Source organism: Cupressus sempervirens, chromosome 10 (assembly GCF_028749045.1).
Source record: "Cupressus sempervirens isolate cs-2001-9-10 chromosome 10, ASM2874904v1, whole genome shotgun sequence".
NCBI lineage: Eukaryota > Viridiplantae > Streptophyta > Pinopsida > Cupressales > Cupressaceae > Cupressus > Cupressus sempervirens.
This window is the reverse complement of record NC_143127.1, coordinates 405,904,778-405,976,866: the sequence shown is the minus strand read 5'-3', so window position 1 is coordinate 405,976,866 and position 72,089 is coordinate 405,904,778.

The following is a 72,089-nucleotide window of genomic DNA, read 5'->3' as shown; positions in this document are numbered from 1 at the left end:
TCTTAGTTTTGAATGTCTTAGAGGCTCTTAATGGGCTTGATAGCTTGCCTAGATGGAGCACATGTGAATTAGATATTGTAGACAAAAAGTTTAGAATTCTAGGATGGGGTTATAATAACTAATTGACTTAATGGTTCGCAAGTTATGGCCTTCGAAAGTTGAGATACCTAAAAATCCTAAAATAGCATTTTTAATTGTTTTTCATTGACTATATATGTATTTTTAGGGTTGTTCAGCCATAAGGGTTAGGGTGAAATGCCTAGAACCTTCTTGGATAGTGGAAACTCACCTATCTAAGGAAGACTCATAGGTTCTCTAAGACAATTTTGGGTGATAGTGAATGAATTTTTATTGAAAAACACTATAAATAAATCACTCATGTGGCTTTCCATATTGTATTTCTAAAAATCCATAATTTCACATTTTTAGAGATAATAAGAAGCCTAGTTTTGTTCTTGCAAAAATTCTATTATTTTCTATTTATGTTGTTTATTTGTGGCGTTAAGGGGAGAATCATTTATCAAGTGGTATCATAGGAGTCCCTATGTGTATAGACGACTCACTAATTGTGAGGCATTTTACACCAGAATCATGTTTTAGGTTGAGTGTATAGACTGATCATCGATTGTGAGGCTATTTACACTAAGGTTTTAGTGAAAGCATGTAAATGCCTTCATAAAGGGATTGCACTGGAAGAGATAGAGGTGTTTCAAATAAAGCTTTTAGAGCCCTCTAGAGAAAATTACAAGTATTTGAAGATAAAAAGTGCAAAGGGATGAATTGTGTTGTAAGAGATGAAATTAGGATAAACAATAAGAAGAAAATGTTGAAGAAGAGAATGTTCTGGACCTAGAAGAAGAAAAAAGGCTTTTTAGGATCATCTTCAAGATTGGAGAAAGATCTAAGTTTGAGGTTCCCACATTTTTGTGAAATCATAACATGGAGGAATTGATCAATTAGATCAATCAACTAGAAGAATATTTTTACTATGAAGATATTGAGGATCTTGATAGGCTCAAGTTTGAGAAGGCTAGACTAAAGTGTCATGCAAAGATTTGGTGGCAAGAGATTCAATTAGAGAAAAAGATAAGAGGGATGGAGAAAATCAGTAGATGGGATTGGATGATAGCTAAATTAAAGAGATAATTCATTCTTTTTTATTATGAGCTTCATTTATGGAATATAATATAAGGCATGCAACAAGTAGGAAGAAATGTATAAGATTATATCAAAGGGTTCTATCAATTTCACATTAGAACAGGCCATCTAAAAGATAAAAATTGGAAAGTTTCTCTTACCTTAATGAGTGGAGCCCAAGAATTTGTGAGGAACTGAGTTTATTTCAAATGAATATCATTGAGGAGGCATGGAAATTTTCTCTAAAAGTAGAGGAATATCTGAATAAGAAGTTTGGGGACAAAAAAAACAAAAGGGTCATGGTGGAAGATCTAGTAAATGGTCTTATGAAAGATAAAATGAAGATCAAAAGAAGATGGATGAGGAAGAAAGTAGCACTTGAGGAAAAATTCATTTTAATGATCATAATAATAGAAATCACAGAGAAAAAGGAAGAGGGCAAGGATTTGGAAGAGGATTTTTTCATGGAACATGTGTTCACTGCAAAGAAGAAGAGAATATGGAATTTGAATGTCCCCAACACTATGGAAGGATATATAAGAGACATAAAGGTTAGGACATAGTTGTACATTTGGATAAAAATGCCAAATTATCACATTCTAAAGATTTTGGAAGAGGAGAAGTCATAGTTAGTAGAAGAGTCCTATTGAGTGGTGAGAATAAACCTTATCAAAGGAGGAGCTAGTCTCACACTAGGTGCTACTGTGAAGATAAGTGTTGTGGTGTGATTATTGATGGTGGAAGCACTAATAATTTCATGTCAAAAGAGATGGTCACAAAGTTAAAGATCAAGAGGTAGAGACAACCGCATCTATACCACATTTCTTGGGTGCAGGATGAACATATGGTCATAATTGCTGAATTATGTTGAGTGATGTTCATGTTAGAATATATAGTCCACTAATATAACTAAGAGGGGGGTGAATCAGTTATCCAACTAATATCATAATTATCAACTTTAAACAAACTTAACCATATGAGTAATATAATAAAAATAACAATAATATACACATACATAATAACGCTAGATATGTTAACTAGGGAAACCCTTGATCAAAGGGAAAACCCTAGTGGTGATGGTACCCACAAGATGATGTACTAATATAAATATTCCTTGTTAGAGGATGGACCCTATTAGGATTCTATAACAATATTCAATGCATATCAGTCCTTGTTAGGAGACTTTGAATCCATTTTAGGAGATTCCAACCCTGTTAGGAGTTATGCCAACCCTATTAGGAGTTTTGGAAGATAGTTGGACCCACTACCCAAACAGCTTCAAGATTAAGACCAATGAACCAATTTTCCTAATTATATCTATATTATTCCTTGTAGAATAATAGAAATAAATATTACTTCCTTCCTCTTTTATGTCAACTGGACCTCTACTCCTTTTGATCTTGTAACCAAGTTACAAAACTCGCACCCAATAATCCCTTGGATTAATTACTTGGATTTAGTAAATGCTCTTCTCCTTTTCACACTTTATACTTGATATTATTCTCGATACACTTTTAAAAAAAGGAAAACATCTTTCCTTTATACCATATCTTAAAAATAATTTTTTGAGTCATCTTTGAGGCTTTCCCAATTAGTTATAATAAGATAATTAATTAATTACAATCACAATAGTATTGTTGAATCATAATCTATACAAAACTTCACATGTGCAATACTATGGCTTACAAATCTATTGACATCATCATCGGACTATCCTCTATCACTATCTGACCATGCATCTTCTTATTATAATACAAATATCCAAAACTTCTTTCCAAGTACTCTTTCTCTGAATTGCTTTATGTAAATTAGGCACAACTTCCATATATCTTTGACTTACATGTTGTGCATTAAACCATGTCATCATGATACTATACTAAACATGTCCATGACCACACATCACTGGACAAGAAAAACCTTGTTCGTACAACTATGATCTCTCTTTGTTACTCTTATCACTACGTTGACATCAATGAAAAACATAGTCATGAATGGAACATCTCAGTACTCTCCAATGCTTAGGATACTCCCCCAATGTAGTAACATTTGCATTCATGCTAACAATCTCCCCCTTTGGCATTAATTATAGCATAGACAAAAAAATATAGGCTCCAAGGTTACCATAATAGTACTATGTTTCTTCTATTGTTAATGTTCTTATCTTCTCAAATCCTCTTCAATAATCAAAATTGAAATCCTCATGGAACACTTCATTTTTATTCTTCTTCTTTAGGACAGGCAGTAGTTGTTCATAGTAAACAACTCACAATACACCAAGGTTCTTCATGCTACATATCTCCCCCATAGAGATAATCCTCCTTCTTTACATGAATCTTTCTAAATCTCCCTAACAAAGTAGATATTCCCATGCACTCTCCTCGTCTAATCTTCGTCCTGGAAAAAATGATCCACCACTGATGCTCTTCCTGTCATCCATACTACCTACCCAATCTACATTAGTATATGCACACATAGAAAAATCACTCAATATATCATAGCAAATTCCATAGTCAGATGTTCCTTTCAAATATTTGAATATCCTCTTTACTATTGCATAATGATACTCCTTATATCACTTTGAAATCTAGCTAGGATCCCAACTACATTTTCTATATATGGTCTGGTGTGAGTCAAATGTTGCAAACCTCCAATCATGGATTACACTTCTTTTGCTCAATTGTAGGTGTCTCATATTTGCCTGATAATTTTTTACCAGTTATCATAGGTGTACCAAGAGGGTAACAACTTTCCAATCCAAATATTTCTAACAAGTCTTTCAAGTACTTATCTTGTGAAAAAAATTCCAGCATTATTATGCACAATCTATAATCTTAGGAAAAATTTCATTTCTCCTATCATGCTCATTTCAAACTCATTCTTCATTTCTTTAGCAAATTTATCACTTGCTTCATCATTTCCTCCAAATATGATGTCATCAAAAAATATTACTATTATTAGCAAACCATTCTCAATTTCTTTCAAATACAATTTGCTATCTCTCATACCTTTGGTAAATCCAAGCTTTGTCAAATAGTTGTCCAACCTTGCATACTAGGTTATAGTTGCTTGCTTCAGATCATACAGAGCTTTCCTTAGTCTACATACCATGTCTTTGACTTCTATCAAAAGAAAACCTCTAGGCTACTCATTATATACCTCTTCTTCAAGTTCTCCATTCAGGAAGGTTGATTTAACATCTATCTAATATACCTTGAACTTCTTATTCGATGTATAAGACAAGAACATTCTTACTACTTCCACTATGGCTACAAGTGCATATGTCTCCTCATAGTCTATATCATCTTACTATGAATATCCTTTGCATACAAGTCTAACCTTGTTCCTCACAACTTTGCCTTGCTCATTCATCTTGTTTCTAAATACCCATTTGGTTCCTATCATATTCTTATCTTTAGATCTAGGAACTAATGCCCATGTTTCATTCTTCATAATCTAATCTAATTCTTCCTTCATTGCTTGAATCCAATATTCATATTTACATGCTTCATTTGTACTCTTAGGTTCAACTTGAGAAATAAAACATATCTCTTCATTAACTCTTTTTCTAGTGATCACACCTTTCTCTTGGCTTCCAAATATCTACTTTGGAGGGTGATACTTTGTCATATTCTTATCAGAGGTAGGAGTTCACATCTCAACTCTTATCTCATCTCTAGGTTTAGATCTTTGTTCTCCTCTTTGCTCAATAGTTAACACATCATTTTGTAAATCATTATTAGTCTCAAAGAAAAATTTTACATTTTGTCTAACAATTCTAGAATAATCTTTTTCTTCATCTAAATTGTAATCTAACATATTTTCCTTAGTTCCAAACTTTTCATCAATTTTAACATTTGCATGCTCAACTATTGTCTTATTTCTATGATTAAAACATCTGTATGCCTTTCATTTCAATGAATAACCAAGAAACATACCTTCATTACTTCTTGGATCAAACTTGCCAAAATCATCATCTCTCTTAACATAATGATTTGTACCAAATATTCTAAAATACTTAACTAATGGTGAAAGACCAAACCATAATTCATAAGGTGTCTTTCTCATACCTTTTTTTATATGTACTATGTACATAGTGTACACTATTGTATTGACTTCTTCTCTCCAAAATGTATTGGATACATCATTCTAAAACAACATCACTCTTGTTGCCTCTACTACTAATCTATTTCTTCTTTATGCAATCCCATTCTTGATACAAGTAGGAAGGTGGTAACTATGTACTTTAATTACTAATTCTGATTACTAGGCTTCTTCCAAGCCTACCAAGCATATCATATGCTATCCCTTAGGATTCTCCAAGGTTATAGACTAGATGATTGGTCTATTCCTTATTTGATCTCACCTATTCCAAATGTCCCTACCTAACCCTTCACAAACTCAACCAACTACCTCTCATAATATTTGACACCTCCACCACCTTTCACCTCCAAGATATTTTCAACACCATATCCCTACAAGTTTCCAAAGGACTTAACTCATTTCCAAGTAAGTGGTTCCAAAATATTGATAAGGTTCTATACACCTTGGTGGCCTTGAAAACATCAACTCCTCACTCTCACTATGAGACTCTCCCTTATAGCCTTCCATGGGATGTAGGGTACAAAATCAAATTTTTTAAAATATCTCTCAAGAGTAAAAATAGATTGAGATACCCATTACTAAAATTGACTTAATTCTAAAAATATAGATTACCTACTATTCAATAAGATTTATAATCTATCGGCTCGAGTCTAAAAAAATAGGCCTAAGACACATCTACTCACTCTAAATTCACTTACTCTCCAAAGAAAAATAACAAATAAACTTCCATACAATATTACCTTATCAAAACCCTTCATACTACTATTTTTTGGGTTCCAAGTGAGTGAGTGTATGGCAGATCCACCAAACCCTTTCCATAATGAGGATTTTATTGTTGATTGTAATGGTTGATTCCTAAACTCCATTTTCTCACCTTTTCTTCACCTCCAAAATAGTTCTTTGACCTCCTATGAATGAAAACAACATCCCAAACATGCATACAGATTATATAACAACTTATGCCCCATTTTATTTTGTTGATTCACTGTGCAACAACATGTATTTATTAATTCTTGACTAGCTCTTATGAAGGAGTAATGGTATAGTTTCAATGCCTAAGGTGGTTATCTAAAACAACCAAAGGGGTATTCAAATCACCAAAAACCTTCATACAATGATAATAAGAAAGTAATGTGATTAGTGAACCTAAGAGTGCAAGTATTTTCTATTCTAACTGTGAATATAGAGAATAACCCATACAACTAGTGATGATAGGAATATATGTTAAATTAGTATTGGGTCTAATCTTCCTTTATATATATATATATATATATATATGGAAACTCAAAAGAAAATCACTGCCATGAATCCAAGGAGAAGATAGAAGGACTGTAATGTAAATGCTAGTATAATAGCAATATTACACCAAAATATTGATTTCTATTTCATAGTTATATACAAAACATGTCATTCCTCTTCTCCACACATTCTGCTCTATCTTCTACATGAAGATGTAATTTTTTATAACCCAAAAAATAACCTTTCACCTCCTCTAAGAGGTCATTCAAAGTGGATGACTATTCACCTTCTTCAATTTATCAATTTTGCAAGAAATTGTTGATTGCAACTTTTTGTCAAGTTTACATTTTTTTTTTTTCATATTTTGCATTTTATGCTCTAATAACTTTCCTAGGCACCCTAAATAGTTCCAACATCACAACATGATATCTTAAAACTTGTTGACATATCAGTCAAGTTTTTTATTAGTGACACACACACATTCATATTTTGTATGGCTACCAAGCTCATTGAACAATCTACAGTGTTTCCCATGCAATTTAGTAGCCACCAAGCTCTATAGTTACTACCAAGTTTTCTGGAGTAATTTTAGCAGCTACTGAGAATTTCAATGGTTACCAAGTGTATTTAGTTAGTGTGAAGCACAACAATTCAAACCAAGAAAATTCAATCTAGCAGTTCAACCCAAGTATTTCAGTGGTTACTAGGCATTGTAGTTTCTACCGAGTTTTCCATCCATGTAATGCAAAGCTAGTGTAAACTAAGCTTATGTGAATACTGAGTGATTTAGTTTATGCCAAATTACATAGTATCTATCGAGTCACTAGTGCAAACTAAGTTTAAGACTACTTTGGATTGATTAGTATGGACCAAGCTTCTATGTCTATCGAGTGCATGATGATGTTGAGTAATGACAGTGGGCACAGAGTATCAAAACTTCACCAAGCTAGTCTTCAAAACCTGAGTGTCTTCATTTGGGTTAACTTTGTGATATATGTGTTAACCTATATGATGGATGATTTAGTAACTATGTAATTTGGATTGGTATATATATGTAATGTATTATATCACATCCATACGTAAGACAATGAGCGTGTAAAAATGTGAATGTGAATAGTTGAAGCTAAGCCATAGATAAAGAGTGAATTATGAAGGCCATTTCAAAAGAGGAGTACTAGAGACATATTCATCACAAAAAGGTGACTGGTACAATCAAGGAATCTCTATTAGCAATCTAATTGTAAGTCAGAGATCTATTGTTTCATCCTAACAGGTGAACCTGTCAAAATCCTTTCACAAGGTAGACTTAACAATCTTTCTTAAGTCTCTTAATAGAGTGAATACTTCATTGTGTGTTTGTAAAACCTCTAACAAGGTGAACCTAGTAGTCATAATTTCTCCTAATAGGGAAGATCATCAGAAGTGATCAATGCAAGCCTTAATAGGCCAACTTTATGTTGTAGTTTTGAAGTTTTGTGGGTATCATCCCCACCCCACTTTTACTTTCTATTTGGAAGGTTTCTGGGTCACCAAATCATTGTGTTCAAGTGCTATGAATGTTTTATGTTTCCAGTTTTCCATGCATGCAATTAGATCAGATATGATGAACTAAATGATAATTGGAATACTACAATTAAGATCTATAATTGATAAAGTTTTTTTTGGTTACTGATTCACCCCTCCCCTCCCAGTAACCTAGCATAGTTTTGAATATTTCTAACGATTGGTATTAGAGCATTGTAGTTCTTAGGAAAAATTTTGACAGCTTGAGCAAAGATCAAGGATAATGGAGATATTTAGACTTGACAAAGTCATTAACAATGAAAAGCTAGATCTAGAAATGGCCATTGCACAACTCAAGAAAGAAAAGAAGCATCTTTCCCAATCTCTAAAAAGAAGGAAGGAACTTATAAATTAGATGAATGATCATCAATACATTGAAGAAAGAATTGAAGAGATTTTCCCTTCAAGCAACCTAGATGAAGCAAATGATGCAATCAAAGAACTCATAGAAAATAATGGTTCCTTGCAAGAAGAAGTAAGGAAACTAAAAAGAGAACAAGAAATTAAGTCAATAAGATTATGTGAAGTCTTGGATGGAAGAAACAATGAGATCCAAAACCAATCCCTTTAGCATACAGATCTTATGGATCAAATCTCTAGTGCAAATGAGGAAAAAATGAGCCAAAGACAGATCAATGAAAGATTAAGGAATGATCTAAATTTAGAAGGAAAAATCTATGAAAGAATAAGAAATGAGCTGAGATTTGAAAGGAAAATTAGGGAAAGATTGAAAAATGACCTAAACACTAAAAAGAAAATCAATGAAAGAATGATGAAATCTCAACCAAACATGGCTCAACTAAATGAGCAAAACCTCTATAGGAAAAAAGGAAAAGCATGAATTGGATACAAAGAGGAAGGTGAATCCTCTAAACAAGGTGCTCAAAGGAAACAAAGACCTACTTGCAACCATTGTGGTAAGATAGGTCATACATCTAACAAATGTTGGAGTAATAGAATAGAAAAATTCATTGGAAAATGCTACAACTACAATTAGCATGGTCACAAGGCTAATGAATGCAAAGAGAAACCAAAATTTTAAGGCAATTTTCATAAATGCAAGAAATGTGGACACAAGGCATTAGAATGCAAAACTAAGTCATTCAATCCAATAGAGAAAATTGTGAAAGCAATATTTAGTTGGGACTACAACACTTGGTGTAGATATCATTACTATGGAGAATTTGGACACATTGGCATGAATTGTGTTAAACATCACACAAGGAGAAGAGATACCACCATAAGATGTTTCACTTGTACTAAACTTGGTCATCTAGCCAAAAATTGTATGAATATAGGTAAAATTGAAGATGAAAAGAAGGGAAAAGTAGATAACATTTGAAAATAGATGAGGCAACAATGGATTTTTAAATCTACCGAAGATGCTAGTTCAAGTAATGATGGTCATGTCACTCAAGATGTGGGTGACTCCACCATTTTCAACTAGGTTTCCAAAGGAGAATTGGAACTACATTATCAATATCACATTCAAACAGTTCCAATTGAAAGGTGACAAAGATCAAAATCAGTATTCAAGATATAAAAGGATCACTAAGGAAGATCGGTATTAGTTATCACTGAGTTATCTTCTCTACCTAGTAACATCGGGTCATGGACTCTACCGAGAAAGGTCAAGAGTAACAAGACACACATGCTCATCGAGTCACGAAGCTATCACTGAGTAATCAATAGAATAGTGGATGAAAACCTATCAAGCATGATTTCAACTCAGCTACCTTCGTACAGAGCATTAATGGAAAAGCTTTAACAAAAAGCATGAAATCAAATTCATTTCTCACTTGAAATCTAAGTGCTATTGTGAAGAAGTGATTTAAAGTGTGATCGAGTGACTTTAAGAAAATTTGTAGCAAGTTTTCAAGGTTCTTATAGTTTATCGACTAAAATGGCATCAAGTAGTAGCAAAGTGAAAAGAGGGTCTGAGATATTGGTTTGAGGAGTTGAGTGGAAAGTGTCAAATTTTAAAGTTGTGCCCACGATTGTAGAAACCCTTGACTCAAGAAAAGCTTAATCACAAATCTCTCCCAAGTTACTCCTTATTAATGATATTTGTACTCATTTCAAGTGTTTTATTTAAGAAATTGGTAACCTAGAAATGGATGATGCCCTAGGTGAACTATGTGTTAATAGAATTCTTAAACTTGAGCATAAGAATTTGGAAGATAAAGGTTTAACACATATTCCCCACATGTCCTAAGGTTTTCAAATTAAATGGATTAGATGCATTCTAAGTTAGGTGCATAGTGTTCAACTATGGCTTGAGCAACTAGTTGTGATTACAAAGAAAATGATTCATCGCATCACTAGGCTCCCCATGCTTACCAAAGCCAAAGTGATGAAAACCCTAGGTTGGGCTAAGTTGGAAAAGAAAACCCTAGCAAAGTGGGATGGTAGAGGCATGAAAATTAGTAGTGTGACAGATGCAAAGCTAAGATTTGGGATTCATGTTATAGCACATAAGAAATATAGTTCAAGCCATCTTAATAGTGTATCATGTGAAGCTGTGGACTTAGCTTATAAAGTGGTGAAAAATAATCTATCTTATGACTTGGCAAATCTGATGTTGAAGAAATTCAACAAGAACATGGATAGTATTAGGACATCCAAGAACAACCATTGTGAATTTGGTTCACTTTTGACTTGTTTGTTCTTTTATGTTCAAAAGTTCTTCCCTTCCAAAGGCACGATAGTATGGAGAAAAAGTGTGCCTGTATTATAGTAGATAAATGAATACATTGTAAAAATGGGAGAGAACTATGTTAGCATTAAGGAAAAATAATTCGATGTGTTTAAAGAAGAAATGAATAATAGGTTCATGATACCTAAGAAGTTAGTTGAGAATTACAAAGATGATGTGTGCTTTATGGTAGATAGTGATAGAGTTTACATCCAAGTAGTGAATCCCAGAATTGTGTGGGTAAAACCTCCTCTTCCTTAGTGAATATCGATGAAGAAAAGGATATTATTGAAGCTCTAGTTAATGAACCTATTGATCCAAAGGCACCATACTTTGGAACCTATGATGAAGCCAAGGTAAGGATAGAACTGGAAATAAAGCTCCCTCAGGCAGTTTACAAAGGAAAGAGGAGGATATTTAAACCAAAATCTAGCACACCTCTCAAATTAACTAAAGGAAAAGGAGAAGATGTAGAAGAAGCAAAGGATGAAGAGGAATTTGAAAAGGAAGAAGAACCTATGAAGAAGAAAGGCAAGGAGATCATCACCAAGCTACCTAAGCCATCCAATACAGTTTTCACTAGAAGGAAAAGGAAGAAAGTAGATAAAGAAGGTGGTGATATCATATTTAGCCAACCTCCATCCACATTTGAGGATAGATTGAAAGAATTGAGAGAAGGATCTAGTGTAACCAACTTCAAAGCTCTCTAATATGAGATCAGAATGGAAGCTGAGCAAAAATAGATTGAAGCCCTAGTCATGGTTAAAATAGGCCAATGGAAGTACTCACTTGATCAACTGGCATCAGAGATTCACTATTTCTTACTAGATAAAATCAAGATAAGATGGTAAAATACCAAGAAAACTGTCAAGGATATATATGCAAAAACATTGAGACAGTTGGTACCGAGCATGAAAAATGTGGAGGTAAACAAGTCATTAAAGGATAATGAAAGCATAATAACTCTCAAATTCAATACTTGTTTGGTTTAGATGAAAGACATTGAATATGTTGTGGTAGTCATTGCCTCACTTCCTCACTCTCCAAGCAAACCAGTAGCTATATCAAGCTCAGAGACAGCTTCAACAAGTTTGATTGTGACAACCACAAACACTTCAAATATCTAATCACTCTTTTCCCCCACTTAGCTCAATGTATCATTAATAGAATTGATTTCCACTTCATCTACCAAACTACAACCTCTCTCTTCTTCAACTACCAAGTTGATTTCATTGGTCATGAATATAGTGTCTTCTACAATTTTCAATTCTTCAATAGTAAGTACTTCAAATTTGGATACTACAATTTTGTTTACTTCAATTTTGGATTCAATAAGCATTCTTGTTAGTATTCTATCAGTTAGTACTATATCAATTTTCACTAAAAGTCCTAGTATATGAACTATTGTTTCCATTCCTGACACAAAAGCATTAAGTACAAGGATAGTTGAACCTAAGGCTCAACCGAGTACAAAAATTTTGAGTAAAGGAAAGGACATAGAAGATGACATAGACTTAGATGAGGAAATAGAAATCCCCAAATGGGATATTCATAATCCTTCTGCAGATCAAATGCATGATTTTTGTGAAATTCTTCAGAAAAAGGAAAAGTAGAAAAAATTAAGAGAAGAAAGAGATAAAGAGTATAAGATTATAGATGATGCTAAAAAAAAATTGTCTAAGGCTATAGGAATTGAGGTTGATACTTCTCAACCTATTTTTTTCAATTAGCAGAAGTAGTCCAAAAGTTCAATGAGTACACTAGTAGACAAGACAAGCTAATTGAGAAAGCTAAAAGGAAATTTGATAGTAAAGTGTTGGAGCATATTGCTCAACAAATTTCTATTCATCAAGTTGAGCTTTCATCAATTTTGGACAATCTTGAGACCTCCTACACCAATGTAACATTACTTTTTGGGAAGTTGTGTGATGTTTTTGAGTTCACAAAGGAACTAGAGGGAAAACTATCAAAAATTGATGAGGATCTAAAAGCCCATGCTTAGTAGTTGCAACTTGACCATAGTTCAAGCTCTGCACATCACATGAAGATTAGATTTCTATTAGACATGTAGGTAGAGTTGTTAAGAGAAGAAGCAAGGATCTGGTCAACACTAATTGATATTTAGAATATGATCCTTCCTATCATGGATACAATGTAGAAACATATTGTTTACTCAAAAACCTCAACCCATGACAACAACTTCTCATTTTTAGATCACATAATAGAACTCTTTGCAGAAGTACAAATTGCTCTACATACATGCAAAATTTTGCAAGAAAATTGGGATAAAACCTTGACACTTATTTTTAAGGTACATTCAATTTTTTTATCTCATTTTGGTGTCTCCATGTAGATAAGTTCTAGATAAATCTTTGGCATTATTATAAAAAAGGGGGAGATTATTGTTGAGACACATCATCTACTATATATGGAGAGAAACATAGAATGGGGAGAAACATGCTATGAGGATATTGTATATAATAGATACTATATAGTATACCTTACAAAGATAAATTTTGATGTATCACATGGTGATGTATATAAGATTTTGGCTGATAAGTGTTTTTGTCACTAATGCCAAATGGGGAGATTGTTGACATATCAGTCAAGTTTGTTATTAATGACACACACTTATTTAGATTTTTTATGGCTACTGAGCTCATTGAATAGTCTACAGTGTTTTCCATGTAATTCAATAGCCACCAAGCTCTACAGTTACTACCGAGTTTTTTGGACTGATTCCAATAGGTACCGAGCATTTCAGTGGTTACCAAGTGTATTTAGTTAGTGTGAAGCACAATAGTTCAAATCAAGAAGATTCAGTCTAGCGATTCAACTTGAGCATTTTAGGGGTTACCAAGCATTGCAGTTTCTACTGAGTTCATAGTTCATGTAATGTAAAGTTAGTGTGAACTGAGCTTATGTGTTTACCGAGTGAGTTAGTTTATGCCAATTTACACAGTACCTATTGAGTCACCAACATAGACTAAGTCCAAGACTACTTTGAAGTGATTAGTATGGACTGAGCTTCTATGTCTACTAAGTGCATGATGATGCTGAGTAATGACAATGGGCATCGAATATCAGAACTTCACCAAGTCAGTCTTTAGAACCTATGTGTCTCCATTTGGGCCGATTTTGGGATTTATGTGTTAACTTGTATGATGGCCGACTGTGTAACTATGTAATTTGGATTGGTATATATATGTAATGTATTGTATCACATCCATATGTAAGATAATGAGTGTGTAAAAATGTGAATGTGAATAGTTGAAGCTAAGTAATAGATAAAGAGTGAATTGTGAAGGCCAAATCAAAAGAGGAGTAGTAGAGACATATTCATCATAAAAAGGTGATTAGTACAATCAAAGAATCTCTATCAGAAATCTAGTTGTAAGTCAGAGATTTATTATTTCATCCTAATAGGTGAACTAGTCAAAATCCTTTCACAAAGTAGACTTAACAGTCTTTCCTAGATCTCTTAATAGAGTGCATACTTCATTGTGTGTTTGTAAAACCTCTAAAAAGGTGGATCTAGTAGTCCTAATTGCTCCTAATAGGGTAGATCATTAGAAGTGATCAATGTAAGCATTAACAAGCCAACTTTATGCTGGAGTATTGAAGTTTTGTGGGTATCATGCCCACCTTGCTTTTACTTTTTATTTGGAAGGTTTCTGGATCACCAAATCAGTATGTTCAAGTGTTATGAATGTTTTATGTTTCCAATTTGTCATGCATGCAATTAGATCATATATGATGTGCTAAATGGTAATTGGATTACTAAAATTAAGATCCATTATTGATAAAAAAAGATTGGTTACTAATTCACTCCTCCCCTCTCAGTAACCTAGCATAGTCTTGAATATTTCCAACAAAGACTGCCTTATATTCTATTTATTCCCTTACATGGAATTTTCTTACTTTTGACTCAATTTTACCTATATTACTTAAACAAGAACTTGGTCAATATGACCTTAAACTAAACATTTGATAACATGATTTGGAATTTCTATTACCCTAATCTAACATGACTCACGAATATACTAAATATGACTCAAAATTTCATGAGCTATGGTTAGGGTGCCCTGCACCAATTTTGTTCAGGTGTCTTCGGTGAAGATAATTGCCTTTTGATTCCATTCTCTATTAACCTCATACTATTTTTTGACACTTGAGTGCAAATAAAACTTACCTACTCTATATTGGAGCCAAGTACACCATGCATGCCGAGTGATCTTCCTGTGCCGAGTAGTTTTTAGATGCCAAGTGAAGATCAGATACCAAGTGTTAACAAGTGCCGAGCAACATAAGGTGTTGAGTGTTAACAAGTGTCGAGCAACATAAGGTGCCAAGTGTTAACAAGTGCTAAGTAACATAAGGTGCCGAGTGATATAGTTTTTTTTAGGTGCTGATCTATCTAGGACACAGCATGTGCCGAGTATCAGCAATACTTCAGGAGCCAAGTAACTCAGAATATCAACATAAGAGTTTGTAATTGCACAAACTATCATGAAAACAATTTTTGCAGCCAACATAAGGTAAATCTCGAAGGATTTAATGATGAGATTGAATATTTTATCTTTCCTATGCAATCTACATGCAGCCAATAAGAAAAATGATAAAGGCATGCAACCAATAGAAGAAATGCAAATAATAAGCGGAAAATCAAGATTGAATATGGATCATAGATCTATACCTAACCCTAAATCCTTAAATGTCTTTATAAGGAAGATGAAATTTCATTGTAAAATATATGAGTGGACATACAAGGGTGCACAAGGAAATATATTTTCAAAAGCGAGGGTTATCAGATCACAAAAGCATCAAGATCAAAGAAAGCAGAATAGGTGCTTACATTCAGCAATCAAGGATTGTAATCTATCAGGTTCATTATACCTAATACTTTTTAGCAATTTTATTAGAATGAAAATCCTATGGTGATAGGTTAGCTTAACAGCTATTTTGTAGATCCTTTAATTAGGTGATTAAATCCTTTAACAGGGTGACACTTCATGTAAAGTGTTTGTAAAGCCTCTAACCAGGTCACTATTAATACAGTGTAAAGCCTTTAACAGGGCGGACCATCAAAAGTGGTTGAACAATATTGCTACAGTAATTTTTGTAGGTATCATCCCCACCCCAGTTTTACCTTCTTATTCTTGGAGGGTTTCTGGGTTACCAAATCCCAGTGTTATGAGTTGTTGATGCATGTCTTAGTTTCATGTTTACTAGATGTATTTACATGCATGCAATTTACTTTCACCCAAAAGTTTTATTGGTTAAAGTGGGATACTTCTAATTCACACCCCCCCCCCCCCTCTCATAAGTATTCTTTCCATATTTCAATATTCCAACAATTGGTATCAGAGCATCCAGATTCTAACAAGAAAAAGCCTAACAACTTGGAGGAAAAGATCTAAAGATGGAAGCTTTCAAACTTGGAAAGATCATTGAAAATCAGGTGATAGATGTGTAACTTGTTCTGCATAGCTTGGAGGAATTTAGAAACAAGTTGAGAAACTCATTAAAAAAAAGGAAGGATCTAGCCATAGCTGAAAATGATATACACTACAAGGAGATTGATACCACCAAAATATTTTTCAATGGAGATACTAAAGAGTTTTATGCAGCAATAGTATAACTGATGGAGAAAAATAAAATTTCAAGCAGATGAGATAAGATCTCTCAAGATGGAACATGAGTCACAGGCCATAATGATATGTGAAATCACTGAACACAAGAAAAGAGCAGTTGAAGATAAAGTTATGATGGAAAATGACAAAAGAAATCTTGCAAACAGACTTGAAGAATAATGTACTAAATTGACAAGGATCTCAAACATGCAAATGGATACACTTGCCCAAATGATGAACCTTCATCATGAACTCAATGTGAAAGATATTGAGATCTCTACTTTAAAGATGCAGAATGAACAAATGCAAAAGGAATTGAACAGAGAAAAAGAGGTAGCAGAGAATCTCAACAAGTCAAGTGAAGCCATCAAATATTTTGAATAGTTGCTGAAATCCCCAAAATCTGCCCATGATACATTAGGACTAGGATACAATAGCACTGAAGTTGGGGAATCATCAAAGAGTGCTGAACAAAGAAGTGACAAAGGTAAGAATTCAAAACACACTTGTCATTACTGTAATAAGAAGGGGCATACAGCTAATGTGTGCAGGAATAGAAGATTTAATCAATCAAACACACCCAAAAATAAGAGTTTCTGTCACAAGTGCAACATGCAAGGACATATGACACAAAATTACAGATCCAATGTCACAAGGACTTAGACATTTGATGGACATTGTTATAATTGCAAAAAGTATGGACATAGGGCATTTGAGTGCAGATCAAAACCTATGTGGACATCAAATCAACTAGCAAAAATAGAAGGGAATGAAAGTCATCATCATTGGGATTACAATGCTAGGTATAGTTGTCATTATTGTCAAGAATATGGACATATACCACAGAATTGCATAAAAACACATTTTAGAGGGAACTGCAAAAGATGGTTGAATCAAACTACATGTTTTAGTTGTTTGAAAATTGGTCATATCAGCAGAAACTATCCTACAAGATCAAAGGCACCCAAGACTAAAGAAAGCAAGGGAAAAGAAAATATTGATGTCAAAAAGATAAGGGGGCAAATTGAATAAGACTTGGAAAAAGAAAGATGAGTGCAACACATCAAGTGGAGGGATCATTTCATCCAATGGGTCAAGTGATCACACCTCATCAAACTAAGCATAAGAAGTATACTGGACTGATATACAAAGCTATATCACACATCAGTCCCAAGACAAAGAAGCCATGCTAAGTATAAATTTGCATGAAACAAGATGTCAAGACAAAAACTAAATGTTGTTGCCGAGCTGTCTTTGGATGCCGAGTTAAACTCCAACACATGCCAAGCTCCTAACAGCAACCAAGCTGATAACTGATGCTGAGTTGGTTAACTCAAATGGAAGCTGAGTAAAGTGAAAATATAGTGCAAGCCAAGTTAGGTCAAGATTTCTTCAGAAGCCAAGTTGGCAATTGCTCATTTAATGTGATAGAAATAGGCTATATTATCGTGATTTCAATCAATTTTACTCATCGCGATCAAAGAGCAAAGAAGAAGAAAGAGAGCTGAGCAACTTCATAGCAAGAATCTAGCATTTCAAGTAGATTACAACCTCATTCAAACATTTTTCATTGATCTTAAGGTATTTTCATTTGTGCCGAGCTATGCAATTTTGTATCTTTTTATTGTGAAAACCCTAGTTTGCATAAATGGTGTCAAGTTCGAAGAAAACTAAGGATAAGGAAACATTTGAAGTTCAGTTAGTTTCAAATGAGGTCAAGCAACCTAATTTTTGACCCATTCTCGAAGTTGCCTACAAAAATGACCTAGCCGAAGCTCTCTCCCAAATTCCCCCAAAATTTGTAATGGTCCAAGATGTGAGAAAATGTTACAACTGTAAGATAGGTGCCCTAGGAGACATGGAAATAAGACAAGCTTATGAAAAATTGTGCGTAGATGGAGTCTTGAAAGATGAATTCAAAATCATTGAAAGAAAGGGTTTAACCTGAGTTTTGAGCTTTCCCACCGTATTAAAAACAGAATGGGTTAGACTTGTGCTAAGCAAAATTCATGGTGGAAATTTGTGGTTAGAAGATACTCCCATCAAATTGACAAAAGAAATCATACATAGAGTAATAGGGTACCCAACCCTAGATCAGTTCAAAACTTTGAGAAGTGAATCAAAGGAGGTTATTGAAAAGAAAACTAGTTCCCAGTGGAACAAAAGAGGAATGATAATTCACACCATACATGATCCTCTAGTTGAGTTTGTTGTTAGAGTCATTGCCCATAAATTCTACCAATCTAGTAGACTTAACAGTGTACCATGTATTGCAGTAGATGTAGGCTACAAATTGGTGAAAAAAGATCATACTTATGATCTTGCAGAACTGCAACTACAACAGATCAATGAAAACCTAGCTGCCATAAGAAGAACAAAGGGCACTCAATGCAAATTTGGAGCAATCCTAGTTTGCATATTCTTTTATGTTCAGAATGAGTTTCCTTCTTTTGGCAAATTGGCATGGAGGAATGACAAAACCATCATTGCCCAAATCAATGAATACATAGAACAAATGGGAGAAAATTTTGATACCTTGATGACAAGCTATTTTGAGGATTTCAAGAAATCCATGAAGCAAAGATCAAGGATACTAGTTTCCTTAGTGGAAAAACATACTAATGATATATGTTTCATTAGCATACACACAATTTTTATCTCTTCTAGGTTTAAACTTTCCCTTATACTTTTTCTCTCTTTTAGGACATTTAGATGCATAATGAACAAACTCATTACATATAAAACATTTAAAGATATTCTTACCATGTTTTTCTCTTCTCAAAAGAAATCTTATACCTTCCTCAATCTTCTTGTCTTCACTAGATCTAGTTCTATTGCTACTAGTAAAATCTCCATGTGTGTGTGTGCTTCTAGATAGGCTTGGCCAAACATTCAAGGCACTTAAAGTTGTCTCAACTATTGAAAATTCTCCTAATTGTCTCAGATCTACTTCTATTCCTTCCAATATTCCATGAAAAGTTTCCCTAGTAAAATCCTTAGTGTATGGTTTTAGTAGCTAAATCATTTAAGAAAAATCCTTGAATGGTGATGTCAAAGTTTTCAAGATCTTCCATACAACATCATCTTCTTCCTTGGTTGAACCATGTAACTTGATTCTTGGAACAATGTCTAACACCTACTAATATAGTTTCTTATAGATTCATCTTCCATCATTTTAACATCTTGAAATGCACATATCTAATCTTGCAATCTTACTCTCTTTGTATGTGTATAACCTTTAAAAGTAGATTCTAATGCTTTCCAAATCTCATGAGATGTTTGAAGTGACTTTACCTGACTGTATTCATTCTCTAGAAGGGTTGATAGTAGAGTCTCTCTAGCTCTCATGTTTTGCATGAATAGATCTCTCTCTGCTTCACTATATTCTTCAAGTTTTCCTTCTTTAGCAATTGTCTTTTCACTCTTTGTCAAGATCCAATAACCTAGACCCATGCACAACTAAAGATTTTTCATATTTTCCTTCCAACTATCATAGTTTGCCCCATAAAATATAGGATTCTCAATTCTAAAAAGATTCACCATCGATCTCCCAAAGCTGTTAAGCTTATCCTTCAAGGACCTGATGCTCTGATAACAATTGTTAGAATATATATTCCACCAATATAACTGAGAGGTGGCAAGGTGAATCAGTTAGCCAACTAATATCACAATTATCAATTTTAAAGAAACTTAACCATATGAGTAATATACTCAAAAATCACAACAAGACAATCATACACAATAACACCAGATATGTTAACTAGGAAAAACCTTGATCAGAGAGAAGACCTTAGTGGGTATGGTATCCAAAAGATTATGTACTAATATAAATATTACTTGTTAGAGGATGGACCCTATTAGGAATCTATAATAATATTGAGTACATATCAGTCCCTATTAGGAGACTTTGAATCCATGTTAGAAAATTCTAACTCTATAGGGAGTTATGCCAACCCTGTTAGGAGTTCTACAAGATAGTTGTGTTGGAAAATGAAGATGGTGTAACTGAGAGGGGAGGGGTGAATCAGTTACCACAAAAATATTTTCAAAAGTCCCAAAGATGCCTTAAACTTAGTTGATGCTGCTACAAAAATCACTGCTTAAATCTTGATAGATGTTTAGTTAATTTATGAAGCATTTACTAAAATAAGCGATTATGCAAAAGAAAGTAAACATTAACACAGTAGACACCAAATTTACGTGGAAACCCAATATGGGAAAAACCACCAGCAACTAGTCACCAATTTTCACTCTTCTGAAGTGAGCCCTGTTAGGAGCCAACCCTGTTAAAGGTTACAAAACAACACACTGTTAGGTCTGACCCTGTTAGAGGATTTAATCACCCTGTTAGGAGTGTCCTTGTAAGAGGTCTTTTGAACAATTCAACTGAATTGCCACCCTGTTAAAGGATTTTATGAAATGACTGTCAAACCAACTCTGTTAGGAGATTTTGGAATCACTGTTACAATGGTTAGAAAGCAACAATGAATGATCTGAAAATACATGCAACTTATCTTGCTGAATATAGATCTCAGTTTTGCTCCACAAGATCCTTACTGATCAAATATATCTCTGCAGCTCCAAGATTTCCCTCTGGTCAATTCTACTTAGGCACACGCAAGTCTCTTCCTTGCACTTCCTTGCACTTTTCGTATGTTCATTCTCTCCTCTTCAATTTTTTCATCTTGAGAACCTCTTTATATATTATTCATAATACCAGGTCGGCCCAACCAACTTGTTAATACAATTCCAAAGTCGGCTTGCCCAACCAACTTGACTAAACATATTCTAAAGTCGGCTTGAACTAAAAAAAACTTTCACTGGCCGACGCTGCTCAGTCAATACAGAACAAAAACTTCCTTCCTGTGTTAACCGGCAGAACTCGATAAGAACTACAATTACTGGGGAATTCGGTAAACCTGCCACTTCCTTTGGAAACTGACTGGACTCGATAAAAGCTGTCTTCGACTACTGAGTGAGTTCGGTGAAAACTCGGCTTTCCTTAGCTTACCGTGCGAACTCGGTTAACACTAACCATTCGCTACAAAATCCTTTGATACCCGAGTGATCTCGGTAAGAACTAAACTTTCTTTAGTTTACCGAGTGAACTCGGTTAACACTAACTCACCGTGTGACACATAGGAACGCTCGGTATACACTGCAAAAGGCTTTTACTGACCGAATGAGCTCGGTAGACTCTATAAACTGTTTTCCTGGTTGATAGAACTCGGTAGACTCTGTCTGATAACTGATATGAAATTTGTGTAACATCAAAGACAATACACAATTACTTAATTGTATCCAACAATCTCCCTCTTTGGCATTGATGGCAACACAACATGTCATAGCAGAAATGAAATTTGAAAGCAAGTCTATTGCAACACAACACAATTAACAATTCTCCCTCTAAGATAGAGAACTCTCCCTCTTACAGTAATCTCCCTCTGTGAAGAAATTACTTAATCAAATTTTGGATTTCGAAAAAGATATGACAGTAAAACTCTCCCTCTTTGACAACACATGCCAAAGACCATCTAATTTTAAATGAATTTCATTGTACCTTTAGTACTGATTCATATGCAATATTTCCTTGATTTGTTGCATCAACTGATGATTGTTCAATTTTGTAAGAGTTGATGCATCACTAAAACTTATTTTAGTGAACTTCAGATAGGGGAATAACCCCTAACTTACCTCTGAGATACAAAAATGCATCCTTAGGTAAAGGCTTTGTGAATATGTCAGCAATCTGTTCCTTTGTATGTACATATTCCAGTCTGATTTCTTTGTCCCGCACCAATTCTCTGACAAAGTGATACTTGATTGCAATGTGCTTAGTCTTAGAATGCATTACTGGATTTTTAGATATATTGATTGCACTTGTGTTATCACAAAACATGACGACTGGTTCCTTGATTTCCATCTTCATGCCTTGTAGCAATTGCTTGAACCAAACAATATTAGAACAGTTTACTGCTGCAGCAACATACTCTGCCTCTGTTGTTGATTGAGCTGTACAATTTTGCTTTTTGCTTATCCAAGAAACCAACCTCTTTCCAAGAAAGAATGCACTTCCACTTGTGCTTTTTCTGTCGTCAGGGTTTCCTGCCCAATCAGCATCAGTAAACACTTTTAAGTCTAGGTTTCCTCCAAGTTTATACCATAATCCATAATCTTCAGTTCCTTTCAGATATCTCATTATTCTCTTGATTGCCATCATGTGATTTTCTCTTGGTTTGGCTGAAAATCTTGCCACAATTCCAACTGCAAGAGCAATATCTGGCCTAGTATGAACTACATATTGTAACTTTCCAATTATAGATTTGTACAATGTCTGATCTATTTCCTTTGAATCATCTTCTTTGGTAAGTTTTAGTCCAGTACACATGGGAGTTCCAACTGGTTTACAGTCTTCCATACCAAACTTTTTCAATATCTCTTTGATATATTTTGCTTGAGTGATGTAGATGCCATTCTTGTTCTGCTGAATTTGAAGTCCCACAAAGAATTTGATTTCACTGAACATTGACATTTCAAATTCCTTGCTCATTTGTTCTGAAAATTCTTTGCAAAGATCATCATTCCCTGTAAAAATAGTATCATCTACAAATATTTCTGCCAGGACAATCTTATTTTCTGGTCCTTCCTTGATATACAAACTACTATTATCATTATTTCTTTGAAATCCAATTTGAATAAGATAGCTATGCAATCTTTCATACCATGCTCTATGGGCTTGTTTCAGACCATACAATGCCTTGTGTAATTTGCAAACCATGTTCTTTTTATCTGGATCAATAAAACCTTCAGGTTGTTCAATGTAGACCTCTTCATCCAGTATACCATTTAGAAATGCTGACTTGACATCCATCTAATAAACTTTAAATCCTTTGTAGGTAGCATATGCTAATAAGGTTCTAACACCTTCCAATCTAGCAACAGGAGAAAAAGTTTCTCCATAATCTATGCCTTCTTCTTGAGAATATCCTTTGCACACTAATCTAGCTTTGTTTCTTGATACTTTACCATTTTCATCCAACTTATTTCTGAAAACTCACTTTGTACCGATTACATTTTTGTCTTTAGGCCTGGGTATAAGAGTCCATGTTTTGTTCTTCTCTATCTGCTCTATTTCTTCATTCATTGCTTCAATCCAATTATCATTTTCTAATGCATCTTTGACAGTTTTAGGTTCAAAATGAGCAAGTAAACAAGTACCTTTCAACTTACTTCTTGTGATGGTTCCATCAGATTTATTTCCAATGATCTGATCTGCTGAATGATGTCTCCTGACATATTTGGCTAGAACAGGTTCTTTTTCTTTTGGATGAATTTTGTCGTTATCTTCTTGCATTTCTCCTCCTTGCTCGGTTTGGTCTGGCTCGGTATCAACTGGCACGGTATGTACCTGCTCGGTTACCTCAGGCTCGGTAATCTCTAACTCGGTATTTTCTGATTTGGTAGATGTTGGCTCGGTAGATGTTTCCTGCAACTCGGTTAGTGATGACTCGGTAGAAGAAGATTTCTAATTCTCAGATGCAATTGATATTATATCCGAATCACTGAAGACAAATCTTTTGTAATCTTCTGGTTCTTTTCTGCTTTCTTCTTCAGTCTTTTCTGCAAATTCATCAACTTTCACATGTATACTTTCTATGACTTTGTGAGTAGATAAGTTTAAGCATCTATATGCTTTACTCTTACATGAGTATCCAAGAAATATACCTTCATCACCTTTTACATCAAATTTTCCTTTTCTAGATTCTTTCAAGATATAACATTTGCTTCCAAATACTTTCAGATAACTTACATTGGGTTTATAGCCATACCATATTTCGTAGGGAGTTTTGAATGAGTCCTTTTTTAACTGTACTCGGTTTAAGGTATGAACTGCTGTACTGATAGCCTCCTTCCAGTATTTGATAGCAACATTCTTTTCTATCATCAAGGTTCTTGCACAATCCATGATGGATCTGTTCCTTCTTTCAGCTATGCCATTTTGTTCAGGTGTACCTGGTGCTGAAACCTGTCTTTTGATTCCTCTTTCAATACAAAAGTTATTAAATTCATGTGAAATAAATTCACCATCTCTGTCTGACCTTAGGCATTTCAATCTTTTCCCTGTTTCTTTTTCTACTCTTGCCAAATACCATTTGAACTTTTCAAATGCTTCTGATTTGTTCCTTAGGTACATGATGGTCATCATTCTTGAATAATCATCAACAAAAAGAATGAAATATTTGTCACTAGTATAGCTTTTAGTTTCAATAGGTCCACATAAGTCAGTATGCACAATTTCTAATAAATCTTCAGACTGATAATTTTTTCTTTTGAAACTAGACTTACCCATCTTTCCAATTTGACAATTCTTGCATAAACCGACCTCTGGTTTCTTTAAATCAGGAATGCCTCTCACTTTCTTGAATTTTCTTATCTTTACCAGATTGTCAAAATTCACATGACATAATCTTTTATGCCATAACCAACTCTCTTCTATTTGAACAATAAAACATGGATGTTCATCAAGTTCAAGATAGAACAAGTTACCTTTAGTTTGAATACCAGATCCAATCAGCTTTCCTTTACCGTTCAGCAGTCTTGCTTTGCCTTGGATGAATTCTACTTTGAGTCCATTGTTGAGTAACTGTGCTACACTCAATAAATTGTGCTTTAGTCCTTCTACCCAATAAGCATTATCACATACAAGTTCCTGGGTTAGAGTGATTCTTCCTTTTCCTTTGATGCAACAAGGTTCATTGTTTCCAAGTCTTACACTGCCACCATCATACTCTTCAAATTGATCAAACTTTGTTTTATCTCCAGTCATATGATGTGAGCAGCCACTATCAATGATCCATGTATCATTCTTACTTATGTGAGAGATGAGTGCCATTTCTTCATTGTCAGATTCATCTTTTACAACAATGTAAACAATCTCATCCTCTTCTTCATCATTAGAATCATTAGAATCTTTAGCCATAAAACATGATTTCTTACTTTTATCCTTAAATGATTTGAAATCTTTCTTACTGTTCCATTTATTATCTTTCTTTTCATCTTTATCTTTCTTGTTTGGACACCTTGCAGCAATATGATCGACTTCTTCACATGAAAAGCAGATTAGGGGTACTTTACCTCTGTATTTACCTCTTCCTCTTGAATATTTCTTTGCAAGTAGGGCTTCAATTACTTCAAGGTCGCTGTCCGAGCTCTGATCTGATTGATCTTCACTTTCTGACTGAGATTCCTTCTTCTTTTTGCCTTTGTCCTTGAGTGAAAGCTTGGCTTCAAATGCAGACTCAATGTTCTTTGCAGCTGGAACATAATTATCAAAATTATCTAATTCAAATGCTGTCAATCTTCCAACTATGGCCTCTAGGTTTATCTTGTGATTGGCCTCACACCTTCTTTCTTGAATGGCTAATACCCTGATGGCATAAACTGGAAGTAGAGTTCTAAGAACTTTACTTATGACTATCTCTTCACTGATACTTCCTCCAGAAGCTTTGATAGCACTGACACATGCTTTAATTCTTTCAACATATTTGGCAATATTTTCATCTTCTTTCATTTTCATCTGATCGAACTGTCCTCTTAGACTTTCAGCTTTGGCTCTTCTGACATTGTCATCTCCACCATAAATCTCTTTCAGTCTTTCCCACATTTCATAGGCAGTAGTGTAGTCCTTGACATCATAAAACTCTTCATAACTCAAGGCAGATGCAATATCAATCATCATAATGTTATGAGTCTTCTTTATAGCAATGTCATTGACTGATAATGTACCTGATGGTTCTACATATTTTTCATCAAGATATTTCAGACCAGTGTCACCAATGGAAGCTAGATGAAGTCTCATTAATCCCTGCCATGCTGAGAAGTTGTTTTGGTTAAGCCTTGGGATTTCCCTCTTATAAGACATCTTGATCTTTGGCTTAGATCTTTGAAATCTTCTCCTGCAAGCACCAAAAGCTCTGATACCAATTGTTGGAAAATGAAGATGGTGTAACTGAGAGGGGAGGGGTGAATCAGTTACCACAAAAACATTTTCAAAAGTCCCAAAGATGCCTTAAACTTAGTTGCTGCTGCTACAAAAATCACTGCTTAAATCTTGATAGATGTTTAGTTAATTTATGAAGCATTTACTGAAATAAGCGATTATGCAAAAGAAAGTAAACATTAACACAGTAGACACCAGATTTACGTGGAAACCCAATATGGGAAAAACCACCAGCAACTAGTCACCAATTTTCACTCTTCTGAAGTGAGCCCTGTTAGGAGCCAACCCTGTTAAAGGTTACAAAACACACTGTTAGGTGTGACCCTATTAGAGGATTTAATCACCCTGTTAGGAGTGGCCTTGTAAGAGGTCTTTTAAACAATTCAACTGAATTGCCACCCTGTTAAAGGATTTTATGAAATGGCTGTCAAACCAACTCTGTTAGGAGATTTTGGAATCACTGTTACAATGGTTAGAAAGCAACAATGAATGATCTGAAAATACATGCAACTTATCTTGCTGAATACAGATCTCAATTTTGCTCCACAAGATCCTTACTGATCAAATATATCTCTGCAGCTCCAAGATTTCCCTCTGGTCAATTCTACTTAGGCACACGCAAGTCTCTTCCTTGCACTTCCTTGCACTTTTCGTATGTTCATTCTCTCCTCTTCAATTTTTTCATCTTGAGTACCTCTTTATATATTATTCATAATACCAGGTCGGCCCAACCAACTTGTTAATACAATTCCAAAGTTGGCTTGCCCAACCAACTTGACTAAACATATTCTAAAGTCGGCTTGAACTAAAAAAAACTTTCACTGGCCGACGCTGCTCGGTCAATACAGAACAAAAACTTCCTTCCTGTGTTAACCGGCAGAACTCGGTAAGAACTACAATTACCGGGAAATTCGGTAAACCTGCCGCTTCCTTTGGAAACCGACTGGACTCGGTAAAAGCTATCTTCGACTACCGAGTGAGCTCGGTGAAAACTCGGCTTTCCTTAGCTTACCGTGCGAACTCGGTTAACACTAACCGTTCACTACAAAATCCTTTGATACCCGAGTGATCTCGGTAAGAACTAAACATTCCTTAGTTTACCGAGTGAACTCGGTTAACACTAACTCACCGTGTGACATACAGGAACGCTCGGTATACACTGCAAAATGCTTTTACTGACCGACTGAGCTTGGTAGACTCTGTAAACTATTTTTCTAGTTGATAGAACTCGGTAGACTCTGTCTGATAACTGATATGACATTTGTGTAACATCAAAGACAATACACAATTACTTAATTGTATCCAACAAGTTCGACCCACTACCCAAATAGCTTCAGGGTTAAGACCAATGAACCCACTATCCAAACAATCTCTGAATTATTCCTTAGAGGATAATAGAAATGAATAGTACTTCCTTCCTCTGTCCTTTCAACAAGACCTCTACTCCTTCTGATCTTGTTACCAAATCACAAAACTTGCATCCAATAATCCTTAGGATCGCTTCATAATGCCTTGCCTAGAGATCCTTGGAACAATAATAAAATACAAGCAAAAATTATTTTTTACAAGTGTAAAAGCACACATCAACAACATACACAGATCACAAAGATCACAATGGAAGACATAACCACCATCACAACAACCAATGAATCTCCAAATGCCACTACCGATCAAAATGATAAAAAATGAAAGATGCATAATTGAATTCTAATTGAACACATTCTAAATTCAAAATGTGACACTAATGGATTGAAGAAAACTTAAGAGGGCACCCCAAACAATTCCCAAAAAGTTCAGATCAAACCAAAAAGTGCTCGCTACCCACCAACACAAGTTCTTTACAAAACCCAGGTGATACTTTAATACAACATTGGGAAATTCTTTCCAGTATCGTGCAACATTTCTATAGAAGGAGGGTGACACTTTTAGGGACTAGGTGGAGTAGGTGATAATTCTCTCAAGGTCATGTGATACTTTAACGGTATCATATGGCAGTTCTAAAAAGGGGGTGCAATACTTTACAGTATCACATGATATTTCTCTAAGAGGTGTGCAATACACTTAGGGAACACGTGATACAATCTCAATGGGTATGTGATACATTATTTTATCTCACCATGCTAACACATGGTTGCCCAGGAAAAATAAGAAAAAAACTCAAGGACAAACAACAAACTAAAACTAAGTTAAAAACCTCCACACCAGGGAGTACCAAATCCACAATTTGAGGTGTGAGCACTCAAACACACTATAGAAAGACATAATCTACATCTAACCATCTAACAAGTAGTAAGAAGAAAAAGTATAGAAGGAACATCGTAGTGTACTAAAGCAACATCATAGTAACCAAAATAACATTGCAATGTACAGTGCAACCAAACTAAGTACGTAGTTCCTCCCAGCCGTCAATGGCATCATAAGACCATCATGGGCCCTAGCCATCCCTCGTGCATAACATCCCAAGCCTCTGATCAGATCATTAGTACTGTCATAATAGGGACATCACTACTAAATAATGTTATAACATAAGCATAAGGTAATCTAACATGCTTGTAGTAAAGCATAAGATAATCCTACAAAGTAGATAACATCATATACCACATGCTAATCATCATAATAAGGAATGTGTTAAAACTAACATCATCTAAACATGATAAACAATATCCCAATGAATGCATAAATGACAAGAAAGCATACTCCATAAAATGAAGTACCAAGTGAACACATCCAACAATGGTTGCACAAGGATACATGACCATCTCTATACACTGGTCCCTAGTAGTGGTGAAGGTAACTATGCCTCCCTACCACATTGCACCTGTAGGTCCACACCCAATGTGTTGATGGAGATAATGATCCAACCACAAACACTCACAAGCAACCATCCATGGCTAACACACACATCAAGTAGTATGATGACTAAATCCAAGAGATAGACCATGCATAACTATAGGTTTTGATTAGATATCTCAAAGATCTACTAAGTAGGGGTTAACATCATGGAGAGTTTCTTGGAATCGACAAGCCCAAGCTCAAATCATGCATTTCAACTCCTTAATGGAGGGCCTCGCACACATGTTTTATTATCTTAAGTTTTATTACCGCCCAATGTATTATTTAGTTATCACTTATTTAAAACTTACTTTGCTAATCCTATGGGACAAGGTCACCAAGCTATGAGGTAGAAGCCCCCTCCATATGCTACCCTACCCTACCCATGCTCATCCAATGATGAGTGCCCATAGGCATGCAAATTCCCAACCCAACCCCAATAATCATAACTTCTACTAGTACCACAAAAGATTGGGACTCACAAGTCATCCGATAATGTACAAACATGTACTTGTGTGTGGTGCACCACCATCAGGAAGATCAAAGCACAAGGACTAGATAAGAACACAAACATAAAGTCACTCAACCAAAACAAACTCAGGAGGATGGATGTAACACGTATCCTAATGGAACATTAAAATTCAATAAAGGTCTAATTGACATCCAAAAGGATTGTCCAAGCCTGTGACCAAATTCATGCCAAGAAAACTTGAAAAAATAGGGTGGCATGTAAAATGAGGCAAAAACCCCAAATTTTGGAAAAAATCCAAAATTAAAACCCATTTCGCCTTTGGGTGCAAAAACCCCAAAAACCCAAAAATAAATGGATTTGGACACTATATGAAAAAATGACTAGCATAACAGCTAAAAAACCCAAACCCCCATTTCAAAAATAGGGAAAATGTTCACACCCAACCAACTAGGCAGAACTAGCAAACAAAAACAGAGGGAAACACTAGTTCTCAGCCTCCTAGCATATTGCTACAAGAAACAAAAGTTAAAACAGGATAAAAATAATAAAATAAGAAAGCCCTACCTGACAGCAAAAGGAGAAAATACTAAAAATAACCAAATAAAATAAATACCTCGCCAAATCTGCCATGTTCACTGCTCCTAGACTGATTGATCTCGCAAAAATCCCATGCTCACTGCTCCTAGACTGAATAGAAAGTGAAACCTTCAGAAGAGCATTTCAAAAAAAACTCTCAAATTTCTATTTCTAAAAAGTGAGAAGTGAATAATGAATTCACTTTTCCAATACTTATTCACTTTTCAAGTGAATAGTAGATTATGGCAAATAGCTAGCTGGAGTAGCATAACTCTGAATTGACCCAAATGAAAATAGGTTATTATCTATAATAGAAATTCACCTAAGGAAAGCTACCAAAAATTAAATCCAAAAAGATTTAAAGCCAAAAAACCCAAAAACACAGAAAGTCACTTAACACTTTCACGACAATGTGAACCTCTAAATGCACAAACATGCTCACAGGTCTAATCACATAATGCATAAGTTTTTGGATTTGCTAATTACTGAAAGGTTTAAATTTAAAACAACAAAATAAGTATACATTGACAATAAAGAGACAACATTGGTAAAATATGAATAGTTGAATCACTAACTCCTGCACACTAAAACACACGATCAAGTGCAATTACATATAATATTATAGATGAAGCAATTAATGCATTAAATAACTAATTAATCCATTTAAATCACTCACATTCGTAGAAAGTGTAAAGAATAAGAATGAAGTAAATAACCATAGCATAAAATCCATTTCATAACATAACCAACAATTATGTCCAATAAACCATATAACCAGATATCATCATAGATCTACTATTATCTCAAAATAGCATCAACATGCAAATATGATAAACTAAACTTTAAAGAATCTATGGTACTAAATCAAAGTATAAAATTTGACCCTTAGGTCATCTCCAAGTAAAAATAACAAAAGAGTATCAAGTATCTCTTGAATCAAAATAGACAAGGTATCGATTGCAAACATGAGAGGCACTACATGCTCCCCCACTAGCATAGGCTTACTCCTAGAAGCTAGAAAAAAGGTAGGGGTACAATCCCCTCAGTCATGTAGCATCTTCCCAAATTGTAGAGGTCTCATCACTCGAGTCCCATTGAACCCTTACCTACTCTATGTCCTAACCTCATAAGATCAGCCTCCACTACTATAGGATATGAGTGGGCTCCAAAGTAAGCTACCCATCTGCTACCTACAAAGCATCCCAAACAAGAACATTGGTCACATATGGAATATACTATTGCAAAACATAAACATAAAAAACATCATGGATGCATGATAGGCTAGGTGACAATGCTAGTCAATAAGAAACAAGACCAATCCTCTTGAGGATCTCAAAAGGTCTAACAAAATGTGGTGCCAACATAGAGCCTTTCTCATAATGGATGGGGCTCTTCCTCGGATGCACTCCCAAAAACACATTATCACCGATAGAAAAGTGTCAATCCAACCTATGGGCATTTGCATACTTCTTCTTTTTGTCCTGACTAGTAACCAAATGCTCTCTAATGTGAACAACCTATTGTTCCATATCTTGAAGCATCTCTAGACCCAAAAGAACTCAGTCCTCTAAATGATCCCAACTCAAAGGAGCACAACATTGTCTACCATACAAGGCCTAAAAATGTGGCATGCCAAGAGAACTATGATACTCATTGTTGTATGTAAACTCAACAAGATACAAATATTCCTCCCACTTCACCTACCTATCCATAACATACATGTGAAGCATATCCTCCAAAACTTGATTCACTCTCTCAATCTGGCCATCGGTCTCTGGGTGATAAGCTAAATTGAAATTGAACTACACATCCAAAGCATGTTGGATAGACATCCACAATGCAAAAGTAAACACTAGATCTCAATTTGAAATAATGTGATGAGGAATCCCATGCAAATGAACAATATCCACCAAGAAAAAATGCGCTACAGAAGAAGCTGTGTAGGATGTTCTCATCGGTGAAAAATGTGCTACCTTAGACAACTTGTCCACTGTCACCATGATACAATCATGTATCCTTGATGACATAGAAAACCCTATGATAAAATCAATAGATATCTTATCCCACTTCCACTTAGGAATGTTGTGTAGCTACAAAAGACCCGCTGGATGTTGATGCTTTGCCTTCACTCTTTAGTACTCAAGGCATCTAGCAACAAAATCAGCAACATCGCATCTCATCACTGCCTTCACTCTCTAGCACTCAAGGCATCTAGAAAAAATATCAGCAACATTGCATCTCATCTTCTTGACTCTAGGATGTGTAGAATATGGTGCATGATGCACTTCTGACAAAACTAAGGTACAAAAATCACCCAACATGGTATATAAATACACCCCATGTGATGTATTAATCCATCAAACTCAAGCATATAACCTAAAAATCTCCCCTTGGGGGTACATCTAGACTCGATCTCCACCCTCAACTCCTGATACCAAGTATCACTAGGAAAAGCCTCCAAGATATAGCTTTACAAATCCACTCCCAATGATATCATTGATACCTCATGTTGCCTCCTACTCAAGGCATTTGTGGCAACATTCTCCTTCCCTTTAATGTAATGAACATAAAATTCATACTCATAGAGGAACTCTATCCAATGATGATGTTGTGCATTTAGGTTTTGTTGAGTAAAGATATACTATAAGCTCCTATGATCACTATGCAACTCAAACCTATGTCCCAAAAGAAGATGCCTCTAATGGATGAAAGCATGCACTATGGTCTTGAGTTTCAAATCATGAGTGGGGTAGTTAAGCTCATGGTCTTTGAGTTTCCTAGACTCATATGTAATCACTTGACAATCCTGCATCAACACTGTACCCATGCCTTCCAATGAAGCATTTGTTCAAACCATGAAATCACCTATGGGATTAGGCACTACAAGGACTGGTGCACTAGTCAAACATTTCATAAGAGCATTAAATGCTACCTCACACTAGTCTGACCAAGCATACTTCTTCCCCTTCCTCTAAAGAGAAGTGATGGGATGAGCTACTCATGAAAAATCCTTCATGAAGTGACAGTAGTAGCCCACAAATCCCATAAAACTACAAACTTTTGAGACATTAGTGGGTACCAACCAATCCATGATACCATGAATATTCTCTAGATCCACTGAAATTCCATCACCAGCGATGATATGTCCCAAATACTTCACCTCAGACTGGAAGAACCCACATTTACTTAGGTTTCCATACAATTGATGGTCTCTCAAGCACTGTAATACCTAACATAAATGGACTTCATGCTCCTCCATAATCTTTGAATAGATCAATATATCATCCAAGAAGACAATAACACACTAATTGAGGTAAGTGTGAAATACACCATTCATCAAACTCATAAACATTGATGTTACATTGGTTAACCCAAAGGGTACAACTGTGAACTCATAACGCCCATACTATGTACGAAAAGCTATTCGATGAATATTAGCCTCCTGGATATAAAGTTGATGGTATCCTACCTTAAGATCAATCTTCAAGAACACTTGTGCTCCTTTTATCTGATCCAACCAGTTATCTATCCTTAGCAAAGGATGATAGTTCTTAAATATCACCTTATTTAGTTATTGGTAGTCAATGCACAAGCGCAATGAACAATCCTTCTTCTTCACAAAGATGACTGGTGCACCCCATGGGGATACACAAGAATGAATATGGCCCTTGGCCAATAATTCCTCCAACTACAATCTAAGCTCACTCAACTCTTGAGTAGTCATTTCGTAAGGACCTCATGAAATTGGCTTCACTCCTAGTATAGGATCAATTTGGAAATCAATGCCATACCTATAATCTCATTAGGAAACACATTGACATACTCATGAAGGAGTGGTTGATCATCAAGTGTCACCATATGGCCCTTAGTTTCCTCAAGATCAATAATAGACATAAGGAACAACTGACAACCCTTCTGCACACTCTGCTTCAGTTAATTAGCTGAGATCATATGAAGTGAAACTAGTCTCTAAACTCCCAAAATTTCTACTTGCCCACCTATGTCATCAACACATTGTACCACTTTATGATGGAAATTGATATTCACCTGATGGGTAGCTAGCCAATCCATACCCAATACAATGTCATATGATCACAGAGGTAGAATCCATAGGTCCACTATGGTGGTGAAGGTTCCCAAATTCAAAACACAACTCCTAACCAATGATTCAATAACCACTATGGAACTTATGGCTAACTCAACCTACCACCTATAAACCTAATGCATTGCCACTAACCCACATCTCTAAACAAGAGATTGTGAAATGAAAGAATCTAAAGCACCAGAGTCAAACAAAACTAAATTTGAAATACCATGCAATGTATCTGTAGCCTTGACTATCGTACCTTGATGCTCAACTTGATAGTTGTCAACTACTGTAAAGACTCTATGATTCTAACCCACATCTCCTATAGTAGGCTCATATATTTTTGTGCCCTTACTAGGTCTTATTGATGGTTTGATTGAACAATCAAAAGATTTATGGCTAGGCTGGCCACAACAATTGCAGTTTCCTCCAAAGTTGGCACCCATTCCACAGCCACCCTGAGTAGCACTAGAGTAAGGTGCACTATGCCTTTTGGAATTTTTCTAAGCACTCTAAGGAGAATGATCTTGCTAAGATTTCTATCCTTGATTCTATTTTTCTCCTTTATTCTCTAAAGTACCAAAAGATTGACAAACTTTGGTCCAATAACCCTTCTGTCAATTATGATGAGAACAACCCTTAGAGGGTGTTGAGTGGATTTGGGCCTGGGCCTTTCCAAAGGACTGGGAATACTATGCATCCTATCTATAATTCTAAGTACTTTAGTTCTAAGAACTAGATTTACCACCATACCTCCTAGCCAAATTACTTTCTATGATCCTTTCCTTCTCCACAGCAAGAGCAAGAGTCCTCTATTGATGAGCACAGACATCACTGATGATGGAGTCTCTAAGGACCCTAAAAAAATGTTAGGTTATGAATGCATCATCATGCTTATAGCTTTAATATTATTTCAAACCAACAAATTTCCTCTCATACTGATCAACCATCATAAATCCCTATTTAAGCTCATGGAATTCATCAATGTGAGCTTCACGATACTGTGGTAATATAAACTTCTCTTGGAAACTTTCCTCAATGATCTCCCAAGTAAGACCTAAACATTAATATCGAGCCTTTCACTCTCTTCATCCCACCAAATGGAACCATGTTCCATTAGTTGTGTGATTGTACATTGGGCCTTCACATTTCTCCCATAAGGCAGTAGGGAGAAACAACAACCCATATCAAGTAACCAGGTCTCAGGCTTGAGTCTTGTTCCCTAGCCATCAAACTCTGGTGGTTTGGACCTTTGAAATTCCTACATCATCTCAATCTAAGTGATATCAACATCATCCTAGCCATGGCCTCTCCATTAGTGCCTTCTTTTGTTAAGTGAAGTACAAGAACATTCATGTTCCTCCTCTCTATGCTCTGAATGATGGGACTCTCCATGATGAGATCCCTCCTCCCACTCATGATCATCCTAGCGCTCCTCAACACGAGGGCCCATTCAAGTAAGAATTTCCTAAAGCACTAGCATCAATGCCCCCAAGAGATTTTGATTAGCATTATTACCCTATTCTCCCTCTCCTTCCTACCATTCCTCTTCCTAGTGTTCATCTCCATGGTTATCACTATAGGTGCCACCATGGCCACTAAGTCTATGTACAGGAGGCATCCCTATGGGAACAACAAGATACTGTTAGAACAAACAGAACCCAAGCATAAGAGTCAAAACCATGAACGAACAAGATATCAAACAATAAAACATAGTATAACAATACACAATGGAAATCAAAACCATAGTGGAAGCATCACACAGATATCCCAATGTTGCAACATGGGCTCTAATAATAGATGTAATGCCCCGCTCAGAGATCCTTGGAACAGGGACGAAATAAATGCCAAATTTTTTTTTGTACAAGTGTAATAGCACATGTCAACAACATACATGGATCACAAACATTGCAATAGAAGACTTAATCACCATCCCAAAAACCAACCAATCTCCAAATACCACTACTAACCAAAATGACTAAAAATGAAAGACGCATAACTAAATTCAAATAAAAAACATTCCAAATTTAAAATATGAAACCAATGGATTGAAGAACACCTAAGAGGGAACCCCAAAAAATTCCCAAAAATTTTAGATCAAACTGAAAAGTGTTTGTTGCCTGCCTGCATAGGTTTTTTTACAAAACCCAGGAGATACTTTAATATAGCACTGGGTGATACATTCCAGTATCTCATGATATTTCTATAGAAGGAGGGTGACACTTTTTGGGATTGGACAATACTTCTCTCAAGGGGGTGCGATACTTTAAGGGTATCATACGACAGTTCTAAGAAGAGGGTGTGATACTTTCTAGTATTGCATGATAACTTTCCAAGAGGCATGTGATACAATTAGGGAATGCATGATACAATCTCAATGCGCAAGTGATACATTATTGTATCACAATATGCTAAAAAATGGTCACCAAGGAAATGCAAGAAAAACACCTAAGGAAAAACAACACACTAAAATTGAGTTCAGAAGATCCACACCGAGGAGTACCATATCCACAATTCAAGGCATGAACACTTGAACATAGTATAGAAAGACATAATCTACATCGAAACATCTAACAAGTAGTCAGAAGCAAAAGTACATAAGGAACATCACAGTGTACTAAAGCAACATCATAGTAACTGAACTAACATTGCAATGTACAGTGCAACCAAACTAAGCACGTGATTCCTCCCAACTGTCAATGGCATCACAAGACCATTGTGGGCCCTAGCCATCCTCTACACATAACATCCCAAGCCATCAATTAGATTGTCGATACTGCCATAATAAGGATGTCACTACTAAAACATGCTACAACATAAGCATAAGATAATCCTATAAAGTAGATAACATCACCTACCACATGCTAATCATCATAATAAGGAATGCGTTAAAACTAACATCATCCAAACATGATAAACAACATCCCAATGAAAGCATAAATCAAAAGAAAACATAATTTGTAAATCAAAGTACCAAGTGAACACATCCAGCAATGGTCACACTAGGATACAAGACCATCTCTGTACACTAGTCCCTAACAATGGTGAAGGTAACTACGCCTCCCTACCACATGGCACCCATAGGTCCACACCCATTGTGTTGCTAGAGATAACTATCCAAACACAAACACTCACAAGAAAACATCCATGGCTAACACACACACCAAGCAGTATGATGACTTTATCCAAGACATAGACAATGCATAACTATAGGTCCTAGTCAGCCATCTCAAAGAGCTACTAAGTAGGGACTGACATCATGGAGAATCACTTTGCATCGATAAGCCCAAGCTCAGATCATGTGTTTCAACTCCTCAATGGAGGGCCCCGCACACATATTTTATTTTCTTAAATTTTATTACCACACAATGTATTATTTACTTATCACTTATTTAAAACTTCCTTTGCCAACCCTATTGGACAAGGTCACCAGGCTATGAGGTAGAAGACCCCTCCATATGCTAGTCTACCCTATCCATACTCATCCAATGATGATTTCCCATAGGCATGCAAATTTCCAACCTAACCCCAATGATCATAACTTTTGATAGTACCACAGAAGATCAGGACTCACAAGTCATCTGATAATTTATGTGCACGTACTCATGTGTGGCACACCATCATCATGAAGATCAAAGCACAAGGACTAGATGAGAACATAAACATAAAGTTACTCAACCAAAATAGACTCAGGAGAATGGATGCAACGTGCATCCTAATGCAACATAAATATGCAATAAAGTTCTGACTGACATCCAAATAGATTGTCCAAGCCTGCGACCAAACTCATGCCAAGAAAACCCAAGAAAATAGGGCAACACACAAAATGAGGCAAAAACCCCAAATTTTGGAAATAAATTAAATTAAAACCCATTTTCCCTTTGGGTGTAAAAACCCTAAAAATCCAAAAATAAATGAATTCAGACACCGTATGCAAAAGTGGCTAGTATAACATCTCAAAAACCCAAACCCCCATTTCAAAAATTGGGAAAATGTTCATACCTGACCAATCGAGCATAACTAACAAACAGAAACAGAGGGGAACTCAAGAAACAAAAGTTAAAATGAGAAAAAAACAATAAAATGGGAAAGGCCTACCTGATAGCAAAAGGGGAAAATACTAAAAATAGCTAGATAAAACAAATACCCCACCAAATTTACCAAAAGTGTTGGCAAAGCAAGGTCTTCCTGAGCTGGATCCAACGAGACTAATCTCACAAAAATTTCACACCTTTGCTCCCAGAATGAACAAAAAATGAATCCTTCAAAAGAGGATTTCCAAAAAAGCTCTCAAATTTCTATTTCTAAAAAGTGAGAAGTGAATAATGAATTCACTTTTCCAATACTTATTCACTTTTCAAGTGAATAGTCGATTATGGCAAATAGCTAGTTGGAGTAGCTAAACTCCAAATCAACCCAAATGAAAATAGGTTATTATCCATAATAGAAATTCACCTAAGGCAAAGCTGCCAAAAATTAAATCCAAAAAGATTTAAAGCCCGAAAATTCAAAAACATAGAAAATCACTTAACACTATTGTGACAATGCAAACCTCTAAATGCAAAGACATGCTCATAGGTCTAATCACATAATGTAGAAGAGTTTAGATTTACTAATCACAGAAAGGTTTTAATTTAAAACAACCAAATAAGAATACGTCAACCATATAGGGATGACATTGGTAAAATATGAATAGTTGAATCACTAACTCTATGTGCCATTGCCAGGGATATAATTCCTGCACATTAAAGCACATGATCAAGTGCAATTGCATATAATATAATAGTTGAAGCAATTAATGGTTAAATAACTAATTAATCCATTTACTTCACTCATGTTTGCAAAAAGTGTAAAGAACAAGAATGAATTAAATAACCATAGCATAAAATCCATTTCATAACATAACCAACAATTATGTCCAATAAACCATATAACCAGATATCATCATAGATCTGCTATTATCTCAAAATAGCATCAACATGAAAATATGATAAATTGAATAGTAAAGTAGTAAAGCGTCTATGGTACTAAATCAAAGTATAACATTCAACCCTCAGGTCATCTCCAAGTACAAATAACAAAGGAGTATCAAGTATCTCTCTAATCAAAATAGACAAGGTATAGACTGCAAACACAAGAGGCACTACATGCCTACTCGCATATAGTAAAAATTTTGCACTCAATATTATGCTTGATACACTTTAGAAACAAGGAAAACATCTTTCTCTTATACCATATCCTCAAAATAATTCTTTGAGTTGTCCTTGAGGATTTCCCAATTAATTATAATAAGATAATTAATTAATTACAATTACAATAGCATTGTTGGCTCACATTCTATATGAAACTTCATATGTGTGATACTAGTGCTTGTGTATCTACTGATATCATCATTTTACTATCCTCTATCACTACTTGATTGTGCATCTTCTCATTATGTCTCAGATGAAAGATATAGTACAAACTAATGAGGCTAATTATTGCCTCTATTTCATGATAGTTTTTAAACACTTTGTTAATATTCTATTTCATTTTCATCAAGACATTTGTGAACTTATGTTTACCTGAACAAATGATTAACCTATGGGTAGATAGTATGTCATCTTTTGCCAATATCATATATATGATGCAATGTTTCATATAATTATCAAAATGTGTGTTCCTATATTTGAATTTAATTTGAAAATGCTTATTTGCAATTATCTCTACATTATAACTAACCTATTAGCAATGAAGCTAAAGATGATTGGAAGAATTCAAAGATAAATGTTGAAGACAACCAATAGCATTCAAGGAGAAAAGAACATTGAGGAGTAGCCATGGTGGAGAAAAGTCATAACGGTACTAAAGGACATGACAGCAAGTATGGAGGAGCTATGAAGACTTACTGCATTCTTTGCAATTATTATTATGGCATGCAGTTGTTTGTACTTTATTATTCTCACCTTGAGCCATTATCTCTTCTTCCCACCTTGAGTTGTTATTTTCCTTCTTTCTCTCCAACGGATTTATAGCTAGGTTGTTTAATTTTCTATTTTGAAATAAGTGTCAATTAAGAGAAGGAAACTTATTGATTAATTTGAAAAAGTGTAGTTTTGTGAACAAGGAGTAAGTTTATTTGGGATTTGTAGTTTTAAAAGAAGGTGTAAAAATAAACCCTAAGAAAATTAAAGGCTATCCTAGAATGGGTTGATCTAAGATGCTATGAAAATAAGATCTTTCCATGGTTTGAGTAGATTTTATAAATAATTTATCATGGATTTTTATAGTATTTGTGGGCCCTTGACTAAAACAATGAGAGGGGATAGGAAAGAATTTAAGTGGACTATAGCAGAAGATAGCAGTTATATTCTATTGAAACAAAAATTTATAAAACAATATATTTTAGCACTTCTATATTTTAACAAGGTGCTTCAAGTAGATTGGGATGTTAATTGATATTGCAATAGGCATTTTTTGAGTCAAGAAGGTAGACCTATTTCTTATTTCGGTGAGAAGTTGAATGATGCCAAAATATAGTACTCTATTTATGATCAGAAATTCTATGCTATAAAAGGCATTGAAGAAGTGGAGACAATATCTTCTTCATAAGGATTTTGTTTTACATAATGATCACCAAGATTTGCAATATCTTAATAGTCAAGAAAAATTGGACTATAGGTACTTGAATTGGATTAATTTTTTGCAAAGATATACCTTTTTTTTGAAACACGTGAGTGGGAAGTCCAACATAGTTGTGGATGCTTTTAGTAGAAGATAACTTTTGTGAACAAAGATGTATATTGAGATGGTTGGGATCAAGGAACTCACAAGTTTGTATTTGGGGGATCTTGAATTTTGGTAAAGCTTGGTAAGGTTATACCAAACCTATTAGACTTGATAGGAAAAACTGGTTGGATTTCACAATCTAGGATGGTTTGTTGTTTAAAGGAAGTCAGTTGTGCATTCTAATAAGTTCCATGAGGGAGAATGTAATCAATGAGAATCATAGTAAAGGAATGACTAGACTCTTTGGTAGAGATAGAATGATTTATTTGGTTAGTGATCATTATTAAAGGCTACAATGGCAAAAAGATGTCAAGACATTTGTACAAAGTTATAGATTACATCAGATGGAAAAAGGAGTGAAGTATAATAATGGGTTATATCAACCATTACCTATACTAGTGATGTTGTTTATGTGGAAGGGTTATTTTTTAGATAAGTGGTGAGACTACATGGTCTACCAAAGAGTATAGTTTTAGGTAAAAATGCCAAGTTTGTTTGATATTTCTAGTGTACATTATGGAAGAAAATGAATATCGATTTGAAGCTTGTCTCATCACATCATCCATAAGCTAATGGATAGATAGAGGTAGTGAATAAGAATTTGGGGAATCTGTTGAGATGTTTTATTAGAGATGAGATAAAAGGATGGGATTTGATTTTATCACAAGAGGAATTTTCATATAATAATTATATTAATATGAGTATTCAAAAATCACCATTCTATATTGTATATGGGAGTAGTCTGAGAAATGCTTTTGAATTGAGGAAGTTGGATAAAGGAGAGAAAAGTAGTCATGAGACTAAGGATTTTGCAGAACATTTGAATAACATCCATCAAGAGGTGAGGAAGCACATTAGAAGGATGAATACATAGTACAAGGCTAAGTTAGATGAGAAAAAGGAGATATAAGGCCAAATTTCAAGTTGGAGATGAAGCCATGGTTCATTTGAGGAAGGAGAGTTTTCTAGTGAGAACATAAAAAATTAAAATTGAAGAAATTCATACCATACAAAACATTGAAATGACATGATTCTAGAAATGATATGAAGTATAGTTACCTACTAAATAGGATATTTTTTTGGTATCTAACATTTCAAATATGATAGACTATCATGAAGGGGGTGATGGAGATGAAGTCACAAAGTGTAGTGGAGTATTCCAACCACTACTTTAGCTAAAAAGGAGATTAAGGATATACTAAACAATTGTGTTGGCAAAAGTATAGGGAACAAAATTTATGAAGAATATATGATCAAATGGAAAGAGAGACTAGTAGAAGATTCATCATGGATAACAAGCAAGGAGGTTGACCATCTTATTTTTCCTCTAAACATTAAGACGTTGTTGGTGTTTTAAACTACCAAGTAAAAAAATACTTGATACCAAGATGGTGAAGAGAAATTTAGTCTAAGGGTTAGCTATTCCCTATAGTGAACTAGGAAGTCCTCAGATTTGGATCCAACTTCAACAAAATCATAAATATTTTCTACTCTTTATGCTCTAAAAAACCAAGGTAGGTGCACTTGAGGGATAAAATGATTCAAAACTTGACATTATATTCACACTTCATTTATTTACTGATATTCTCTTACAATACTCATCCTCTATACAAGATTTTTTTTCCTAATTCTTCTCATATTAACATGTAATTCTGGGCAGCAGTAGCTAACTAAAACACATAGATTAAATGAAATCAAGTATTGACTAGCTATGGTACTCCTCATACATTTAAAGTAAATTTGATTTTATTTTAAGATTTTTCTTGATGCTTATCCGTTATCTCTTCATTTCCAAACTGAAATAATTGATCAGTGCCTCATCCATTGGGATTCAAAGTCTATTAAACTATTTTGACCTAATTGATTGCATTACAATCAATATTATCAGTAATTTTCCCTAAAACTCATCCTTATGCATATCATTCTTACTGCTTGGAAATCTTGTCATATCACTAAAGCATTTACTTAATTCATTAAAATAAAAGCAATAGTGAACTGATATACAATCTATCATAATTGTATTGAATTGAACAAGCTTTTCCCATAAAACCTCAAGACAACCAGTCAATAACAGTGGAGACAAAATTCAAAGAAAATAGATATGGTGATAGTTCATCTTTGCATTAATTTTTTTTGAAAATTATATAACATTGGAATGATACTTAGGACAAGACAACATGATCTTTGAATGTTAATGTATTCTCAAATTTGTAGAGAAAATATATCATAAAATTTGCATCAAGGAAACTAGACCGAATGTAGACCTTGCAAAATCTAAAAATTACATAATAATTCAAACCCTTCCTGGCCTTGGGATCTCATTTATATAACATGAGATGCAACAAGCTTCAAGCCTAAAGAGTTGTGGCAGTTGTCCTTAAGATAGAAAAATATTTTACAAAAAGTTACTATCATAAAAGACAAAATTTGGTTCAACAGAATAAATTACATCATGAATATGCTTTTGTGGAACCATTTCTATTACGGCTTCTTTGTTGATGATGAATTTTTTTAGTGGCCCTAATTATGATGCTTGAGATGGACCTAGTTCTAATACTTGAAAACTAAGCTTAACTTGTGGCTCTCCATTTAGGTCATTGTGTACTAACAAACTAATAGTCACACTCAATTCTCTTACTACCAAGTCATTAGTTTGGACCTCTATGTTTGTTACTGTAGTTGATTGTTGATCTTTGTCTTCATTTTCTTTAACTAGTGCATTAGTTGTTTGCAACTCATCTTGGTCCACCTCATCTTCATCATTTTCACCAAGCAGTAACTATTTTGAATGTACATAATCTACCATCTACTTGTTAAAAAATGTGTCATTTGGCCAATCAAAACAAGATCTCCTAACTTATTTAAATCAGCAAATTCTTCTCTAATAGAATCATAGAATATTTGAACTCTAACAAATTCATTTTTTTTCCCACAATGCATGCCCCCTTTTCATTTATAACCCCATTAATTCTAAGGCATAATAAATCATCTAATTCTTTGGCCCATTCCTCCTTATCTTTTAATTTATCTATTTTTCTGAGTGCATGGGGGAAAAGTTCAAAATTTTCAGCAAGATAGTTTGAAAAACATATTAAAATTCTATTTTACACTGCAAAACTCTTATCATAAAAATTAGAAAGATCATTAGTCATGTCAAAGGTCTTGTCTATTTGTTCACAAGACATACTAATGACTGAAACACACAAAAGAGTGGCATCTTTATCCCTACTACCCCATTTGTTCATAATTGGTTTCAGATTATCCTCACTATCTTTTATCTCATTCCACATATCCCTTATCTTTAAAAATTCCTCATAAAATGTGGGCCAATCAATTTTATCTACCAAATATAAGATTTTTATTTTATCCTCATATTGGTCATTTAATTCCACACATAATGCCCAAACTTTTATCTTCATCATCTTCATATCAGGTGTTTTGTTACTTGGTAGTTTAAAACACCAATAGACATGATGGGTTCAATTCTCAAATTACTCTAGGGGTTTGATGCAAGAGAATAATAGGTGTAAGAGAAAACCTGCATCATACAAAAATAGTTCCTTTCTATTTCTAAAATAAGGGTTGCCTCAATGCAAATTTTTTGTTTGTGGAAGCTTACTACTTAGTAAGTTCTTCAAATAAGCTTAGAATGTTTTAATTTTAGGGGTGAAGGTTCATCTTTGATATATCATCTTATCGATTGAGGTTAATTGTCATATCATGGGTATTCATGAAGTTATTATGTATTTTTGGTATGAAAACTTGGTACAAAAAATTTAGGCTCATTTTTGTAGGCCTTAGAGGCTCTCAATGGGCATAGAAACTCGGCCAATTGGAGATTTCTCCAATTAGGCATTCAGTTGAGGATTTCATAATGGGCTCATAATAGCTAAACAACTCAGTGGTTTGTAAGTTATGGTCTTTGGACATTTGGCTAACTAAAAATCTTGAAATAATATTTCTAATTGTTTTGGGCTGAATCTATATGTAATTTTAGGGTTGGTTGTCCTAGAGGTTTAGGATGAAATTTCCATAACCTTATTGGGTAATTGAAAGAATTGTGTCTTTCTCTATTTATGTTTTATATTTTTGGTATTAAGGGGAGAACAATTCATCTTAAGTCCTTTTGAAAATAAGAAATTATGTGGAAGAAATCTTCAAGGAAGGGCTACTAGCAATACTATACCTTATTGAAGCAAGTGTCCTTATATTATCTAAGAATGTCAAACCAAATCTAAGAACTTTTTGTGTGAACTCATTAAAGATAGGAAATAAAAGGGTTTCACCCCATCCGTAGTTTTGGAGGTTGAGTGCATGATGTCACCATTGTTCCTTTAGGTGCAAAGGTGTAAAAGAGAGAATTTTGTATGGATCTTATCACACAAATGTGACTTAGATTTGAAGAAATGAATGAATAGACATATGTAAAAATAAAAATAGAAGGAGGGAGACCTTTTGGTTTGTTATTGGTAGGAATGGGAAGTTGATTCCATCAAGCTTCCATTGCACCTCTTTATCAATGTTAAAACTTGAAATAAAATATAACAAAATAAAATAAAATATGATGTGAAATAAAATAAATTACATAATTATGTTATACCAATTTATAAAAATGTTTGAACTACCTACCAAGCTTTGCAATTGCATTTCCTTGGACACTATATAGCTCAATGATGAGAACATGTATATAGGATGTAAAATATAACATAAAGAAATGCTTATAATAGAATGCATTAATGTGACTATACTATCAAAATGAAAAAATAGGATGGTCAAAAAGGATGTCCTCACAATGAAGAATATTAAAATATGAAAGAGTTTTTACACTATCCTAAAAAAAATTCACATATAGAAAAAATGAAAAATGTTGGAGTTATTTTGAGACTTTCCTCAATCAAGTCTTTCTTTTGTATTTCCAACTCCATAGCATATAGATAGATAAGAGAAATAATTATATATAAATATTATAATAGAAAAAAGAAAGATAAGTCATTTGATTATAAGACTATAATATGCAAAGTGAAATAAAATGGAATGGAATTAATAACTCCTATTTAAATCCAAAAATTTGGAGAACAATGATGATGGTGATGATGGTGGTGGTGGTGGTAACAGTGATGGTGATGTGGGAAATATAAGGTAGGCTAGGTTACTGAGAGGGGAGGGGTGAATCAGGAACCAATAAACATTTTTAACTTACTTCACCAATTAATCCTTCATATATTATTCTAATATAATTACATGCATGAAATGATGAAAGAAATAAAACATTCATAACACTTTGACACAAGATATGGTGGCCCAAAAACCTTCCAAATAGAATGTAAAACTAGGGTGGGAATGATACCTACAAACTTTAGAATTTTAGTATAAAGTTGGCCTATTAAGGCTTACAATTGACCACTTCTCATGATCTGCCCTATTAGGTCCACCTTATTAATGTGACTATACTATCAAAATGAAAAAATAGGATGGTCAAAAAGGATGTCCTCACAATGAAGAATATTAAAATATGAAAGAGTTTTTACACTATCCTAAAAAAAATTCACATATAGAAAAAATGAAAAATGTTGGAGTTATTTTGAGACTTTCCTCAATCAAGTCTTTCTTTTGTATTTCCAACTCCATAGCATATAGATAGATAAGAGAAATAATTATATATAAATATTATAATAGAAAAAAGAAAGATAAGTCATTTGATTATAAGACTATAATATGCAAAGTGAAATAAAATGGAATGGAATTAATAACTCCTATTTAAATCCAAAAATTTGGAGAACAATGATGATGGTGATGATGGTGGTGGTAGTGGTGGCAGTGGTGGTGGTAACAGTGATGGTGATGTGGGAAATATAAGGTAGGCTAGGTTACTGAGAGGGGAGGGGTGAATCAGGAACCAATAAACATTTTTAACTTACTTCACCAATTAATCCTTCATATATTATTCTAATATAATTACATGCATGAAATGATGAAAGAAATAAAACATTCATAACACTTTGACACAAGATATGGTGGCCCAAAAACCTTCCAAATAGAAAGTAAAACTAGGGTGGGAATGATACCTACAAACTTTAGAATTTTAGTATAAAGTTGGCCTATTAAGGCTTACAATTGACCACTTCTCATGATCTGCCCTATTAGGTCCACCTTATTAATGTGACTATACTATCAAAATGAAAAAATAGGATGGTCAAAAAGGATGTCCTCACAATGAAGAATATTAAAATATGAAAGAGTTTTTACACTATCCTAAAAAAAATTCACATATAGAAAAAATGAAAAATGTTGGAGTTATTTTGAGACTTTCCTCAATCAAGTCTTTCTTTTGTATTTCCAACTCCATAGCATATATATAGATAAGAGAAATAATTATATATAAATATTATAATAGAAAAAAGAAAGATAAGTCATTTGATTATAAGACTATAATATGCAAAGTGAAATAAAATGGAATGGAATTAATAACTCCTATTTAAATCCAAAAATTTGGAGAACAATGATGATGGTGATGATGGTGGTGGTAGTGGTGGCAATGGTGGTGGTAACAGTGATGGTGATGTGGGAAATATAAGGTAGGCTAGGTTGCTGAGAGGGGAGGGGTGAATCAGGAACCAATAAACATTTTTAACTTACTTCACCAATTAATCCTTCATATATTATTCTAATATAATTACATGCATGAAATGATGAAAGAAATAAAACATTCATAAGACTTTGACACAAGATATGGTGGCCCAAAAACCTTCCAAATAGAAAGTAAAACTAGGGTGGGAATGATACCTACAAACTTTAGAATTTTAGTATAAAGTTGGCCTATTAAGGCTTACAATTGACCACTTCTCATGATCTGCCCTATTAGGTCCACCTTATTAAAGGATTTACAAACATACAATGAAGTATGCACTCTATTTGGAGATTTAGCAAAAGCCAGTTAAGTACACTCAGGTAACAGATTTGACTAAGGAACCTTTTAGGATGAATCATTGGTTGATCTCTCATTTGTAACTTGAACTCGCTAAATGAGATTCCTTGAATTACAATGATCACCTTACTATGATAGATAATTCTCTGCTAAACCATATACTTCATGTAGCCTTCTTTAATTCACACTTATCTACTTCTTACTTCTTCACATATATATTTCTTAATTCTTTTGGATATGATACAATACATCGCATTTATGTCAATTTGTTGGGATAAAAGATAGAGTAACTAAGAGGGGGGGTGAATCAGTTACTTTAAAAAATTAATAATCATATCCCTTAGATGTCTTAAAGATCTAGTTACTGCTGATACTCGATAAACATAACAAAAATGATGTAACTTGATAAATTAAACTGTTACTTATCTTCAAGCATTCCTGCATGTAATTGAAAACAAAATGAACACAAGAGATACCAAATTTAATGTGGAAACCCGATATGGTAAAAACCACCAAGTAACTAGTTACCAATTTTCACTCTTCTGAAGTGAGCCCTGTTAGGAGCTAACCCTACTAAAGGTTACAATACACATTGTTAGGTGTGACCCTGTTAGAGGATTTTGATCACCCTATTAGAAGTGGCCTTGCCAAAGGTCTTTAAAACAATTCAACTAAACTATCACCTTGTTAGAGGATTTACAAAATGGCTGTTAAACCAACTCTATTAAGAGATTTGAAATCACTGCTACAATTGTTAGAAAGCAACAATGAATTGACCTAAACAAGATGCAACTAAATTTGTTGATTACAGGTCTCTATTCTACATCATTAGATCTTCCTTGATCAAATATGGCTTTGCTTCTCCTTAATGATCTTTGATCATCCTTCAAATTCACTTCCACAATAATCAATCCTCATATCACATTAATTTCACTTCCACACATAGAATTCACAACTTGACCTCTTATTTATACCATTCAGATTATCAAGTCAGCTCATTCTCATGTTACATTTACCAATAATCCATACATCAGTCAGCTATAAATATTACTTTAAATAAATAAATGTTATTTCATAAAATAATGAAATCCTTCATTAGCCAACCCTGCTCAGTAAATATGACTTCCAAAAATTTCTTGAGTTAACCATCTTAACTCGGTTAACATTGCATAATCTAGGAAATCCTTTGGCTATCGAGTTTACTCAATAAGATCTAAATTCCTTTTCTATTCATGAGAGCTCAGTAAGAACTACTTCTGCCACATTTCCTTTGATGACCAAGTGAGCTTGGTAACAACTAAATTTCTTTGATTAACCTTTTGGGCTTGATAGATGTTGTCTTTTGCCTTGCTGACCATCTGAGCTCAATAGACTCTGTCATTTGCCTTGCTGAACATCTAAGCTCTATAGACTATGTCCTTTGCCTTGCTGACCATCTGAGCTCGGTAGACTCTGTCCTATGCCTTGCTAACCATCTGAGCTTCGTAGACTCTATCCTTTTCCTTACTAACCATCTGAGCCTGATAGACTCTATTTGATGACTGATATGACATTTTTGTAACATGAAATACAACACAAAATTGAACAATTGTATCCAACACAATCAACTTTATTATCTTTTGGAGTTGGTAATAATACCAAATTAATCATAATTCAGAAAGTTAGCCTATTGTTATAAGTCAAGTTTAGAAGACAACTTAGTGATGTCCTAACACTTGACAAACAGTATCAACACTCAAAAAACTTTGGCACTTAGTTGACATTGAAGCTCGATCTATATTGATCACTTTGAGTAGCAAGAACTTGATCAGCACTATATGACTCAGTGAACACTAAGAAACTTGGTAGATACAGAAATGCTCAGTTGACAATACGATGCTTAGTCAACACTGAATTCTCTTTGTTAACATTGTGAGCTTAGTAGGCATTGATGTACTTTGTTAACACTAAAGAACTTGATTAATACTTTTCTTTTCCTCTAAACCTTGATAGGCATTGTAGAACTTGGCAAGAACTTAAATATATCTCAAATGCTTAGTAGACACTATGAAACTTAACATGAACTACAATCTGACTATTTATCTTAGTAGAAACTAAAACACTTGGTTAACATTGCTAGAAGAGTGATAAGCTTGGTAGCAACTGTAGAGCTCAGTAGCAATGAAAGAAACTAAGTGTTAAGTAACTAATAGAAAAATTGACCTTAATTTCAGCAATCTCCCCCTTTGGCATTAGTGACAAAAACACTAATCATACCAAAAATCTAAATTCTCAAAATTGTAAGTCAAAACTTCCTTATCAACAATCTGGATCTTCAACTTGGTTTTGACTATTGTCTACTATGGTAGCTCAGTAACCTCTTTATTTTTATTCTATTTTTATGATTTTTCAAAATTGCTTTTGTAAACATATTTCTTCTATTTTTACATTACTACTCCCCCATACATATATGTGGAGTACAATAATCTTCTCCTATAAAAATAATCTTCTCCCCCTTTATCAATAATATTTCTCCACCTTTTTGACATAAATGCCAAAGGTGAAAAACATTTACAAGTTAATATTAAGATGTGACAAGAAATCACTATGTACCTTTAAAATGATTGTCATGCCCTTGTCCCAATTCTCTTGAATTACCTTAGATGCATACAAGGTTATATATACTTTTGCTAAGAGTCCCATCATATGGTCAGCTATGGAGAAGTTAGTGTCATGGACTAATGTTTTTGCATGTGCAATATGTTTTGACATTGCATCCATGTTTGGGAGAATCATGCCTTGAATTTTTGCAAGTGTGGCCCTAATCATGGCTTCTTCCCTCAATAATTTTACCTAGAGATGTTTTAGGTACCTGATCTTTGTGAAATGTGCAAAACTGCAACTAAGATCAAGTGATATTTGATGTGCACTTGCCTTTATATCTTCATCTCTCTTGGATTATTTTTCCTTTATCTTCTTAGTAAAGATAGATGTGCCACTCAACTTGACAAATAAAGAAACAACATTATTTACATATGTTTCTAGTGTAGAAAGAATAGTAGATAACTCTACTTGATCAATAGCTATCTTCTGTGTAGTTTTCTCCAAAACTTTGTTCTCAAAAAAGAAAAAATTCCTCTTTATAAATTTTTCTTGTCCATTCATCTCTTCATTCTATTTGTGGATAATATCAACCAATTGATCCAAAATAGGGTGTTTTTCATCAACCTCAATGCTCAAAGCATCAACAAATATGCTCTTGATATCTTCAACGACCTTCTTTTTTTGTTTTTTCCTTTCCACTCTAAGCTTTTATTTCCTTGCTCTCTTCTTCAAAAGTTCTTCAAGGGTGTCCATTTGATTAGGAGACAGATTGGAATGATCCCAATCTGGTATTACAATGTCCTCCTCTAGATCAATCTCTTCCTTAGAGGTTTCAACCTTTTGACCCTTTTCCTTATGAATAATAGATGAAACAATTTCCTTTCCTTTCTTCAAAACTTTAGTGATCAGTTGAGATTGAGTCTCAACTTTCATTGCACTAGCCATGGTGGAAACAATAGTAGAAATAGATGGAATAGAAAAAAAATTAGCAGAAACAAGATGAACAATAGGAATACCTTGTTGTTGCTTGATAAAGCCTAATGCTAGAAAGATCTGAGCTTGCTATATGGTAGATGAAATGTTAAACACTTCACTCATTGAAATACTCAGCAAAGTAATTCCAAAGATTGGCTATATGCTTGGTAATCTAGTTTTAACCTCAACCAACTCGGTAGAAAACTTCTCTAAGCTAGATTTCACTAAGGTTTCACTCAAAAAATGAGGAAGGGAATTTATAACTTCTATTGCTATATTTTCTTCATTAGTATCCTCAATACTATGTATTTTTGGAAGACTTCCTCATGTATCTTCTTGTTCTTCTTCCTCATTAGCATCATCAATATCTATATTTTCTATTTCATCATCATTTATTTCTTCATCCTCTTCCACGTGATCTTCCTCACTATACTTATCATCTATTTGCACAAAATTATTACTAGGCTTATGCAGCCCATTGATGTTTTTCCATGCAATAGTAATGGGTTTCATCAAAAATTCAATGCCCTTTGATAGATCAGCAATGCATTGAATTCTAAAGTAAGCTTCTTATCATTTTTCTTTAATTATGCCCTCATTTCCTTGACTAATAGATTAGGCATAAGTTGCCTCAAGGTCTACTCTAGGATGTCCTTAGAAACATTGAGTGCATTCTCCCATACTAGTGCAACTTTCTTGAGAATTACATTAGGAACTATTCGTAATATGTCCAATAAATAAGATAAGGTAAGTTATGTTGTCATTTATGGCAATATATTTGTTTTTTAGATTAGTTATGTTCACTTGTGTAGGAAAAATTGTCTAAGTATTAGATAATATTACAGTAGCAGAACAATTTTGATGATAACAAAATATTCCCTTGGAATATTCTCTTGTGTAGTTGACCAAAGATGCATCACATCATAATGGTGACATATACTAGTGTGCATGTCTGTATAGTAAATTGATTTCAAGTTACGAAGGAATTAGTGATGTTGTGATGATACAGCATAGAACAAACCATATTAGCATAATGTGTTTAACAATTTGATTTATTGTTCTAAATGTTATATGAGCTGAGTAAGGAAGAATTTACTAAAAAAAATTCTATAAGAAAAGAACTTTATTTGTGAAGTTAAAGTATGGAAGTGAAAAACTGGATGATGATTTAGTGATTAGTAATTACGAAGTTGTTATGATCTTGTGAAATGCCAGTAACAAGTGAATGCAATACTTTGCTATATGATGCAAAGATATGTTGTAGACTAATATGTTCACAATTTCTCTTGTGGGAAGAATCATCAGTCAAAATATTTATGAAGTACAAAAAATAATTTAGTATTGTATGTATACTTATTTCTTGAAGAACTTATTGTATAGTTGCATGTTAGGGTAGTGGGCTCTTCTTGCATGCATTTGTATATGATCCACCAACTCCTAACAGGGTTGAAGCAACTCCTAACAAGTTTGAGGCTTCTAACAAGGCCTAGTATGCTAACAGGGACTTGAGACACTATACATGCTTCATAAACTCCTAACAAGGTCAATATCCTTAACCGGATTCTTTATATAGTGAATCATCTAGTGGGTTTCATCCTCGTCGAAGATTTTCCTTTGCCAGGGTTTCCCTAGTTAAAAAAAATGGTGTTATGATCTCTCTTTGTGCATGGTTGTTCATACTATTCAGAATTATTAGTTTATTTTCTTATGCACATGATAAATTAATTAATAATATTCAATTGTGGGCAAAAATATTGAAAATATTGATTCCCCCGCCCCCTTTAGTATTATCTATTTCTAATAGGAACTTGTGATTTTATCTCATTAGGAGAGTACTTCCATTTTTTCATCTATGCCACTACGGTATCTTCAATTTATTCCTTCTTTGTTGCACTCTTGGTGTCACACTTAAGTGTTATGAAGGATGGTGTGCCTCCTCCTCCTTTTTTTCTTTTCAAAATCTCTTCAAAGTTAGGGATATACTTCTGAAATATTATCTATTTAACTTCATCCTCTTCATCACCCAACTTTAGTTTCCTCTTAGATTTGGTGGATCTCCTTGTGGAAACTCTAGGGGAAAACTTTGCAAGCTTTGTTATTATAACCTTCCCTTTATTCTTGGGAGGCTCCTCTTCCTTAGGTTCTACTTCCTCTACATTATCTTCTTCATCATCTTCAAATATATCATCTCCTTTACCTTTAGTAATCATGAGAGGAGAGCTTGATGAATTGGTGTTCTTCATGATTTTCTATATCCTCTTTCTTCCATTCTTTAGTATTTGGAGTAGCTTAATCTCAAGTTCAATCCTAGCCTTTTCCTCCTCATATGTTCCAAATTATGTAGGCTTTGGATCCATGGGCTCATTTAGGAGAGCCTCAATAATATCTTTGGTGTCATCAATTTTCACCTCATAACCCAAAGGTTTTACCCATACTACTCTTGGCCTAACTACTTGGATATAAACTTTATCACAGTCTACCAGAAAATGGATATCCTACTTATCATCTTCTACTAACTTTTTAGGGATCCTATATCTTCTCTAAATATTCTCTTTGAATGTTTCAAAGTAAGCATCCATTATACTTTCAAAATTTTCTCCCATTTTAACTATGAATTCATTTATTTGATATAAAATAGGTATGTCTTTCCTCCATACCCTAGCTACTTTAGAAGGAAAAAAAATTGAGCATACAAGAATAATTAGGTTAAAAGAGAACCAAACTTACATGGATTGTTCTTGGAGACTTAGTACTCTCCATGTTTTTCCCCAATTGACTCAATAGTATCTCAACAAGGTCAGAAGATTAAAAAAATTCACCACCTTTAGTGTTAGGTCAACTGCTTTACATGGAATGTTGTTCTATCTACTTGAGCTATATATCTTGTGAGAAATTACATGTATCCCAAACTTTATTTCCATGTTTGTTACTGCTTTAATCCATATTCCTCTACCATCCCACTTGGTAAGAGTTCTCTTTGTTAGTTCAATCCAACCTAGGGTTTTTGTGTTCTTAGGTTTATTCAACATTGGCAATCTAGTAATCCTATGTATCATCTACTTTCTGATTTGGATAGGGTGATCCAACCACAAATGCATCTCATGAAATCTACTTAGGATATATCTAATCCATTTCCCTTGGAAATCTTGCATCATATGCATAATGTGTGTCAAATCCTTTGTCTCAATGTTGAATTCCTGTGATTAGGTTGTGAGGGATCAATTCTATGGAAATCACATGATTGCAGACACTCAACATTGATAAGGTTATCAAAATGACAATTTTTTATTGGTTGAGGGTGCTGACTATGATAGGGGGTTTTAGTTTTACAGCAAAACCATTAGATCTTGTAGATTGATGTTTGTCACTTTCCTACTTTCTGAAGATGCATGAAGTTTAGCCAAAGTAAGAAAGTCATGAGACGATGCATATTTTGGTGATCCTGATGCATAAAAGATCCTTCATCACATCATCACAGGCAGGTTAATATAATCATTTTTGAAGGAGTTGTTTTTTGATAAATGTAGAGAGGCTTAAATAGTTATCACTCCATCGATAACCTTCAATGTTTCAAGTTGTGATAGTGCAAAACCCTTTCAATCATCTTACCATGGCTTAGCCTTGGCTCAAGGATTTTTAAGTTGTGACGGTGTGAAAGTCAAATAGCTCCAATCAAGATTTAATTATCACTCCATCACATATGGTTAAGGGCTACCTAGAGTTAAGGTGGAAATGATGAAAAATAGCACGTTCATGGCTTTGCAAAGTTAACAATGGGTTAAGATTTTAGGCCGGAAGGTTGCAATTAAAGGAGAATAGTTAACTTCAAGTAGTTATCATAATGTCATAGGTAAGAGAGCATTGAAGATTTTTGAGGTTGCGAGGTTGCAATAAATCAAAGAACAACTAGGTTAGCAATCATCATGACATTACATGGTTAAGATATGGGTACAGATTTTCAGTTGTGAAGCCACAAAAAGGAACTATGTAGTCAAAATATAGGCTATCACATCTTTATTGGGAGTTAAAGCTAACTGAGGAATAGGGTTGCAAAGTTTTGAAATGCTTTGTTTGTATCTTCATAGTGTTAATATCATGGTTAATATTTACGGCTACAAAACTACCAATAAAGGGAAGTGTTAAGGTTAAAGTGTCCAATGTAACATCACAAGGTTTAATCTATAGTTAAAGTTTTAGTTGTAAAGCTACAAAGTAAGGTAGTAGTCACTTGAGATAGTAGTTACAACATTGCATAGTTAAGAAAGATGTATGTCTCGTGGTTGTGAAGAGGTTATATAGTTAAAGATAAGGACTTCATAGCATTGTATGGTTAAAGAAATGTTAAGTTGTGATAGTTGTGAGGGTGTGAAGTAGTTAGTTCAATGGTCATTGCAAGGTCATAATGGTTAGTGGATTAAAATGATAGATAGTTGTGAAGCAATGATAGGGCTTAAAAGGAAGAGGTTGCATTTTTGCAAGGTCAAATAATCAGTGAACAAAATGAGTTGCAAAGCCATGAATAGGATTAGGTATAGGCTTGATGAGTCAATGAGAAAGTTGGAAGACCTAGCAAAATGTTTAAATAATATAGGGCCACATGGCAGGTTAGATGTTTCAATTTGGTTGGCTCGATGATATGGCTAACCTGGCATGGTCATGAAAATGGAACCAAGAATCTTTTTGATGGTGAATAAGTCCCTTGATTTCCTACAACCACCTTTTGGTGTTCTCCATGCCTAATAAATGAAAATTTCATTCCTACCACCACCATGGTTATCCATCTACTAGCTAGAGTAGTTATGGCCACCATTTCTATTTCTTGAAGGCCTAATTTGCACACAAGATCAAATTTTTTGCATGGGGATGTGCATCTAATTAGATTTCTCTTCTAATTCTTAGTTATTTCTCTCCTCTACAATCCAACTCCATCTTGTTGGATTTTTAACTTAATGTAAACATTTGAGTTAAGCCTAAACTCTATAAAAGGTAGTTGTAAATATGTAAAATGGGTTCTTCTCTGTTCTTCTTTGTTCTTCCCTATTCTATCATATTTACTTGTAGTAGCCTTATGTTCTACAACTATACTCCTTGCCTAACATTAATGAAAGAGTTGGTTTCTTACCTCTTCTTTCCATTCATGAGTCTATTTATACATCTTGCCTCTCTTTGAATGTTTCTTTTCTACTTCATTAGAATTATATGTTGTGTTCAAACTATTAATTATTGTTGTACTATGAAGATGTCTTTCCTTTCAACATTTGATTAGTTCCAAACTTACATATGGTTTCTTAGAAGGTAGCATAGTTTCAAGACTTGTGTATTAGGGTTATTCATTGATGTTTTGTGCATATAAGGGTAGAGTTGTAACCATTTCAATTAGGTGCATCACCCACTTTCCCTTTAAACAATTTACTTTTCTACATCTCCTTCTCGCTTTTCCCCTCAAGAAGTAGTTAGGTGCATCTTGATTGTTAGGAAGTTAGCCTTCTTTGAAGACTCAATTTCATAGTTCAAGTACCACAATGTGGAGATTTTTTCCATGTTTCAAAATGTTTCCTATAGGTCAAAATTTAGTGGAAGGTGCAAACTTTTGTGACAATAGTTTTTGGCATGCCCAATGGGACAAGTTCAGATTCAAAAGTCTATTGGTTAACCAGTTTGGAGATTCATTCATTAGGGAATTGGGTGTTTTTTCTTAGTGTCATCAGCCTTCAAAGGCATTCATCTAAAACCATGGTGACTCTATGCATCTACCAATTTCAATAGACTAAGTGTTGGTATACTTTTGATTTTTTATGTCTCTTCAAGATTTCTATGAAGGTGTTTTCTTAAATTCTTTATCATGGATCCCCCTCATAGAAATGCTTCCTACTTTCTCCCATATCATGAAGAGGCTATTCCTTAGCTCTCCCATCCCCTATATCAGTCATATCCTAGTTGTGACTAGCTTAATTACTCAAACCTCAACTCAAATTTTTTTGAGCTTCAAGATCATTCAAATAGTTTGGGATCTGGGTTTGCTGAATTTTCCAAGTTTTTTAACTATGTTGAAAATCCATACCTAGATATAGAGTGTGGGAACTTTTCCTATGTTAAGATCCTTATGAATTTTGGGTCTTGTGGATTTGAATGATGATAAGGAGATGTAGGAGAATGATCCTCATGTCTGCATCATGGTATTGGGGGCATTTGATATTTTGAACAATGCTCAAGAGACTCTCCTCTATTTTTGACAAGAGGAAGAATTAAGATAGAAGAGATTTGAGGAGGAGGCAAGACTCAAGCTTACCCAAATGTAGAGAGCAAGAGCCTCCAAGGAGGAATTTTTCTAGCTTTAGACAAAGCAACCCTCCCCAAATTTCTACTTCAAGCTACCTTGAACCTCAACCTATAGTTTGGACACCTCTACATGTCAATGATGGTGAGCCCCAATATGATTACATCCCTTCTTTATAGTTCCTAAAGAAGTAGATATACCTATGCCCACAATAGAGATAGCAAATGAGTAGCTAGCAATTGAAGAACATATGTTGCAGTAGGAGGTTTGAAAGAAACATTAGGAGGAAATCCTTGTCCTTGATTAGGAACACATTAATGTACATGAGGCTACTCCTCAGCCTACATGCAATATCACAGTAGAGAAGATAATCTAGGAAGAAGAATTTCTCTTTTCTTCAAGCCATCATAGAGACTATCGTGGGCCTCATATTGGATGGGGGAGATTGATTTCTATGAACTTGAGACTGTGTGCCTATCTAACAAGTCATCTTCCCCATTTGAGGTACATATGTTGCAGAAAATGACCCTCTATGATATGGAGGATGAAAAGGAGGTAATAGTTGAATGAAAGAAGGAGGACCTAGTCTTCCCATTTGAAGAGCTTCCCTCCTTTATTTAGGAAGAATACAACAAGGTTATTCCTTCTCTTGAGGAACAAATCATGTATTTTCAACCTTTACAAGTAAATGAGGATCTACTAAAAGCTAAGCAAGAAGAGAATCATTTGTTGCAGTAGAAAACCTTCCATGATCTGAAGGATAGAAAAGAGGATTTCAAGGATAGCTCTATCCTTGAGAAAGAATATGCTAATATGCATGACATTTTCCCTCAACCTATGCATGTTATTATAGACATAATGGAGGAAATCAATAATGAGGATGACCTTTTGGATGAATTTGATGCTATCTTCTCTTCCATAGATGTTGAGTTATCATCTTCTATATATGAAGAGCATGTTCTACATTAGAAACAAGTGGAGAGTTACACCATACTAATAGCTCCCAAAGAGGTGGCTCATGAGCATCATGAGCAAGAGGTGGAGATTTTTTCTTCACAAGAGAAGGAGACACTTTCAAACCAGTTGGATATTACCATTGTAGAGCATATCAACATGGTCAAGGTTGATTGCTTAGACCCAACACCATCAGGAGGATGCCCCATAAGTCATCTAGTTTTATAACAATGCATGTTGCCCTTGGTCATGCTCATTATATAGTATGAAGAAGATTATCACGAGTAACAGAGAGTATATTTTTCTCCAGTTAACAATGTCCCAATGCTAAAGAGATTCATTGTCTTTAGCACTGGTAAAGAGGTTTTCATATAGTAGCATGTTTGTTATGTGTGTTGCCATTTTCAGCTACTCAACTTGTGAGGAAGGGTAGCTACTTCAACAAACTAGTCAATGGGTTTATTTGATATTTTGTTTGTAAATTCATCTACATATTAGAGTAGGTATTTTCCATCTTTTGAAGAACTGCATGAGCATCGATTATTTCTCTTTGAAATAGTAGGTTTTGAAATTTTTCTAATCGTTGAGGTTCCTTTTTGGTTGCAAAGTAGGTCTCATTTTATGTGACTCCATAGCCCAATGGATTGCTTAAGGCCACTAGTCCATGCTTAGTAGGCAAGTATCCTCTTTGAGTCGCCAAAAATGTTAGCCATTTTACCCCACCTCTTTGTTCCATGTTGCTAGTCTCATGAAAGCCTAGGGTGATAGTCATGTCCCATGTTCTAATGAATTATTCATAATTTCCATGAAAGCATAAAAGGGATACGTAAAAACTTTGGTTATGTGTTCTTTTCTTTTATATCCCTAAATCTTAATATTTTCATATTGTATGTCAATATTCTTTATGAATATTTCAAGTTGCGATCATGTGAAAGCCTTTCCATTGCTTTGTCACTCTAATTTTAGCACTAATTGTTATAGGGGTTGTGAGGATGTGAGGTAGTCATTAATAGGTTAGTTTGGCTTCATATCCATTGGGGTAACATTCAATATTAGGTTGTGAGAGATTGATTCAATGGAAATCACATGGTTGCAAGTGGTCAATATTGAGAAGGTTTTCAAAATGGTAGTGTTTGATTGGTCAAGGGTTCTACCTATAATAGGGGGTTTCAATTTTATGGCAATCATCAAATCTTGTAGATCAATGATTGTCACTTCCATACTTTCTTAAGATGCATGAATTTTAGCCAAAGAAAGAAAGTGATGAGATGACGTGTGTCTTGGCAAGCTTGATACATAAAAGATCATTCATCTCATCATTACAGGGTCTAAGGTAGGTTAATATAATCATTTTTGAAGGAGTATCTTTTTTATAAATGTAGACAAGCTTAAATAGCTATCACTCCATTGATAAGCTTCAATGTTTCAAGTTGTGATGGTGTGAAACCCTTTCAGTCACCTTGTCATGGCTTAGTCTTGGCTCAAGGAGTTTTAAGTTATGATGGTGTGAAAGTCAAAAAACCTCAATCAAGATTCAATAATCACTCAATCACACATGGTTAAGGTGGTGATGATATGAAATGGCTTGTTCATGGCTTTGCAAAGTTAACCGTGAGTTAAGATTTCAAGTTGCAAGGTTGCGATTAAAAGGGAATAGTTAGCTTCAAGTGGTTATCACACAATCACAAGTAAGAGAGCATTGTAGATTTTCAAGGTTGCGAGGTTGCAATAAATGAGAGGATAGTCAAGTTCATGCTCATCACATCATCACACGGTTAAGCTATGAGCAGAGATTTTCTATTGCAAATCCACAAAAAGGAACCATATGGTTAAATGATAGGTCAATGCATCTTTACTAGGAGTTAAGGCTAACCTAGGATTAGAGTTGCAAAGTTGCAAAATTCTTTGTTCACATCTTCATAGAATTGATACCATGGTTAAGATTTAAGGTTGCAAGACTATGAACAAAGGGAAGTGTTAATGTTAAAGAAGCGAGCGCAACATCACAAGGTTTTATCTATAGTTAAAGTTTTAGTTGTGAAGTTACAAAGTAAGGTGGTCATCATCTAGGGTATTAGATGTAATGTCACACAGGTAAGAAGTATGTTTAGTGGTTGTGAAGAGGTGACACAATTAAAGTTAAGGGCTTTATGGAATCACAGAGTTAAAAAAATGTTAACTCCTGATAGTTGCAAGGGTGTGAAGTAGTTAGTTTAGTGGTTTTCACAAGGATACAATAGTTAGTGGACTAAAATGATAGATAGCTACAAAGCAATGATAGGGCTTAAAAAGAAGTTGTGAAGCTACAAACAATAGCAGGTGCAAGCTTGATGAGTCAATGAGAAAGTTGGATGATATGGTAGAATTTTAAAGGATATAGACCACATAGGGGGTCAAATGTTTGAATTTGGTTAACTTGATGACATGGTTGACCTGGCATGGTCATGGACATGAAACTAAGTAGCTCTTTGATGGTGAAAAAATCCCTTGATCACCTATAACCATCTTTTGGTGTTCTCCATGTCTGATAAATGTAGATTTCATTCCTACCACCACCATGGTTATCCATCTACTAGCTAGAGTAGCTATGGATGTCATTTTTCTCTCTTTAGAGCTTGATTTGTATGCAAGATTAGATTTTCTGCATGGAGACATACATTTGATCAAATTTCTCTTCTAATTCTTAGTTATTGCTCTCCTTTGCAATCCAACTCCACTTGGTTGGAGTTTTAACTCAATGTAAACATTTGAGTTATGCCTAAACTTTATAAAAGGCAGTTGTAAATATGTAAAATGGGCTCTTCTTTATTCTATCATTTTTACTTGCAGCAATCTTATTCTCTACAATTGCATTCCTTTCCTTACATTAATGAAAGAGTTGTTTTCTTACCTCTTCTTGTCACTCATGAGTTGGTGCATATGTCTTTCCTCTCTTTGAATATTTCTTTTTTGTTTCCTTAGAATTATATATTTTGTTCAAACTATTAATGATTACTATACTATGAAGATGTCTTTCCTTTTAGCATCTAATCAGTTCCAAACCTATATGTGGTTTTTGAGAAGGTAGAATAGAGTCAAGAATTTTTTATTAGGCTTCTTCATTAATGTATTGTACATATAAGGATAGAGTTGTAATTGTTTCAATTAGGTGCATCAGCTCCTTTCCATTTCAGCAATTTACTATTCTGCATCTCCTTCTCCCTTTCCCCTCAACAAGTAGTTAGGTGCATCCTGATTGTAATGAAATCAACCTTCTCTAGAGACTCAATCTCATAGATCAAGTCCCATAGCTTTGAGATTGTTTCCATGTTTCATAAGGTTTCCTGCAGGTCAAACTTCAGGCAAGGGTGCACAATTTTGTGAGAACACAATCCACTCCATGAATCAACATCTCCAAACCCTTTTTCTCTTTACAACTTAAAGACATCATTCACTCTGTTAATCCTAAACATGACAATAATCTTTACTAGATACTACTTCAAATCACTTAGGGGCTCTAAAATTGATCTTCACAAATAGCTCTAAAAATTCATGGTGAAATGATTCAATGAATTTTCTCCTTTCAACCAAATTTTTTCTTTACAATCATCATTAATGCTTCTTATAAATGTTCTCTCAGTGATAGGATGTCCTCCACTCGATTTGGTCTTTATAGCTCAGAAGACACTTTCAACTCAATAAGGTTACCATCACTTTGTCTGAACTTGGTAAGTCTAGTGCATCCTAACCTTGCTTAGTAAGCTCTTGCAACCTGACCTTTCATGGTAAGGTCTTGAACTTCCATCATCACTTGGTGATCCTTATGCATCTTAAATGCTAATATGGATCTTTCTACTTGTTGGCTAGAACTGATGTTAGATGACTTCTTCTAAATCATAGTTCTAGTGGTCGCCATAGGGAATTAAGTTGAAGTGATTGTACCACCCAACTCATTGACTTGGGTGTCAACAACTTCAATACTTTGACTTGTATTCTCTAGTGATTTCTACACCCATTTCTTCCTCATTTTTTTCCTAATATTGTCATTTTTGGCTTTCTTTTCATCTTCTACTCTTCCTCACTTCATATAGTTCTTGGCAAGATGCCCAAGTCTTGTACATACGAAACATCTTTTTGTAGTGTCTCTCTTCCTCATGTGATGTTTTACACAATTTTCTCCAATGTGCCAAAACTCATCATAGTAGTGATATCTACACCATGTGTTGTAATTGCTACCAAATATTTCTTTCATTATTTTCTATGCTAGGTTCCACTTCTTGGTCTTGCACTCTAAAGATTTGTGTCCTTGTTTGATGCAATTGTGACACTTTCCTTCAAACTTAGGTTTCTCTAAGCATTCACTTGCTCTATGCCCATGCTTATTGCAATTTGAACACTTTCCATTGATTTTTTCTTTACCATTGCTCCAACACTTATTTGATGTATGACCTATCTTACCAAAATGGTTGAAAGTAGGTATTTTATTCTTTTGAGCTCCTTATTGAGATAATTCACCTTCATCTATATATCCTAATCCAACTTTTCTTTTTTGTCTATATTGACTTGGCGCATTCAATTGATTCATGCTTTCTTGATATTTCATCATTATCTTATTGGTTTTCTTTTCCATGCTGAGATCAATTTGCAGTCTTTCATTCTTTGTCCTCAGATTGATAATCTCTTGATTTGCATCATTGAGTTGATCAATAAAGTATATTTTTTGAGGGGATAATTATTTTATTTCATTGTCCTTTTCTTCTATTTCTTCATCAACTTTGTCCTTTTATTCCACGACTTCACACATTTTGACTGAATGGATTTCTTTCTCTCTTTTCAGCTTTCTCACATCTTCTTGAAGATTGAGATTGCTCTCAAGTAGGTCTTTGATTGTTGCACCAGCTTCCTCTAAATTTATTTCTTGGCATAAGTCTTCAATGTAGAAATTTTCATTCATTTGTGCTGTAAGATCTTTCCTTTGTTGCAAGGATTGAGAGAGTTTCTCCTTTTCTTTCTTGAGTTATCCACTAGCCAATTCTAGATCCAACTTTTCATTCTCAATAGCCTTTCTCTAGTCTATATACCTCCATTTTCTTTGATCTTTTATCAAGCTATTAAAATTCTGATTTGAGAACCAAAAGCTTGAATACTAATAGTTAGAAATATAAGGTAGGCTAAGTTACTAAGAGTGGAGAGGTGAATCAGGAACTAGTAAATTTTTTTAACTTACTTCACAAAGAATCCTTCATATATTATTCAAATCTAATTGCATGCATGAAAGAATGAAAGCAATAAAACATTCATAACACTTTGACACAATATATGGTGACCTAGAAACCTTCCAAAAAGAAAGTAAAACTAGGGTGGGGATGATACCCACAAGCTTTAGTACTATGATATAAAGTTAGCATGTTAATGATTACAATTGACCACTTCTAGTGATCAACCCTATTAGGAGAAATAAGAATTGTTAGGTCCACCTTGTTAAAGCATATATATACATATATATCAATCTACTTGATTACCTTCTAGAGTCATCTACAATACCAAATTAATCATAATTCACAAAGTCAGCCTATTGTTGAAACTCAGGTTTAGAAGACAACTCGGTGATGTTCTAACACTCAGAAAACATTGTCAACTCTTGGTAGACTCTGGAACTCAGTTGATGTCAAATCTTGGTCCATACTAACCACTTCAAGTAGTAGGAACATGATCAACATTGTATGACTCAGTGAACACTAAGAAACTTGGTAGATATTGAAACACTCGGTTGACACTACAATGCTCAGTCAACATTGGATTCTCTTCATTAACACTGTGAGATTTCTAGACACTAATGTTCTTGGTTAGCATTATAGAACTCAATTAACATTGTTCTTTGCCTTTGAAGCTTGGTAGGAATTACAAAACTTGGCAAGCACTACAATCTATCTCAGATGCTCGATAGACATTGTAGAACTTGACAAGCACTACAATCTGTCTTCGATTCTTGGTAGACACTATGAATCCTAACATGAATTTAAATATGACTATTTAGCTTAATAGCAACTTAAACACTTGGTTAACACTACTAAAAGAATGATAAGCTCAGTAGCAACTATAGAGCTCAATAGAAATGAAACCAACTGACTAAGTGTTAAGTTACTAATAGACAAATTGACCTTAACGTCAATAGGTGGTACATTTATATTATACTTAATTAGATATCACTTTCTTCAAAAAAATTCAAAATACTTTACATTATATGAATATCCATAGCATAATTTGAAAGGTGTAACATGTGTACCTTCCTTGACTTGTGCTCTATTCAAAGTATAAACAATTGTACATATAGCTTCTCTCTAATATCTCTATGACACATTTTTCTCCATCATTAGTATTCTAGCACAGTCCATGATTGATCTGTTTCTCCTTTTAGCTATTCCATTTTTAGGAGGGGATCTAGGTGGTGACATCTAATTTTGATTCCTCTATCATTGTAGAATATGTTAAATTTATTGGAAATGAATTCTCAACATCTATTAGATCTCAAGCATTTTAGATTCTTTCATGTCTCCTTTTCAACTCTAGCTAAATACCACTTAAATAACTAAAAGCATCATATTTTTCTCTAAGAAATATTATAATTATCATTCTAGAATAGTCATCAAAAAATAAAATGAAATATTTTTCTCCACAATAGCTTTAAGCACCAATAGGTCCACATAAGACAGTATGAACCAATTCCAAAATATCATTAGATGAATATATGTTACCCTTGAAACTAGACTTTATCATTTTTCCCAACTGACATTGTCTACACGTTGAATTATTAGGTTTCTTTAGTGTTTCAAAACCTCTTACTCTTTACATCTTACTAATGCTAACCAAATTGTCAAAATTTACATGACATAACCTCTTGTGCCATAACCAAATATCTTCATATTGTGCAAACAAGCATGCCTCTTCAAATAAATCTAAATAGAACAAGTTACCTTTTGTATGATCACCTCTTCCAATCAGTTCACCATCATCATCAAATATCTTGGCCTTTCTATGATTGAATTCAAATTTGTAACCAAATTTTTTCAACTGTGAAATACTCAACACATTATAGTTAAGTCCTTCAACTTGATTAACATTGTCACACTTGATCTTATCAGTAAGTTGTATTTATCCTTTACCTTTCACAATACCTAGTACATCACTACCAAACTTAACACACCTACCCTTGTATGGTCCAATGTTCTTAAATCTACTTCTATCACCATTCATGGGATTTGATCAAACACAATCAATTGTCCATCTATCACTTTTATTCACACATAAAATCAATACAGTTTTCTCATCTTTGCAAGAATATTCTCTCATAGCAACATAGGTAGCTTCATCATTACTTTCAAATTCATTATCAATTACTTCTTTAGCAATGTAATAGGATTTCTTACCTTTGTCTTTGTAGTCCTTTTTTCTCCTAATTTATTAGTTATATCTTCTTCCTTTGTACTTTCTTTCTTTCTTTTCATCTATGTCTTCTCTGTCAAGACATCTTGTAGCAATATGACCAAATTTTACATGAAAAATAGATTGTAGGAAGTTCACCTATGTATTTCCCTTTTGCCTCTTGGAAGTCTTATACTCATCAATACTTCAAGCTCATCAATTTCATCATCAAAAGTATCACTGTCACTTTTCACATATTTTCCTTTTCCTTTATTACTAAGAACCAATTGTGACTTAAAAGAAGATTCAATAGTAGTAGGAGTGAAATTATCAAAATTTTACATCTCAAAAGAAGTAAGTCTACCAATCACATCTTATAGAGTTAGGTCATTTCCTAGAGTGCATCTTAGTTCTTGTATCAAAGAAACCCTAATAGCATAAATAGGAAGTAGATTTCTCAATACCTTGTTGATCACAATTTCATCATCAATCTTTCCATCTTCTCCTCTTGTAGCATTAAAAAAAAATTTATTCTTCCATAGTATTGGACTATATTCTCACCTTCTCGCATTCTCATTTCATCAAACTTACCTCTCAAGCTTTATTATTTTTCTCTCAACACATTCTTGTCTCATCCATAGATGTTATTCAATGCATCCCACATTTCCTTGGAATTCTTGCAATTTTTAATGTCATCAAACTTAGCATAGCTTAGGGATGATGTAATCTCCAACTTAGCTTGGCTATGTTCTTGCTTCTCTTTTAGCTATTGAGTTGTTAGAGAAATTGTTGTTACCTCCACATATGAATTGTTCACAAAATGTATTACACCATCACCACTTCCTACTAAATGTAGCCTCATCTAGATTTTCCATACAAGGAAGTTCTCTTTGTTAAACCTTGGCATCTCCTTTTTTTACATCATGATCTTTAGCCTCAAAACTTTTATTTACAAGCACCAATGCTCTAATAATGATTGCTAGAATATTTGGAATATTTTCTTATTTGGATGACTTATCCTAGCCCTAATACTATAAGTGGAAAAAGCTTGTATAATATAGCTTAGGGATTTCATAATGTATTGTGATATTGTAGCTTCTTGTGGTAGTATTGAGCTATAAAGGATTGTGAATTGTAATCATCAGATAATAATAATAATGGACTTACTATTGGTGGGCGTAGCCCAGGGATTGGGTGAACCATGTTAAATCTTTATGTCTTGTTTACTCTTTTGTGTGATTTATTATTTTTTGATATTGGTTATATTTGCATGTAACTATTACTTTTCCCTATAGATAATTATGCAATCTCTCATACCATGATTTAGGGGCCTATTCAAATGATATAGAGTCTTGTGCCACTTGCATACCATATTCTTCTTCCTAGGATCAACAAAACCTTATGGCTGCTCTATGTACACTTCTTCAAGTATCCCATTCATAAATGCAAATTTCGTATCCATTTGATATACCTTAAATCCTTTATAAGAAGAATATGCAAGTAGTGTTCTAACTCCTAATCTTGCAACAGGGGAAAATTTTCCCCTATATTTAATTCATTCTTCTTGTGCATATCCTTTGCATATGATTCTAGCCTTGTTCCTTGTGACTTCACCTTTTTCATTCTACTTGTTCCTAAATACCCACCTAGTTCCAATAACATTTTTGTCCTTAAGTCTACGTACCAGTGTCCATGTTTTGTTTTTCTCTATCTATTCAATTTATTCATTCATTTCCTAAATCCAATCCTCACTAACCAAAGCATCTTTAATAGATTTGGGTTTAAATCACAAAGTAAAAATGTCTCACTTTTAAGTCTTTTTCTTCTCAAAACACTAGATTCTTTTTTTTTTAGGTGTGTGATGTCTTCTCACATATTTTTCTAGTACAAGTTCTTTCCTTCTCACTTCTTCTATAGGTTAATTTTCAAAAATGATTTCAAGCTCATTTTCTCTCTCTGGTTCAAGTTCTAGTTCATGTTTTTCTTGCTTGACGATGTCTTCCAAATGTTTGGCTCCTCCTATCTATGACTTAGCATCATTTTCTTATTGCTTGACACCCATAATCTATTGGTCAAAAACTTGTTGTTGCAACTCGATATTCCCATTTTTTTGTTGATCTACAACTTTTCTCTCTTGTTCAAGTGGGTTGTTGGGAGCACCTTCATTCATATATATGAATGTATTATAGTCTTTAGGTTCTATCTTGCATTCAACTACATTCTTTCCTGGATATTCATCCACTTTCACATTTTCACTTTTCACAACTTTGCTAGTGTTAGAGTTCAAACACTTATAAGCTTTTCTCTTAGTGGAATAGCTTAGAAATATGCCTTCATCACTTTTAGCATCAAGTTTTCCATTTCTATTATCCTTAAGTATATAGCATTTACTTCCAAAAACTTTAAAATGCTTTACATTAGGTGCATATCCATACCATAATTCAAAAGTTGTTATATTTATACCTTTTTTGACTTATACTATGTTCAATGTATAAACAATTGTACTTACACATTTTTCTCCATCATCAGTGTTCTAGCATAGTCTATGATTGATCTATTTCTCCTTTGAGATATTCCATTTTGAGGAGGGGTCCTAGGTACTGGCATCTATCTTTTGATTCCTCTATCATTCCAAAATATGTTAAATTCATTGGAAATGAATTCTCCACCTCTATCAGATCTCGAGTATTTCAGACTCTTTCCTATCTTCTTTTTAATTCTGGCCAAATACTACATAAATAACTAAAAATCATCATATTTTTCTTTAAGAAACATCACAGTCATCATTCTAGAATGATCATCAACAAATAGAATGAAATATTTGTCTCTATAGTAGCAAGTTAGATGGTTGAAGTTGATAGAATCCTCATCTAGTTCTTCAATGTGTCCCTCAAATTCTACTGATTTTCTAGGGCCAATTTATGTGATTCTTTTTGGAAATTTGTTCAGCACTCCCCTCAAAATTTGTGACAAGGGCTTACCCACCTCCTGTGTACTATAAGTTGAGTAGTATTAGGAATGAAGAGATCAGTCCTTTGGTGTAATGGAAACCCCACTCTAATAAGTGGTATCAAAGCTTGGTCATAGGTTCAAATCCTTAGACCCTCAGGTAAAACTAAGGCGGAGATTGTTAGAAATTTTTTCAATGCTCCCCTCAAGATTCATGACAAGGGCTTAACCACCTCCTATGTACTATAAGTTGAGTGGTTGTATCAAGCATTGCTCTTTTGGTGCAATTGAAACCCAACTCTAACAATCCTTTGCACTTTACCTATACCATTTGGATCTGCCCCAATTAGAGCCCTTTTTTTGTTTTGCAAGCTTTAGAGCACACGTGAACTCCATTTGCTAGGAAATTGATATCCAGACTCTAATTTCTCTTTCTTTACCTATTGCTATCAATGCAATATTCTCTTGGGTTAGAAATTCTAAGATGTATGCTCCCACATACATTTTCCTTTTTGATTGAGTATAATAAGGCCTAACCTTTGATTGTGCATTACTAATAATTCCTTCAAATTTGGTTGCACAAATTCACCATTTCTTGATGATGGCTTCTAAAAACTTCTTTGGCAAGACCTTCTTTACAATGTCAAATTTTCTATAAAGGGTTCTCATGCTAACTAGTACTACACTTATCACACTATTATTATCTTTCTTGCTCATGAATGCATATCTATATCTTATCATGATATAGTTTCCATTGTGAACAATATTATTAAGTAACTCATCAATAGAGAGTGGAGGAGTAGAATTGCTTCTTGCAATTTTTAGCATCCTTGGTGATGATTCACTTGTAGATGGATCCAATATCCTTTGTACAATTGTCGATTTCTCCTTGAATAATTCTTCATTTTAATTCATTTTATTTTCATCTTCCTCACTTGACTCTAGTTCTAGTGAGGTTGTCTCCTTTCCTGAATCAATATTTTCTTCTTCATGTTTCTACCTTTTATGGCTAGTCATCTTAGTTCTAGTTGTCTTCTTTCTCTTACTTTCTCCCTTAGCTTCTTTCATGTTTTCTACCTTGTCCTTTTCTATTCTTTTTATTTGATTCCTTCTTAGAATTTTGGTACCTCATGTTTGTAACTTGTTTTCAATAGGTATTGACAGTATCAGTTCTATGGTAGTCTTTGCCTCCTTTTCTATTAGTTCATATTCAAATCCTATGAGCTAATAGATTCTTGGATTCACAATCTGTATCATGCATATATCTATCCAAGATAGAATATATATATATCGTTTGCATATTCCTCTACTAGGGTAAAGGATATCCTTTCCCTTTTTCTCATTATATCTCTAAAGCTATGAAACTATCTTCTAAAAAAATTATGCTTATTATCTCCTAACATCATATAAGACATACATACTTGTTCACAAATCGGCTTATCTTTGAACTAAATGGTCACACATTGTCTAGTAAATTGATGTACAAAGTAAAAAACATATGCATAGCAAAAGACCTCCAAATTTGAATGGGTGCACCTTGGGGTTTTCTTTAATCTTTTTTAGGTTTAGCATTAGTTTCTCATATTATCATCCTCCTAGGTCAAGTGGCACATCTTCATGAGTGATTTTATATGTTTCATATACTTCTCCATAGGGTACACAATTGGACTTTCTTGAGAAGTAAAGTCTATATGAAATTTTCATTATAGTATACTTCATCTCAGGGTTAGGAATTTTATCAATCGCTAGTGCTCACCCTAAATTTTTTTTTTGGTCGGCCTTACCACTTCATTGATTGTGATCTTGCTTGTGTTTAGCATTGTCCCTATGAAGTTGAGTCTTTTTACCCTTAAGATGACTCATTTTCTAATTTCATAGGGATTTTCAAGACATATATGATCTCCATATACTCTTCTTAGTACTAATCTTACCCAATCCTTATAACTGAAATTGGGGATTTCTATTATGTGGTGCAATTTTTAGTTTATTAGGTGTTGTCATTCTTTCTTTAGTACACCATCTTCCAAGAATTTAGAGAATGCATCGTAGACTTTTCCATCTCCCAGATCTATGATATTTTCCTTTAGGTAATCACCAACATCTTCTACAAGTAGAATGTCTGAAGGTTATAAGTAAAATGCATCTACTTGATTTCTTGTGTAACCCTTCAACGAGGTGACCACATATTCTAGTTCTAAAAGTTCATCTTAAAAAGTTTGATCTTATGAATTTGGTCTATCATGATGTCCTTTTTTCTTTTGAGATTGTTAGCTCTATTGAATATATTCTTTTACACTCACACGTTCAAATAGTTTGTTGTCATTGAAAATGGCATACAAATGCTCAGCTTAGGTTTTCTCAATTTTTACTCAACTGAAGACTTGAGTTTGCAAAGTGATTAATCAAACTTTTTTTCACCTATTATTTGATGATCTATTTCTATTCTATCATTAATGGGAAATGCTAAGTGAAATTCTTTCCTACCTATCCTTTCATAATTAATGTAAGTGACCCATGTAGCAATGATGATAATCTCCACATTCTTCATTCCTTGATATAGGCTCCTTGTGCTTACTTCATGTATTCTTTTACCAATTTTGGATAGGGGACCAATGTATGGTACATCCTTTGGCAATCAACCCCTTCTAATTTTATATTATCTTAGCTAGTCATGGAAGTCTCACCAACAATAGGTGAGCTTCTTACTTCCTTTGACTTGGCCTCTTTATTCCCATCTTCTTTCTTTTCCCATATCTTGTTAAAGTCCTTTCTGACTTGCTCCTTGTCCACCACCTTTCTCTTCCCTTTGTGGTTCAAGTTGTGCACTTGGGCTATTTTTCTTGATCTATAACCTTTATCAAGATGCCCTATCTTGCTATAGTAATAATCAGTCATGCCTTTGCTCTCAAAGGTCTTCAATGT